This window comes from Setaria italica, chromosome IX, assembly GCF_000263155.2.
Source record: "Setaria italica strain Yugu1 chromosome IX, Setaria_italica_v2.0, whole genome shotgun sequence".
NCBI classification, from domain to species: domain Eukaryota; kingdom Viridiplantae; phylum Streptophyta; class Magnoliopsida; order Poales; family Poaceae; genus Setaria; species Setaria italica.
The window spans coordinates 6,241,233-6,309,639 of NC_028458.1; the positions used below are offsets into that span (position 1 = coordinate 6,241,233).

Consider the following 68,407-nt stretch of genomic DNA (forward strand, 5'->3'; position numbering starts at 1 on the left):
ATTAAAGCATGCAGCGCAAATCCAAATAGAAATTAGATTGTGAATCTTTCGTCCTCAAGGGCAATAGATTAGAAGCTATGTCCATTGGTTAAGAAATTAACTCCTCATATTCTTCCAGACCAATTCTCCCACAACCATGCATGTTGTACACTTATGGCCACTAGAAGCATTTTTAAAAAAAATTAAGCTAGTATCTTCATATAGATGAAACTAACGCTCTAAAAATTTTCATTGCTATATTTAGAGACAAACTATGTGCACACCAACAAACGGCATATACATACCTCATAGTAGTCCGCACTAGACTTATCAGCACGGGCTTCCACAATGTATTCAACACCAACTTCCTTCCATGGGATCTTACCAGGCTCCCTTGGATACATGATTTTAAACATTAGCATAACATCCTGACTAGGAACAAGTTTTAAACATACTACAATATGAACATGATTTCCATACTTGACTCTGAAGATAGTAACCTCCTTGTCACCAAACATAAGTTTATTGGGGTCCTCATCCTTGATCTTGAAATCACTACTCAACCATTGGCCATGTTCGTGTCTGTCCCTAAACATACAAGTCTGCACTCGAGATACAAGAATATACTATAGCACAATATGCATGATCATGTAGCATGTTGAAATATGTAATGCATACTTGGAACATTCTAGAAGATTGTGGAGATCTTAAAAGACTAACTTTGCTATGTATAAGGATAAAATCATGGCAAGGTAAGAAGGTTCTAGAAAATTGGAGAAAATGCATGAGCTATAGTTGTCATGCTTCATGGTGAAGTGTAGAATACTCTAGAACTAGATATTTTAGCATGGTAGAAATATAAGAAACTAGATAAGGATGAGGAGGGTCATAGAGTTAGGATATTTTGTATGGAAGAGTGTGGAAGTTCCACATGGCAACACCACAATGATCATGAGCACCTATAAATAGAGGTGCTTCCCTCCCTCCTAGCCATACCATGGCATAAGAGGTCCCAAGTAGGAGATTGCAAGATAGCCATGTAGTGTAATGGTGTCATGGTAGGATAGCCACACAAAGAGTGTGCAAGTGAGTCTTGTATCAAATTGAGTAGTGAATAAAGGTTTGAGTTTCCTTATAGAGAGTTAGTGTCCCGCATTGGTGTCAGTGCGAAGATCTTCTCGAAGCAGTGTGGGTAAGAGTCCACAAAAGAAATGGTAGTACACTACTTTGGTGTCACTTCTAGAAAATCGGTGTCAAGTTCGGGATTCCGATTTCTCAACATAGCATGTAACTTCTTCACATCGAAAAGTGTGCCGAGCACATGCAAAGAACTTGATTGAATGCATACCATCTAGTCCATAGTGATGGCAGAGTCGTAAACCAGCTTTCTGACCAGGTTTCCTTTAGCTTTCTGACCAGGTCTGTAAATAAAATAACAAAGAGATTATGAAAAATAATCCATTGATCAGTAGCAATAATTCATTGATCAGCAGGTTAAAAAAAAGGTGATACACTAACCTTTGTGTCCTCAACTTCCAGACCGAACTGTTTTCCATTGTACATCTCCATAAAATACATGGCTAATAAGCCAGTATCACATGAAGAGATTTTCTTCTCGAAAGGAACCGGTGCAGGTGACCAGTCCATAAAGTCAAAGATTTTTCTAGTACTGAAGTCTACTTCCTTCAAGAGTGGTTTACACAATTCAGCAGCATCGATTGGTTCCTCATTTGAGCTGCAGATCAGGTAGTCTATCCTTTGACAGACTTTATTAATGCAATAGACGGACCAGTCGCTACCTTTTTTGACAGGGAGGAATACCTGCAAATGCACATTTTTGCAGCAAGATAAAATACCACATGGGAATTTGAATTAATCTGCAAATGTCACAAAAAGTGATACAAAAGCACATGGGGATTCAAACTCTAAGGTTATGAGTCAGTAATTTTACCATCATACAAGTCTGTGGAATGCTGGGCACCACCATTTGGGTCTTCACTGCATCCTTGAAGGCCTCGCTGCCAGTGTCGTTGTCCAAGGTGGACTGCACTCATGGTAAAACAACTATATGAGTGCAAAGCAAAGCAAAATCATTATGCTACACAGTAGAAAACTTACCATGTCCATAGGACCAACAATCACCCTGTATCTATTATTTTCTTTGATATCTAAACCAGCCGTGAGGGTAAGTGTTTCTTTGAGCATCTCGAGGGTGGCCGAGCCACCACTCAAGAAGGTAGCACATTCCTTTATTGTCATCACCAGTGAGTTCAATGTGATCAGATTGCTGCTATCATTTTTTCCAATTTAGAAATGATATTAGTTACTATAGAAAGTACAGATTGACATGCTTACATAAAGAAACAAAATAAGTCTTCAAAGCATACCTTTCATTGTTTGGGTCAGCTTTTAAGACAAGATCGCATAACGAGTGTGCAGTTTCAGTGTGTAGGCGTTGTCGCACAACTGGTGTTTTAACCTCAGTCTTATCAGTCTTTGTTCTTTTTCTTTTTGGCTTATTGTGCACCTCAGCGTCCTCTTGCTCAGCATTAAGCCCCAGGCTACTGCTCAAAGTGTCCTCTTTCCCAGCATTCGGCTTGCTACCGCCCAAAGAGTCAAAGCTTGTTGAAATGGAGCTTCCTGACACAGATGGGGTTTTTGTTGAAGACAAGTCATGTAAGGGTGATCTGGAGCTTCCTGATGGGGGTCTTGCTGAATACACATGTAAGGGTGATTCATCAATGTACTGGGTTGATGTGGAAGGATGATCATTGGATTCGTGCTTGAGCTCATAAGCAAGCTGCTTACGGTAAAATAAAATTTGTTCCTGCATTTAAAGGCACAAGTATATTTTGTAAAACAAAAACAAATCACACTGTTACTTAACAAGCATGTTACTAACCGTATCAATTCCATACATGTCACTGCGCCCATAGCGCTGAATGTATAAGAGGACATGAAACCCACAGTCATATCTACAACAACAATGCAAAGCATGAGTAAACATGCAGCAAAGAACTCAATGTCTAAGTTATCTTTAAGGAAGGAAAAATTACGTGTTTGTCTGTTTTGCCAACTTTAAGTTCCTGTCCTTAGAAAAGCCAGTAGTCATGCCGAATTTGGTCATTAAATACATCTCCAGATTTGTTGCCTGCATAAATGCATTGATACCATTACACGGCAGTAACAAGTAAATAAATAGTTAAAACTGTAATATATATAACTAGCAAGCTTTCATCTTTGCTATTTATTCTCATAATGGATGTGCTGAATAGCTTATTTGTGAAGGCTGAGCTTGAAGGGATTTTGCAGCCCCTTTTGCCTAGAGTGGCTACCGAGTTGGAGATCATGCACACGGCACGCTGCACCTTGGCCATAATGGTTAGTTTGGCCGTGTAGTGCTTGCGCGAGTTTAGAGTTACCAATGTCGGTTCCCGTTCTCCCAAATGGTTTGAAAGACAAGACCGTGCAATTCTCTAGGCTGAGTCTACAGAGTATTGAGGTGACCGAGGCAAGGGTCACAGAAATCAAGGGACGTAGACCTTCTCTTAGCATTATTTACCTAGAAATGTGTGCTGTCCCTCCTCCATTCTGTATGGGCGATTTGCTGGTTTTAGATAGCCTGGATAGACCTGTATACAAGGAGCGGATGAGTGAGCTGGATTATATCAGTTTACAGCGTGAGCTCCCATGAAGATTATTGCCAGAGGCCCAGAGCCATCATCAGCCATTAATGTCCATCATCTGAGGGTATGGGAGGTCCCTACGAGAATCTTTAGTGGCACCTCTACCAGTTGCTCATGGACCTCCACGAACTTGTCCATATAAATCAGAGTCTATTACTCCCGAAGGATGCATTTAGGGTGTCTTGACCCAACGTCCGCCAAACCCTGTCCACGTCCTTGTCTTTCCCTTTTCTGCTCATGTTTTTATCTAGTTCATCACACTCCGCATAAACTGTGGCGACGGGTGTGGGATGGAGAGGTGGAGTGAAGGTTCCCTGCCTAAAGAAAAACATAGAATGGTAATACGATGGATTGGATAAATCAGTAGAGTTGTTTTGGTGCCTGGACCTGAAGCTTTAGCTTGAAGTGTTTTTTATTATTTTGTATGAGCTGATAGTACCAGGCTAGCACCTTTGATGCTTGCACATGGATGTGTGCCTTTTGTATTCTTTAGGATATTATGATAATGAATAGAGATCAAAGAATTAAATTGAGAAGTGTGCAAACCTAATGGTGCTCTCAGTCAACAACAGTTCCAGATTTAGTGATGGCAATCAGACTAGCTTTGTTTTCTATGGCCAATAATATTTTAATATTTCAACAACCAGTTTAGATTGTTAGCTTTGTTTTCTAGAGTGTGTTTGCAGCAGGTTACCATGACTGGCGACCAACTGCAGGCATCACGTAAGCCACAATACTGAACTGAATCTTTTGTTTCACATGGTAGCAAAAGTATGAGCTCCCTACACAAGGCATGTTAATTTTCTTACGCCATTAGAATTGAAACTAGAATTATTGGGTTGTGTGAGTATTAGACTCAGAACGTTCTATTAGGATATTATATCTGCCATACGTACCCCTCAAAGTAGAGTTTTTATACCATTAATAAAGATGCTAGTTCATTCAGTGAAAGAATACGTACCCCTGTATAATGCACCTCTATAATTAACAACTCTTTTCCTCCCCCATGCCAGGCAGCTCTGCCATCATCCCTCCGAGCTGTGGTTTCCTTCATTTTCATACCTACTCATGGAGTCTTCAGGTATCTGCTAAATCTTTAGAAAACGAGTAAAGAAAGAGTAGTTTTTGTAGTTCTCTCTAATTATTTTCTTCCATGTGTAGATACGGTTCCCTTACAGTCAGAAGGTGTTCAGCAAGGTTCTCCACGGATCTGCTCAACTAGAAGGTCTTATGTGACTCATTTTTGTCTGTGTTCTCATCTCTTCTGCTTTCCCATGCCTGTCATAACGTTTACATCATTTTATTCTTTTCAGTTTGTAAATATTCCATGTAAACAACTACAACATATTTGGATCCTAACCACTCTTTGTATTCATTATTACTGACACAGAGTATGTTCAATTTGATTTGTCTCACAGGACATATACTTGTCAGCGGTTGGTGAATAGGATGCCTATCAACCCGAAGCTAGCTGTATTCGAGAGCACACAGGAGAGGTATGCGCGTGTTTATAATTTCACCGCCTATCCTGTAGTCCACTGCATTTTCATTGATTCATGGTCTATACTTTATACTTTCATTTTTCTCACTTCAGGTTCGAGGTTCTTCTTCGACCCGAGTTGCGATCATCTTATCCAGTGGGTGGTGGCCCTGGATCGTCTTTTCAACAGCTACCCAACCGAAATGTTCCTCAACAGAGTTATGTTCCTGATGATCCTAGCGCTGATTTTATTGCGGTTGACCATGATCCGGGGTGCAATAAATCTGTTCGCCGTATGAGGAATGCTTTTGATGATCGCACCGGGGTTGTAGATCGCCGTAGGAAGAAGTTTCGGTCCTCTCACCGCTCTTCAAAGGAAAAGAATAGTGCAGCTGATAATTCTAGGCGGTTAACCGATTATTTCCTTGCCCAGGATGGCACAGAGGTATGTGCCAAATATTAAATTGAATTGTCATGTTACAATTACACACACAATATCTATGCACATATATATGCAGTAATTCCTGGGGTTGTATTATTCTTCTTGTTGCTCTGTGTACATTACTCACTTCTAAAACCTGACATATGTTCCATGTAGTTTCCTTATTTTTTACATGGTTTACTTTTAGTGTCATTTCCTCTTTCCTTGTATACACTCAATTTTACACATCATTATAGGATTATTCTGATGTGCATAGATATTCACACGTGCGTAATTATTGGCCTTGCATCCTGTAGTTGCCATGCAGTCTTGATTAATTGGGATCAGATCAGCAACCGGACGGTCATGGAGGAGACGACCTATTACGTGGCAGAGCAGGCAGCGACGTTCCGCGACTGGGCCAGCCTGCCCGGTGATCTCTTGACGTGCATCGGCGAGCTCCTGGACCTCTCTAGCGGCCTATGCTTCCGAGGCGTGTGCCGGTCCTGGAGCACCGCGCTCCCGGCGATCATGCCATCGCCGTGGCTGGTGATCGCCGACGGCCTGGAAATCGGCGACAGGGACCGGTTCACCATGCTCTCGCTCCCCGCGCTCACCCCCATGCGGTGGGGGCTCGAGCACCAGCGCTGCGTCGGCTCCAGCGACGGCGGGCTCGCCCTCGTCGACCCCTGCCTTGCCATCACGCTGCTCAACCCCCTCACGGACGCGAAGCCGGCGGTCCGACTGCCTCCGCTCGGCTCGCTCCGACGTGACCTGTTCCACGGCGGTTGCATCTCGGTCGCCGTGCCCATGTCGCCCGATGGCACGCTGCAGATACTCACACACCAAGACAGACGCCTCTTTGGAAAGGCGCAGCTGTCTTTCGTCCAGAGGGTGGCCTTCGCTCCCAATCCTACCGCGCAGGACTACGCGGTCGCCGTCCTCTGCCGCAACGACCACGGCCTGGCGTTCACGATGGCGGCCGGCGAAGGCTGGCAGTGGCTGGACTGGCCCGACGCGGCCGGCCTCGCCGCCACACCACACGTAGAATAAGACCAAGGCTCCGATCAGCTCGTCTACGTCAACCGCGACCTGGACCTCGTGTACCACGGGGGCAAGTTCTACTACACGACGCTGTGCGGGACGGTATGGGCGCTCCCCGGGCCCCGACCGCCGGCACTACGGGAAGCACCTCGTGTTCGCCGGCGACGGGGCGCTGCACGTGGTGTGGAGCGACGTCCCCGGCTGGCACGACGCCACGCGCGACCGCCCGAGGCGGAAGTACATCCAGAGGTATGCCCCGGCCGTCGGGCGCTGGAGGAAGGTGCGGCACCTCGGCGGCAGCGCCTTCCTCATCGGGGGCCGTAGCCTGTCGGTGGCGGTGCCGGCGTCTTCTCTTCGCCGTCGACGTGGCTTAGGCCCAACTGCGTCTACTTCACCGACATAACTCCGAGATCTGACGACACTTGGTTGCATGAGTATTTGCTGGAGCCGGAGATTTGCGAGTTCGAGGAAAAAAATTTCGTGCAGCCGCGCTGCAAAGCTCCAAGCAGTCCGACGTATGATGGTTGCCATGATGGTTGCCGCGTGGACATCCTGCTGCTCGCAGGCTTCTTCCCGCAGAGGTCAATCATGCTCGGCTCGGCTCCGACTCTTGGCTCAGAGGAGATTGGACTCCCACGTCTGTTACGCGATCTGGCGGCCCATCGTAAGCCATACTCTCACGATTACTTCACGCACGCGTCAGTTAGAGCAAGCAGCCGCCGGCGGTGCAACTCCTCTCCCATCGTCCTAGACAACGTAGGCATCATGGTAGGAGTCATGAGGATGAGACGGCCAGGGATTACAGTGCCCTCGTCTCATCCGATGTCGTCCTCTACTCTAACATTCGACATGGGAGGACAGTTGTTGGTACTTGTTGTGGATAATGATGGTGTGATCGTCAGGGATCCTGAAGTCTACGGGAAGCCGATAACACAGGTACATACGCCTATTTCTTTTATGTTTTGATGTTACATGCCCTACGCCTAGTACGATCAGCGAGCACATGCTAGGTTGCACAGAATATCGAGTTGATCACTACAAAAGCAATGGCGAATGAAACATCAAATGAGGTAATTGAAGCAACTTGAATAACAATTCAAGTGAGATCATAATATTTCATATTTTTCTAAGGCACCTTTTAATTCTAGGCTCATTATACAACAGGTGGCTGATAAAGTTGAACAAACTTTGATTGTTTCTGAAGTTGGAATGTTTTTCGAATCCGAGCATAAAGCTTATGATATGTACAACACATATGTAAGCAAGATTGGGTTCGGTATTAGAAAGAGTGACATAAAGCGCTGAGGAGATGGCAGGATCTATCACAAATATATAGTTTGTAGTAGTCAAGGTCATCGACAAAGAGTCATCAAAGGACACTATAAGGACAGGTTGCAATGCTCATGTTCAATTTAGTGTTAGCAAGGAGGGGGTTTGGACAGTGTATAAGGTTGTGCATGATCACAATCATTACCTTGCTAGTCCAAAGCAGAAGGTGAGGTCCCAACGAAGTGCTCAAGAAGTAGATAAGAAACTAATTGGCCAAATGAGAGATAGCGGGATGAAGCCAGGCCAAATGAGAGATGGCGGGATGAAGCCAGCCTAGGTGTTTGAGTTTATGGTACAATTTTATGGAGGAGTTGATAAAGTGTCATTCTTACGGATGGATTGCAATAATGAGATTGGTCAACAATGCAAGCAGTATTTAGAATCCAATGACGCACAAACATTGTTGGAATACATGAAAAATAAGCAAATAGAGGATCATCATTCTTTTATGCCATTGAAATAGATAAGGAAGATGGTAGAATGGCTAATTTCTTTTGGGCAAATGGTCAGATGGTCAGTCTATCATGGATTACGCATGTTTTGGTGATGCCGTATCCTTTGACACCACATTTCAGACTAATAAGTTTAAATTGCCTTTTTGCTCCACTACTGGGAACCAACCATCACAAGCAGACAATCATTTTTGGGGCTGCATTATTGTTTAATAAGACTATTGAATCTTTTGTTTGGCTATTTGGAACCTTTCTAACAGCAATGTCAAACAAGCATCCTAGTACAATTTTTACTAATCAAGATGCGGTCATGGCGGGTGCAGTAGCTTATGTATTCCCAAACACAAGCCATCATCTTTGTTATGGTACATCTATTTAAATGCTGTTAAACATCTCAGTCATGTAATTCAAGAGCATCCGGAGAAATTTCTTCCTGATTTTAAGAGATGTGTCTATGAAGACAAATCAGAGTTTTACTTGAAAAGAAGGGGGATGAATTGTTGCATGAGTACAAACTTGAGGACAATGAATGGATGTTAAACCTATATGATTTGAGAGCAAAGTGGGCTGCTGTGCATCGTGACTCATTTACAGCTGATATGAACTCCACTCAAAGGAGTAAAGGTATGAATAATGTATTTATGAAAAGATTTCACAGAAAAGTGGGTCTTTCAGAGCTCCTTGTAGAATGTGAGAAGGTTTCTGTTAATGTTTGTGAAAATGAGTTGGATGAAGATTTCCAATCACGTCGAAAGAGCCCAGTTACTTGCATCCCTCTATTGAAGACCGCGGCCGATTCATATACAAGGAGGGTGTTTAAAGAATTTGAGGAAGCATTTAAGGAACAATTTTCATTTCTTGTAAATTGTTACCCAACGAGAGGTTAGTTTTGACATATATGGTTACACATATGTACTCTAATTATGGAGCAACAGTTGTATTCAACAAAAGCATATTTGACCATTGCATGTGCTTGCTGAAAGTATGAATCCATAGGTATGTATACAAGGTTTAAATTGCAACAGTATAATTTCTAATACAAATTGCTGAATATGACGTCCACATCTTATAGGTATATTATGCAAGCATGCCCTCAAAGTGTTCAATGTGAACAATGTTTTCATGTTACTGTCACAATATATATTGAACAGATGGACAAAGTATGCAAAGAGAGGATTCTATATTGAGAAACAAGGATCTGAGAAGGAAAGTTTGAAAACCCAAGCTGCACGTATCTCACGAAAGGCAACATCCGTTGCATTGAAGTGTTCATGGTCAAAAGAACTTCTTGATTATTTGGAGAATGCAATAGCTAATTTGGATTTGGAAGCAGATAATTCTCTAAGCAAGGTGCAAGAAAAAGCCAATGAGGTTCCTCCAATTTTAAGGTTCCTCCAATTTTAATTGACTGTGCTACAGACATATTTAGAGGTAAAATATCATTTAGAATTCCTCGGATGGTAAAAGGCCTAAAGAGTAGATGAGGGACCATCTCCTTTGAAAAGAATAAAGGGAAGAAAAAGAAAAGTGGTAAAGATGAAGGTATTGATCCTACCCATTCTAGGATGTTTTTTCAGTACAGTTAACTTCATATGTTTGAATATAGGGCAAGATTCAATAAATGCAGCAAATAATAGATACGAAGGATATGAAGGTGTTGACCTAGAGCAATTTATCGTAAGTCATATGACTTGGACTATATTCACTTTTCATATTTGATTTGTTTACATGCAACTTTTTATGAACAATTTCATATTCTGTCGTACAGGATCTTAACGATGGTAGCATTGATGCTAGCAGTGTCGAATTTATAAGCTCGGCAATCCACCAGGGGGTTACCCAAGTGGTTAATTTGTAGGTGAGGATGATTGCGAAACTAAAAACTCGAAGGTGATCGCGAGAATACGAAGGGGACACGAGGGTTTTAGACAGATTCGGGCCTCAGGGGAGTAATACCCTACGTCCTGTATTGTGGTGGATTGCATTGCTCAATGTTCCGAGGCATTGGGTTGCCCTCGGGAGGCGCTCTTGGCCGCCTTATATAGACTGACGATCTAGGGTTACAAGTCAGTTTGAATCTAATCTACTTGATAGTTACATGGAAGGTAATCTGAGTCGGACTATAATATGTGTCCTATAATATCCGAACAGATTTGAACTATCTGGTTGACTTGTCTTGTACTCCAAGTATCTTCGTGTCCTTAGTCCGCATGCCCTGATCAGGTGGGCCCACTTGTCAAATCCAGCCAGTATCCTGGTTGATAGGGACCTATGGGGTACCCATGTCCCTCAAGCAGCACAATGCCAAACTTTGCAAATGATGTGGATGGGGCATCTTCATCCATGGTTGCTCTTTTGAACCAAGAAGAATATGCTAATGCTATGATGCCACACTTTAACATGTATGGCAGTTCTTCTACCACGGATGCTCCTTATATCCAAGGAGGATATACAAATCTCTTATTGGGAGTTGATCGAGCCACCACATTATAGCTGTTAAGAAATTAAATTTTGATGGAGTGTAAAATCAAGATGATGGAGTGTAACCTTTCTATGAAAATATGTAATCATTCCATATTTGTATTTTTATCAGATTGCAGAGATATTTCTATTGAGACCATCCATGCTTATATTACAGTCTCATTTTTAGAGCATCCAGACTTCTTTTTCAGAACCTCCCAATTATATTTATACATTCCGATGTTCAGTCTTTGTAGTTTAAAACCTCCAAATGAGATATACAAACTCAATTTCACAATATGCATCTATACTGTATTTCAGATCCTCCAAATGAGAGATGCAAACTCTATTCTTCGAAACATCCATATTTATTTCATCACAATCTCTTTTTTTAACACACTCATATATTGAAGAATTTGATAACTACCCTGTACATAGGAATACAACAACATCAACAAACTTTTTATGTTTAGCACATCCATACATTGTACATTTTTTTAACCACACTATGCATCTGAATAGAACAACATCATGCCCTTGTCGTGGTCCTTCCAGAACTGCAGCATATTGCTTCACTGCACACCATCTTCACCTCTAAAATAATTCATCACTTCTTTCATCCGCATCTGAATCTTGTACTACTGAATTTTGTACTTTCATTTTCATGTGAGATATGAAATACAAACAAGAAAGACTCATGTCTGTGAAAGATTGCTCATGGTATGGATAATAGCCATATGAAGATTCAATATAGCAACAAGCTAGGAAACATGAACAGGACCGGCATTAATTTGGATGTACAAACTGTATTAATTTGGATGCACAAGTTTGTACAAAAAGCTTATCTCACCAGGGCACTGAAATACCATGACTGTGAGACAATAAGACATATATAGGGACTAAAATACCATGACTGTGAAACCTGTTATTTTTAGCATCTACAATGGACAAAGACGTATGCGGAAAGTAAAATTCACGAATAACTAACAGGAAAAAGCAAGTACCTCTGTAGGCACAATTGGCCATCCACCTGTGTGGTCTGCATCAACTATCAATTGCTCATCCTGATGTGCCACATAGAACAAATCAAAAGGGTACTAAAATTAGTTCAGATTGAAGCATATAACCTTCTATGACCCAGGTGTAGTTGAGGTGCCTCCTAATGCGGTTGTGAGGGGGGAGCCAGTGGGTGAGGTGATTGTGGCGGCGGGCGGCGAACCAGAGAGTGGAGGTGCCTCTTCAAGCGGCCGGATGAGAGGGCCACCGGTGAGCGAGGCGACTGCGTTGGCGGCAGAGGATGACGGAGGCCACGCCAGCGGAGGACGACGGAGGATGATGGAGGCCATGGTAGCAGAGGACGATGGGAGTTAGAGGTGTTTGTCGGCGAGAACGGGGGTGGGAGGGGGCGTGCGGATTGCGACGGACCATGGCAGCGACGGCGGACGATGGAAGCAGCACATTTGTATGAGATGTTGACGGCTTTGATGGGGAAGCAAAAGGAAATTACTCTTCTTCCTGCGAGTCCAGCGCTGCGAGCCACATCTTGCACATGCGAGTTGAGCGCTGACTGTGAGCTAAGCTGCAATTTCCAGGAATTGTGTGAGCCGAGCGTGATTAATCTCTGTGGCAGGAAGCCTGCGATCAGCAGGGCGTCCGATGCTTGGGGTGTCCACGCGGCAACCATTAGGCATCGGACTACACGGACGGAGCTTTGCAAGCCGGCTGCACGAAAAAAAATTTCCGAGTTCGACGTGGTGGCCGATAGCTTTCGGGCGTGCCACCGCGGAGGCTTGGAATTGGAGTGGCTTGATTGACGTAAAGCCATCTGGTTTACACCTAGGGGTGGAAAAGGGCCGTTTACAAACCTTTTTTGTTTGGAGAGTTTCCGCAACTATTATATCTATTTGCACAAATACCTCAATGGTTTCCAATCGTTAATACATAAAGTCCGATAAGCATGTCTTGGGTTGGCACGCAAATAGGATCTCCAATAGCAGGAGACAGGAGATTCATATGAGAAAACATAAGTAACCGAGCTTCTGCCTGAGCTTCCAAGGATAAAGGTAGATGAACAGCCATTTGATCCTTATCAAAGTCCGCATTGAAACCCTTACACACTAATGGATGTAAGCAAATAGTACGCCCTGGGTTGTAAGGCCTGTATGCCTAATCTATGCAGGTGCCCTTGTCACATGATTTACCGGACTTTTTGTGCTACTCCTGATGTATTGACTTTGCCAATTTTCTAAATCTATCCTTTCATATTTACAATTCTCCAATGCATAGTGTATAGTTGTTTATCAGGCTCTCAAGATAATTATATATCGTCTTATGACGTTGTGGCTATAAAAATGTATCCAATTATCAAACAACTATCTGTTTTCATGAAGATACGATTTTCTTCTCTCTTTCCGACCCATCTAACAAGCGTGTAACCGGCCTGCGTATTTTCATGCTTAAGGAACATAGTACAGCCCAGTTATATCAATGGACCAGCCCATCTAGGAGCTGAACAGTGTCTGCTCTCTCTTTTCTTATTAGTGACTTACCTGCTGAAGAATCTCTCATATCATATGGTGTTTTAGCTTTCTTGGAGTTCCCGTGCGATCTTCGTGATCGCGTCGCGTCGCGTCGCTTCCATGTGATCTTGAACACAAAACTCTTGGAGTTTGGGATGAGCAATATAATGTCGCAGGTACGTAGGTTGACCTTTCCAACCTGTTATATAAGCTCAGCTGTGGCCCGTGGAACTGCAGGTCTAGCCAAAAATGATGCCTTTCGCTCCCGTCCCGTGTCTGCGTGCGAGTTCATGAGACGGCGAATGGCATGGTGCTTTGTAAATCCGTGATACGTAAAGAGCAAGATAGTTGCTACTAACTAGATGTTCTTCACTCTTCAGTGTCTAAGATGGGGCAGATAATCAGTGACTTCGGTAACCTGATCTGAATCGTTAGTGATTATATCCACTGCTTGGAATTTGGAATGAACCAACACCTTCGCCATGCGTCTTCCTGAAACTTTCCATCAAGATACTATACAACCCACCTTCACACAAGTAACAGATCTTAAATCTTTTTAGTTTTGTTTTCTTTTTGTGCTACTGCAGGTTTTGGACAGGCATTCTGTATATAAACTTCACTCTTGCAGAGAGAACACATGGCAGAAGCTACCGAACATGGCCACCATCATATCAAGCTTGCTACCAACACAACACGCATCACATGCCAGTTAAATGCCAGTTCGATACAGTTGAACACACATCACATTGCTACCAAGTCCCATAAATTTGCAACACAACACATTGTTAAACAATGGCAAGTCACGACCAGAACATACACATTGTGTACAAACAAAGGTACAATCCACAGAACTTTATTCAAAATAGCCTGTTGGCCTTGATTATTCACTCGAACCATCAAAATGTTATAACATGATACAACTGCGAGCATAACTCTTTTTGTTCAACTAAACCCAATTCGCAGACATTTAAATCTCTTTGCCACATACAATATCCAGTAGACGAATAGAATAAAGTAATATTTTTCACTTGTCATCTCCAGACTCAACTCACAGTTTTCAATAGGAAAACTGTGAGATCCGCGGTCCTAGTTATTCTCATGTCAGAATTTATTTTTGCCTTCAAAGCAGAAATGTAGCAAGTGTACTATGCAAATGAGATTATTTTGGTTTGCCTGATCCTGCAACCTACCAGGTACTATGGACTATGGTACAGCAATAAACGAGGTTTGAGGGCACATATTTATGTAGGATCAGAGCAGTGTATTAAGAGAATAATAATCACCACATTAAAAAAATGAGTTAGCAGATCTATATGAGAGGTATCTCACTTCATTTGTTTCATAGCTTAAGTATGAATATTTTCTTCAGAGTTCATTGTTCTATACAATGTTGCAGTACTTGCAATTTTGAAATCTTGATGGACATAAGTGGCTTATAAGTTTCCCCCCAAGATACTCATGGTGTGCAATCTATCTACTGAAAATTTCTCATGTGTTGCTCGATTATGCAGTCTAATGGGGGCATTTCTTTCTCCTGCAGCATTCTCACCACATTATCTGTGCGGAATCTTGCGAATCATTTCAGAAACTACATGGCACTATATGTACAGAAGAATTTAGAGGCCTTAACAACTAACAGCAGCAATTTCAATAATTCTGTCAACTGGATCCACAAGCCAATTGTAGTAAACCAACCAAAATTTATTGTATAAATTGAACTAGCATAATGAACAGAGTCCTCACATACATGATCAACTGCTAAGCATAACCATTTCCTATACATTCATAGCAGTCACTCAGAACTAGCCTGATCCTCTATAACATTTTCAGAAGTAGCAACCTTAGCAAAGTCTCAGTTTCAACCACATGATAGCAACTTTATGTTCATATGCATACTTGACTACTTTAGCTGAAACATTTCAAAATTTCATAAATATGTTAATCTGTGGTGAAGATCAAAGTAGTCTACAGGATACAACCATTTCCACTAATTACTCCCCTCTAGAACTATGTCAGATTTGAAAACAATGATGTGAGAAATGTTAACAATTCTCTAAAGTAACAGTTTTGCCCCAGTGCAAACAAACTTTACACCACGCTGGGATGCAAAAACTTACCTAAAACCACCCCTTCTCATTTGCCTAATCGCAACAACTACACAATGACAAGTGAAAGCCACATCACTCCCATTCTCTTCTCAGGAAACAATATAATCCTAAAGAACTCTAATGTCCATCAATGAATTGCTCCATTTCAAGTAAAAGAATCTCTATTTTTCACCATAAACACAAACAGTCAAGATACAGAGCTCGAAGCAATATCCCTAAGACCGTATTCCCCAAAGCCCAATTGGCATTTCCACTGGCAATGAAAATATCTCCACAGTCAATTTTGCTAATTATTGCTTCCTTGTTCCAAAATCCTATCAGTTTCTTCGTACAAGAAAGATAAAACAAATCAAGAAACGAGGCCATACAGAGCTCTCGTCGTCTCACTCGAGAACGATCTTGGCGCCGACTGCCCGCATCTTCTCGGCGATACTCTCCGCCTCCTCCTTGGGCACTCCAGCCTTCAGCACGGCGGGCGCCTTCTCCACTAGCTCCTTGGCCTCCTTCAACCCCAAATTCGTGAACGCCCTGAGCTCCTTGATGATCTTGAGCTTCGCCGCGGCGTCGAACCCCTCCAGCTTCACGTCGAACGCCATCTTCTCCTCCTTGGCCTTCGCCTCCTCACCAGCCGCCCCGGGGCCCGCCGCGCCGCCGGCGAGCGGAACGGCGCCGCCCGTGAGGATGGCCAGAGGGGGGAGCTCGTCGACGCCGAGGCGGCCGCGCAGGGCGTCGGCGAGGGAGGAGGCCTCGAGGAGGGTGAGGCCGCAGATCTCGTCGACGATACCGGAGACGCGCGGGGTCGGGGTGACGGCGGTGGAGAAAGCGGCGGCAGGGAGGGTGGGGCGCGGAGCTAGGAGGCGGCGGAGGTGGAGGAGGCGGGATGCCATTAGGGTTTTTGCAGGCAAGAGAGCTGACGCCGTCACGGCGGCGGCCGGCGTGCAGCAGATCACTTCAAGTGAAGGGACAAGTAGAGAACCCGTATCATCAATAGAAGACTTGAAGGCGTATTTGGTGGATTACGTAAATGAGACAAGAAAGCACATTGAAAGGAAATCGATCAAAATGTTAATGAACAAATCCTCGAAATGGTAGATGTCAATCTAGTGATTCTAGTTTCGGTTTTCTATAGATATTCCTGCAGGGAATTCAAACTTTCGAGGGCCTGCGGGTGGTTTACTACTTTTACTTTACGACCTAACTAGGTCTAAATGTAATTTATCTTGTACTCCCTCTGTTTCATTTTCTCTATTTTGTTTTAAGTTATAGACCATTTTAACTTTTCTACATGCACTATATTTAAATGTATAGTAAAAATTATATACTTGAAAAAATCAAATGACCTACAATTTTAAACGGAGGGAGTATGTTTTTCAAAACATTGAACATGATCCAAACAGATATATGATGTTCTATGGTGAATTCGATTACGTGATTTTATATCCATAACAATTGTTATAGATTTTATAGCCATAACCGTCTAGTAGAAAAATTGTCATGATTTTATGGTGAATTTTAACCTTATTATATGTGATAGGCTAGGGATAGTAAAAAAAATCTTGTCAACATCGGTTGAGATAGTTTGGAGATGTCCAACGGGGACCCCTAGAAGAACCGGTGAGTGGCGGAATCTTAAGAAGCGATAATAATGTGAAGAGAGGGAGGAAAATGTCAAAATTGATACGGGAGGAAGCAATAAAATGAACTTAAAGGTACTCCCTCCGTCCCAAATCACAATTTGTTTTGATTTTTCTAGATTCATAGACTTTGCTGTGCATCTAGATATATGCTATATCTAGATACGTAGTAAAAGTTGTGTATCTAAAAAAATCAAAACAAATTGTAATTCGGGACGGAGGAGTAGAATGTACCTAAGATTTATCTTTGAGTACAATTGATTGAAAAATAGCTATTCACGTGTCCAAATTAAACCTTGATAGGTTGACTATTGAGACAGCGAGGTTGATATGTCATCACACTGTCGTGCAGACGATTGAAGTGGTGTCACGGAGCCCATAGAAGGTTGGTAGCAGTTGAGTGGGAGCACGCGATGTATTGCCTGCCATAGTGCGATTATGAACGTTGAAAAATCCTTATTATTTGATCGGAACAACCATGTTGAACTTTCATCTTCTTCCTTTTTCCCGTCTGCTTCACCTAACGCGATTCAGAATGTTTCATCATCAATTAATGTTCCTGCTACCGTTTATGATCGAGATCGAGGTTTGCGAACCGTCAACCTTGCAGTTGGTCCTCCCAAAATACCTCCCAACATGCGCAGCCATCTAATTTTCTCGCCATCTAGGCTCGCTAGCTTCGTTGTACCTGCCGTCCTGCCCCTGCATACATTTCGTATCCCAAAGAGCTTACAAGCAAGTCACAAGCTCCAATCCTTTGGCCGTTGCAACTGCCATAGTTCGAATCCGTCCATGGTCGCCTCCAAGCTACAGCACCGGCATGACCATATCGTCACTTTTAATCTTAATCGAATATGAACAAAAAGAAAGCATGCTCATCGACGATGTCAGTGGAATGTTTTTTTTCCTATTCAGGCTTGATCAATTCCAAGCTCTCGACGACACTGGCTTGCAGTAGGACTACAAATCAAAGAATGGAGCATAGTACATGTATCGCGCACAAATTGAAAAAAACTTGTCGCAGCGAATCTCTCCTCAGATAACTTGGTACACGACGACCTGCGCGGTGTCGAAGTCGTGAAACTGGAACCCCGCCGACCGGTTGCCGCCGCCGGCGCCAGAATCCGCGGCCGCCGCGAAGGGCCGCAGGACGGGCGCCGCATGGAGACCGGAGCTCTTGGCCTTGGCGTCGTCGGCCGAGGGCGACGACGACGTCGCCGCCTGGGTCTGCGGCGGCTTGTAGTACATGCGCGCCGTCTGCGGGCAGTGCGAGTGGAACCTCGCGGCGACGCGCACGCCCATGTCCAGCATCTCCACGTACCGAGACATCTTCTTGGTGTCTTCTCGACTACTCCGATGTGATGATCTCTGCCGCCGGCCGCGCGTCGGTCACAAGGAGAAGGCGCGGACGCGCGAGAGGAGCAGTGGTTCTGGTTCGCGTCGTGCTCTGTCCGGGGCTTGGAGGATTCGCCCCCGGGCTATATACCTGGGCCCCCGGGCACGGCAAGCGCGCGGCGCGAGAGGAGCTGGGAGCGCGACCGGGTGGCGTTTCCTGTTTCGCGTGGCTTTCGTGCGGGCTTGGGTTTCCGCGGCGGGGAGTTGACTAAAAACGTGCCCTTTTGCGTTGCGGTTGGGGCCGGGTGGCTTCCGTTCCCGTGCGTGCCCTGCTGCGCTAGCTCTCTGACCCCGTCGGTCCTCGCCGGACGACCACGTAAGAATATGGATGAGGAAGCGTGGTCGCAACGCACTCGGCTGACGCCCGGAGACCGGAGTGGACGGCAGGTTTCGTGGCCGCCAGCCGAGCGCGACCTTTCCGGAGTGCGTTTCCTTGCCCCTTTCACCTCTCGCCGGCCGGCGGCCGAGGATGTCAAAAAAGATATCGAAGAGTCAGTGGAAATGGAATGACGGGTCGCTTAAATTTTTCTCCGTGAGAACCGTCGGGGTAAAGTGGCGCTTTCTCGGCACGGTGGTGATGGCGAAGGATCAGTGGATGGACTCGATCTGTACTGGGCGTTTCCTCAGAGCCGGCCGGTCGCTTTATCGTGCGTTGCTGGCCGAAAGATTTCAGATCAAATGATCAACGGATCGTATCGCACGAGCGCGCTACTTTGATTTCCTGCCCCGTCGCTAGCTGCAAGCATGTGTCACTGGAAGAGCGGAAAGCAACACTTACAATTTCTCGTGCTCGTGCCCATCTTTAGCCCTGAAAAAAGAGAGGCGATCTCCATCCCTGTGCGCACACGAACTTTTCCTAACAAAGAAAGAAGATCCACGAACTGTAGCGGTAAATGAGTTTGGAGGCATTGTATTTCCCTCTCTGAGCTCGACATGTACATGTGGCCACATGTACTATCTACACCATCCATCTCACTTATATGATGTGCCATCCGACGTTGATTTCTCACTTACCCATGATCCTCTTAACTACCCATGATCCAATCCACCCCTTGATTTGAAAATGAATGGCTGCAATGGCTTGTGGAAAATACATGTCCGAATTGGACTATCTTATTCTTCCGGTTTTCCCTCGATCCACTGCGCCTGACGCACTTCATAAATTTCCAATACCACTGCTGCTGATCTCCAATTCTCCATCTTGGATTCTTGATCAAGCACATCAATACATACATCATATATAAAAGCGTACTGAATCTGCCAGTCTTGCAACTTGTTCACCCGAAACACGCTCCCAACTTCATGATCCATCGAATTGTTCTCGTCGTCTAGCACTGTAGGTTCACCAACCCCGTTATTGATTCGTTGGACCAGTCCCGCCATCCAAAGAGCATCCAAACTCAAATCGTTAGCCCATTTCAACTTCCAAACTTGCAATCCATCCCTTGTCGGTTGGTCCATTGGCACCGCACCGCACCAGATTGAGCATAGCGTCGCTCAGAAGTCTGAACTTCCGTTCCGATTTCGTCTAATGGATTCGGTCGATTTCGAAAAGGAACCAGAGGAATAGTGCCCATCGATGCTTGTTCAATGAATGTTTTCTTCCGTGTTGAGTGAATTTTCCCACACAGACACGTACTACAAAATCAAAGAATAGAGTACTATACACATCTACAAATTGTTTTTCCCTCCTCCAAAAATCTTCAGCTCGCAAGAAACCTCTCGCGGCACTTGCGGAAACCTTGCTCTCTACCTCCAGCCTTCCTCAGATAACCTCGTACACGATGACCTGCGCTGTGTCGAAGTCGTGAAGCTGATGGCCTGGACGGTCGCCGGCGCCGACATCCATAGCCTCCGAGAAGGGCCGCAGGACAGGCGCCGCGTGGAGGCCGAAGCTCCTGGCCTTGGCGTTGTCCTCGGCCGAGGACGAAGACGTCGCCGCCTGGGTCTGCGGCGGCTTGTAGTACATCCGCGCCGTCTGCGGGCAGTGGGAGTGGAACCTCGCCGCGATGCGCACGCCCATGTCCAGCATCTCCACGTACCGAGACATCTCGATGTCTTCCCTGGCTGGTGTCGCTCTGCTGCCGCACGTCGTCGGTGAGGGCTAGGGAAGAAGAAGGCGCGGATGGGCGAGAGGAGCAGTGCGTGTGCTTTGTTGGGCACGAGGAGAGGGGAAAGAATTCGTGCTTGGTTATATAGCTGGATTAGCAAAGGCTCGGCCAAGGTGCAAGGAGGTTGGGTGTGGGCTGGCGACCGGGTGGTGTTTTCGCGTGGCTTTCGTGCTGCTTTTCCGCGGTGTGGAGTTGACTAAAAACGTGCCCCCTCCCTTTTCGGCGGCACTTGGGTCGTCGCGCATGGCCTTCGTTTCGCGCACGCGCCCTTGAGCCCTTGACCACGTAAAACGACGGAGGAAGCGTGCTCGCAAGGCACTACTGGGTCGCCGGGGTGGACTGCAGATTTTGGGGGATTTTGGGGGGCGTTTGGCCACCCAAACTCCCAAAGCGATCTTTCTTGCCGTGCCCCTGCGTCTGGCCCTTTCACTGCTCGGCGGCCGGCGGCCGAGGATGCAAAAAAAAGCGATGACGTGCGTCACCACTCACCAGGAGCATGTGTATCACGGATTCACGGGGAAAGCAGCTGCTGACTCCCGTGCCCGTGCCCGTGCTCGTGCTCGTGCAGCTGCGTGAGGTCTGGATCACTGGAGCGGTCTCTAAAAAATGAGAGCCACGACATGTAGCAATCACAGACAAATGACCAGTTGCACGCCACTAGCATAAAAGGATCCATGGAATCTCCCGCGTACATAGACGGCACATCCCCAACAACTGCATCGCGTAACACCCCAACTAAACTATCGACCCTTGTACCTCCCGGAATTGGTTTGTTTTCTTTACCGAATGATGAGCTGGTCAAAAGTTAAATATACACGAGCATCTTTTCTTTTAATGAACGAATTAGGGCCTATGGGATATTTTATGGGATATTTGATTGACAGAGCCTATGACTATGAGATCTCATTGATTTAATTCGCAAGCCAACAAATTCTAGAATTACCAAGACCATTCCGTTAAAGTCTCCTCAAAATATGTAAATTATTTGTTTTTACGTGCTAAATAGAATATAGAGTTGACAACACTGCTAAAAGATGTATCGCTTTTGGCCGCTGGCGAAATGCCGGCTGCTCAGGAAGAAAAAGAACACCACTGCATGTGTTCGAAAATGGGCTTAAAGCGGGCGTTGGCAGCGGTCCGGTCCGACCTAGCCAGCATTGCCAGCCCAATTCAAAACACTTTCTCAGCCCATAATACCTCCCGCGGAACAGGCTGAGAAAGTGAGAATTGTCCGGCACATCCAAACAGCCCAAAGAGCCCGGGGAGAGGAAAAAAACGGTGACGTTGTCAGCGGTTCAGCGCACGCTCTGCTGTTCGCCCACGCACGCGGAGGCGGCCGCGGCGGCATCGACTTCCTGAACAATCCTGGCGGCGGCCGCGTCTCCCCTCCCGAGTCAAAGCCACGAAGCGAGAGGCGCAAGTGAAGAGGCCACCTCTCGCCAGAGATGCCGCTGGGTACCTCGCTGGCGGCGGCGGAGGCGTGGACGTGGGAGAACGCCGCGGCTGGAGCGGCCGCCGGGTTCACCACCGTCGCGGCCCTCCACCCGCTCGACGTCGTCCGCACCCGCTTTCAAGGTAACCCCTCCCCTCAGGCTATAGACTCTAGGGCTTCGGAGACGCGGATCGACGACCGGTAAACGTGTTCTCTCTCGTATCGTTGTGCAGTGAGCGGCGGGAGGGGTTGGTCCGAGGTGCCGCCGTACAGGAACACCGGGAACGCCCTGTACACAATCGCACGATCTGAGGTATCAAGTCCTACCACATTTTTTTTGGACGGATCAACGGATGCGTGAGATTTGTTAGTGCCCCTCGTAGTTTCCAGTTTTGCCTGACAGAAATGTTTGGTTTATTTATTTATGTGATGCTTCCCAAAAAGTTGGAATAGCACTGGCCTCCTGTACAGAGGTGAAATTGCTTAAACTAGTTGCTTCTTAGTTGACAATTTCACTCAAATTTGATTGAAAGACGAGTTGTAATTTGTCAGACATGTGCTTATTTATGCTTGTAGGTAGCTCTGCATGTGAGCAAATGCAATAATGCGAGTTGTTATGTTTTAGATAATATATTAGGCAGGTTTACCAACAACTGTGTACACTAAATATGAAATGCAACCTACTTCATGTAATTAGCTTGTCTATTATACACATGAGAAATGACCCGCAAAAATAGAAGTTTGGTTCTTAGAAACTCAGCTTTTCATATATCCATTGATTGTGTCCCTTGATGCTGTTGAAATGTTTGTTGTAAGATTTGATGTCCAAAGAAATTTGGTTGTTCAAAACTTCTGATTTATTCACTATAAGCTATTTCTGGTTTAATTGGCTGCTTGTAGGGTCTGAGGGGACTTTATGCAGGCTTTTATCCTGCAGTTCTTGGATCAACTGTTTCTTGGGGGCTATATTTCTTTTTGTAAGTTATACTATTTCCTTTTCTTTGAACAATTGTGGTGTGTTCAATGCGTTTTTTCTCTAAACTAAAGTATGCTTAGGTAAATATCTAATTTCAGGATTTATTTCACTTCCTATTTGAAAGTTCGAAGTTGCAGGTTACCAAATTGGAATGCTAAGTTTGTAGCAATCTGAATGCTCCTTCCAAATATGTTTATTTGCATTTCAAATGACATCAATTGCACTTTTGTAAACAGCTACAACAGAGCTAAACAAAGGTACTTGGAGAGGAAGGATGGCCAGCTTCACCCAGTCGAACATCTCATTTCAGCTGCAGAAGCAGGTGCTTTGGTTCGTACATTGACTTTACCTTTTCTAAGAAGATCGATTTATGCTTTTTTTAAATTATATGTTCAATCTAAGATTCAAATGTTACTATTAAATTGTCGAAATGTAACTGGGCCTTTTATAATATTCATTACCTTAATGATTTTTCTGACTACTAACATTTCTAGTGTTATTTATTCACCTGTCCTATGTTTCATCATCTAAAAGTGCCATTTATTCATGACACTAGTTTTATTGTTATTATACACTATACAGGTGTCCTTGTTTACAAATCCCATATGGCTGGTGAAAACAAGACTGCAACTACAGACACCTAAACATCACGCTTCAGTATATTCTGGGTTTTCTGGTAATATGCACTTCCTTTAACTCATTAAATACTTATGTTTATGCTGTGTAAGTGCTTAATTGTTTTATATGTGTTTAAGCCTAGTATAGAAATTTGCAAAAGCACATTATACTGGTGTAACTTTGTACTCAACAAGTGAGTAGCATGTTCTCATTTTCAGATGTGCCAGATTCTAGAAGCTAGGCCTATTTACATGGGTTTAAATAAACGAAAGGGCTGTTCTAATTCAGTGAAATATCCATCTGAAGTATAATCCATGTGTTGGGGGGTTGATTGGAATTGCAGCGTAGGGTTTATCGTGGGGGTTATGCTTGATGTTGGTGATTTGAGTAGGCCTCCTTATACAGAAATATTCTCCTAACAATTTTCATTTATGTAATCAATCTAAATAATAACCTGATAGATAAGGTAAAATAATTCATGGCCTAGGGAAACAACTAAATATTAAGGTAAAATAAATATCCTTATATGTAAGATTCTTCCTTCCTAAGTCCTGTCTTGCCCACTGCTGCTGTATCGCTGGGACTATTAATGCTACACTAATGCATTCTAACTGCCATTGCATATCAGCTGCGGCAACGCAATAGATGCATCTTCCTATTAAATATTTTTGCTCTTACTTATTGTTCATACTTCCTTTTGTCTATATTTGATTTTATACATTGGTAACTTTTTTGTGTAAAGCCAGATGCTTTGAGAACTATTCTAAAAGAGGAGGGATTTCTTGCACTTTATAGAGGAATTGGTCCAGGGCTTTTGCTGGTATGTAATTCTAGTTTATCTGCTGCTAGCTGAGTTTACGCTGCATTTCTTTGTAAAACAACTATTATCATAATTTCTAGGTACTGGAGTGCTGTAGCATTTTACGTTCTTGAAATTTCTATTCTTTCAAGCATTTCTTAGCTGTGTGCTCCAAGGGTATGAAATTATGTTTCCAAGAGTTAGCACTTAATTCACAATTATCACTTGAATCTTGAGATTTTAGGCTCAAAGTTTTTTAAGTGATCTGTCAAATTTATGGCTGTGTGCTCGAGATAAGATCCTCCTATGAATCCTCAACTGGATGGTCAGTGTTTGTAACTTCGTATTATTGTACCATGAATAACTGTTTGTTTCCCTCATTACTGTCGTGTTTTGAAACATGACCTTGTTATGAAGTATGGAGACCATCCTTAGTTCTGGTTATGGAAATCGAATAAGTTGATATAAATGTTATCTCCTTTGTTCGGTATGACCATTGTTAGATTTCTACTTCTAATCCCTCTATTGGCGCTTTAGGAATTCGTTCTGTAAAGTTTTAGTTTTTCTGTGACAGTACACATATGTCAAAGAATCTTTAGAATGCTTACTTGTTCCTTTTCTGTTTTATGGACATGGATTGCCAATAAACCTAATCAATGTCATGATGTTTCTTTATTCTGTCATGCATGAAAGGTCACCCATGGTGCGATACAGTTTACGGCCTACGAGGAACTACGCAAAGCTATGATATATATCAAAGGTACACAAACAAGGACAGACAATAGAGGAGGCGAGGAATCATTGGTATTAACCGATCTCTCGTTTAACATGGTTCAATACTTCAATAAACTTCAGTTTCAATGGATAAGTAAATCTGTCCTTTAATATTTTTTTTTGTTTAAACTAGATGTCGATGCTATTTATGCCATTCTTTCCATGCCATTTTCACTCATTTAGACATATCAAGCAATTTATTAGCTACCATATTTATCTGTGAAGATTAAAAATTCCATATATAGATTTTACACTGTATCTTACTGTACAATTTCTTTTTTAACATTTGATTGCTAGACATTTATGTCCCTACATAAATACTTCAGGATTTTGCTAGCCTGATATGCCTTTATCTTCACTCTTAACAGAATTCTATTGACTTCGCGGCACTTGGAGCTGGTTCAAAATTAGCTGCTATATTACTTACCTATCCTTATCAGGTAAATTTTGTGACTCATACTTATCCTCATTAATCCCATAAGTTAATCCGCCCTCTTACAGTCTTACTGATAAATAAGGCTTTCCTAAATTTCAGGTCATCCGAGCCCGCTTGCAGGTATCAGATTTGAAAGTTTTCATTGGCATACCTTTTTTATTTCTTTCCTGACTTTTCAACAAATATAACTCTGAATTTCTGATGTGTTATTTCCAGCAACGGCCTGGCAGTGATGGTACTCCGAAGTACTCGAATAGCTGGCATGTTGTGAAGGAAACTGCAAAGTAACACCTCCTTCTATTATTGTTGTTGAATCTAAAATTACAGAATGCTCAGAACAATATTACCATATGTCCATATCACAGTCTAATCCTGAACATGGATCAGACTTTTCATACCTTATGCAGTATGCCTTTTATTGTGTTGGAACTTGATGCGTTTACTCTGTAGTAGATGTGCTTGCTGGAGTTCCCGCCTACATATTACCGTCTGATTGGAAATAGAAGCTGTTTTAGACTTGTCACTCTTCAGTAATTACCATATCGAAAAACATGAATCATATTTAGGGAAGAGTATAGAGAAGTCTAAAGTGGCTGTAAAGAGCAACAGGGAATTACACTGTTCATAGTTTGTCCACGTCTGCACCTAATACTTGAATCTTGAATGTCCCTGTTTATTAGTTACGCAGAGTATGCCATTTTTGGACAGAGTGCCTTTAGTTTCTGAATCTAACCTTATTCTTGGATGGTTCTGTAATTCTTCTGAATAAAAACCTATGTCCTAATTAAGGGATTGGTGTTCTGATTTGCTCTCTGGATAATTATCCCTGTCACAGGTATGAAGGTGTCCGTGGATTTTACAGAGGCATCACATCCAACCTACTGAAAAACCTTCCAGCAGCTTCGCTCACGTTTGTGGTGTACGAAAATGTAATCAGACTATTCAAAGCAGCCAAGGAGAAGACATAGTGAGTAGTGATTCACTGAATGCAAGAGAAACATAGAAAAGAAGAAAATAATACTGAGCTTGTTCTAACACTTTTATGGCGATACCCCCATTGTTTCCCCTTCAGGGCTGACTCTGTATCTCATTCATTTAGCTCTCAAAGTCTCAGATGACAAATGTGCAGCAGTAGAGGTGGTGGGCTTGTGGCTAACATGATCAACGGAGAATTTTGTTTCAAGGAACTTGCATTTTGTAGAGGAAAATAACTTTTTTTTTTGTTTACGCTGCTAATATCCGGTTCCACAGTTTGGACCCCTGTTGGTGCGCACCTGGGCGTCATAAGCTCTGACGCTGCTTGTGTGCGTGCGAAAGATACCACTGCTATAAACTGACGCTGTCTCATGCCTTTGGTAATGTATTGCCATAATATAGAATTAATGTACTTCGCCTCAGATTATCTGTAATTTTTATTTGAACAGTCCAGAGTTGTATTTTCCTTTGCTCTGCGCCTCTGCCTGCTTACTGTAAATTCCTCCGTGCGGTGAAAATTTTGGCACCTTTCCCCAGTGATACATTTATTCTTGCAAAAGTCTCCCCATACAGTACAACTGAAAATGTTCTTCATGTCCTTATAGTAAAGAGAGAGAGAGAGAGCTCTTCATGCAGTACGGGCTAGACAGCAAGAATCTATCTCATTTTTCGACTTGGATTTCATGATCAGGCTCTCCATGGGCATTTCTCCACTGACCGCTCCCCCGTCGCTCAGGTAGATGGTGCAGCCTCTCTTCTTGGCGAGGCAGCAGTTGCACGCAGGCGGCAGCTTCTCGGGATCCTTGGGCGGGCACGTCATGTACGTTCCGTTCAGGCAGTACATGGCGCAAACCCTCCCCGGCTTAGCCTCCGCGCTCTGGATGGAGCAGCCGATCACCATGAGACCTGCATTATTCAGGAAAGAATGCCATTCATGACGGAGAGCGACGAACGAGATGAGTTGGGATGAAGAAGAAGCCAGCTACCACACAGCAGGAAAGTCACTGGAAGAGCAAGCTTTGATGGTGGGCATGTTCTGTTGCTTCTGTTCACGTCTAGTCTCTCCGCCAGAGTATACGTTTATAGGCAGCTTTGGTCAAGATCCAGAGTTTTTGTCCTCGCAAAAAAAAAAAGGAAAATATAACTGTAGCTGTGTTATTTGCGTCATGTGAAGGTGGGGTATGGACACTTGTTTAAGTCACCAAAATCTAGCTTTGACTTTACCTTGCGTGTATCCGTGTGTCCTTGCTGACTTCTCCTTTTGACTTTGTTGGTCAGCACTAAACAGTGATCCACCGTTCAAGAATCAAGAGTGCTCTCTGAATCCAAGATGGTCAAGTCAAAAATCACCACTCTTGTTTGTTTCTTGGAGTAGTACGTTCTGTTCACCGATATGCCGGACCCATGGCGTGCAACAGACTCTAAATAAATAAAATGGCTACATGCACAAGGAGACCGTACAAATTATGCACTAATTTCTTGTAGCATGCTTAGGAAAGAAGGTCCAGCGATCTGTACGTAGCATATATAGTGCTCTTGCACATGCTTGTCTCGTAAGCGTTCATCTCGCTTCGATCGCACAGAGATGGTAACTCTAAAAAGTTTATGCGGCCTTATGTATTTTTTACAGGAAAATAATCGACAAATTCAAGGCAGTTTTTTTATGTATATCACCATTCAGAAACATAGAAAAACGGGAATTATACACGGTATTCCATTCCAGAAAAAAGCAGCGCAATGCCATTATACGGTACCTTTGCTCAGATCGAGCGAGTCAAGAAAGACAAGTGACGACGGATCTGTCAAGTAACATACCTGACGCGTCACTGTCTTCTTGCAAGTTAGGTTGAGAACAACTATAAAAAGTTAATGTGACCAAACCACAACTATATGACTAGAGATAACGACGTATCACCAGTACATTCTTTCCTGAGAATCTATGAGCTAGGCCAATATGGTAAAAACACCCAATAAATCACTAATTATGCTTTAGCAACGTGACTCATCCTCTATGCCTTAAGCCTCACATGCTCCATAGCTTAGTTGTCATAAAATTTGCTCGAAGAATGGAGCATTTTAACCACACAAGTTCAGAACACTGAACAGTGAACACCGCACGCACCACAAGAGGCCAAGGGCCATGCATATTCTAAGCAAGATGCGTCTGTTCTTGTTCAACTTTTCGCTGAAATGCAACAACTCCGACGTACGTAGATACAAGACACGCAGATCGACAGCCAGCAGGCGCAGAGGGGCCGCAGCCTCGTTTCAGTACATCTTATTGGACAGCAAGTCAGCAACTTATTCTAGCCAGACACTCTAAGCATGAAACTTATTACATGGAGGCATGCGCATGCATGGCGAGCGCATAGCTCGGCTGCATAGCTATCATTCCTCCTTGCCGCAATCTTGGGTGGAGCCGGACTGGAGGTGGAGCTTGCAGTTCTTGCCGTTCCTGGGCGCGCAGTCGCAGATGCAGCCCTCCAGCTTCTGGTAAGGGTAGTTGTCGCAGGTGATGTACCCGCCCTGGATGCACCGGACCAGCGAGCAGTCCACCCTGCTCTTCCTGGCCGCAGCAACCTGCTCGCCGAACACGACGAGCCCTGAAGAAGAAGAAGAATCGATTGAGATTCACACGAGTCAGAACTCAGAACACCACTTCGTTATGGTTATGGACGATCACTTTGCAGGACTGGGGGTCGATCGATGCGAGCGTGCGTGCGTACCGGAGAGGAGGAGGACGAAGGCGAGCGAGAGCTTCATGGAGACAGCTGCAGCCATGTCGATCGGTTCGGTTGGCAGGAGCACGGTGCACGGCCCGGGCGTGTACGCGAGTGCATATATATACGAAAAGGAGATGCAGATCACGAGCTGCCACTCATCATCGTCGTCGTCGTCGGCCGCCGTGCTGTGGCTTCGGCGAAACTGTCCGGATACGCCGCTTCCTCTGACCCGCCGTACGCGCCGCACCGGCCCACGAGGGTCTGACGCGAGCTCGCGCGTCGGGATAGGCGAAGCCAGCGGTGGCCGTGTGCCATTTCCTGCCTGACTAGTGATTGGCGCGCGCGCGTAGAATTGCACGATTTTGTACCATGTCTTATACAAAATAGTAAAAGTGGATACGATTTTATACCATATTTTATACAAATAGAAAAATGAATACGAGACAACAAGAACATCTTACTGTTACTAATTGGAGGCTGCTTTTGAAGCCTCCAGGTGAAGCCACCTAGGATTCCTAGGTGGACACTCTAGAAAAAGAGAGAAATCCTAGAAATTCTCAAAAAAACCAAAACATCCGACCATTGATCTATAGATTCAAATCATCATAGCCATTAAATCTATTATGTTTTCTAAAAAATTACCCACCTATGCCATTATGAAAATAACCTAAAGTAACCCCCTAAATCTATATATAAATTACCTACCTCTGCCATTATATAAAATAAACTAAAATAACCCCCTAATCTTCATCAAAATTACTCACTTATGTCATTATAAACAATATTTAAAATAACCTCCTAATTTGCAACCAAATTGCCCACCGCTATTAAACTTAAAGTAACCTGTTAAATTTGCATCTATATTACCCACACATGCCATCATTAAAAATAACATGATAACCCTACGTTTGAATCAAATAACCTTAATTAAAATATACAACAATATATGATTCTAAATCGTCTATATCTTGCACTATTGGTATATGATATAATAATTAAGGTCTATACACATGATGTGTCACCATTTATAAAGATATAGAGGAAGTGATGAGAATATAGATTTCTATGTTAAAATTGTATCACAAACTTAGGGTTCATTAAACAAATTCAAACGCATACCTGCGATGCAAAGTGAAAAGTTAAAGATTATAAATGTGGATGAAAATATTATAGAGTAATTACTAACTAAAATCTATGACAATTAGATGAAGATAATAAGTATATATCTATTGTGTTTGAATATTTAACAAACGAGAGGTAGCTTATGGTAATATTTTTGAGCAATGTAGTCCCATTTTTTTCATTGGAGACTCCACATTAGTTCCCATGAGACAAGCTAGAAAAAAAAGAGACAAATTCTCATAAAAATCAAAAATATCAAACACCAATCCTATAAACTCTAATAATCATAGCCATTAATCTATTATATTTTCTAAAAAGTTACCCACCACTATCATTGTGAAAATATTCAAAAATGAGCTCTAAACAAATTACCGAGCTCAGCTATTATAAAAAATAATCTAAAGTAATCCCATAATCTTCATCGAATTTACTAATACATATCATTATAAAGTATAACTTAAAAAGTCATTCTAAAATTTTATCTATATTACCCACGTAAGTTGTTATTAAAAATAACCTAAAATAAACATCTAAATCTTAATCTAATTATCTTCATGTGCATCATGGATAAATGTCAAAAATAAACTAATATATGATTCTAAATTACCTATTTATGTCATTATTAATATAAAAATACTAAGTTAAAGTATATACACATGATGAGTGTCACCATTTAGACCATTTATGCATGTACGTCAGGAATCGATGAAAAATATTGATTTGTATGCTAAACATAATGTATGGAGGATTGGAGGTGCGATACAAAATGGAAAAAGTATGAATATGGATGAAAAAGTGCATAGAGTAATTATTAATTAAAAATCAATCACAATTGGACAAAGATAGGTACATATCTATATAAGTATTATGTTGACGTATTGAAAAAAATAAGAGAGTAGTAGGTAATCAATTTTGATTATTAGCTAGGAGTTTAATTTCTAAATAATTTTCAAATACAATAGCTTCTAAAAATATTAGCCCGTGCGGGAGCACGGGTTGATGGACTAGTATAATTTAATATTGCAACAACATTTTGGCAAACTATATCCCGAGAATATGGTGGCATAGCCACGAAAAAGTATTGTGCCATTGTCACAAAAAGAATTTAAGCTTCAATTGAACAAAACAAATTCACAAGAGTCAATTTCACTTGGCATACAAACCAAGTACATTTTTTTACGTACTAAGTAGACGAAGAAGTCAGCACTTGCAAGTTTGAGACTGTTGAGATAATAGCGTAAATTTATAAAAACTGACACGTACGATAATTATCCAACAGAGGGATAATTATAAACTCAAGCTAACCTATCAGGCTCGGTTGAGTAGCAATCAGAGGACGAATAAGAGACAATAATCTGCACTGTTTTACCAAACCTAATATTTTCAGAACAGAGGACGGACAAGAGGCAACAGCCTTTCTCTGCTTTACAAAACCTAAAATTTTCAGAACAAGAATTCAGAAATCATATAATAAATAGTAATATTTAATTGTTTGCAACGCAATGAAAGATGAGGGGAAAAGCTGATACCTAATTTTTGACATGGGATGAGAAGTACAAAGATACATCTAATTGGCCACGCTCTGGTTGGCGTTGCTATGTCGCAGTAGTTCATATTGAAGAAAAAACTGTAGTCAACCTGCGGCGAAGTAGAAAAGAATGAGTCTGCTTTCTGCAATCACTTTGCATGAGAAAATAGTAATGGTACTAATCAACTAAAGGTATAATGTTTAACACACTGATCAATACTACAAATTGGTTGAAGTCTAGCCGCCTCCCTCCCCCGTGACGCACCGGCTCTCCACGCCTCTCCTTTGTCGCCTCCGTGGCTTCGTACCTTCGGCCACGCATCCCCCATGCCTCACCTGGCCGCCTGTGCCACCCGTAACCACGCCGTTCTTTTGGTGTTGTCAGGCTTGGCGTCAGCATGCGGTGCATTCTGAAGTTCCGGTCAGCGGGAGCGGATCTAAGCCCTTGTTTACTTCACCCCCCAACTCCCAATTTTGGCACTATGCAAAAAGAAGATTATCATCACATCAAACTTACGGTACATGCATGGAGTACTAAATGTAGATGGAATTAAAAACTAATTGCACAGTTTTGTTGTACTTTGCGAGACAAATCTTTTGAGCCTAATTAGTTAATGTTTGGACAATAATTCACAAATACAAACGAAATGCTACAGTGTGCTACAGTGCCAGCACAGTAATTTGGTACCTCCCAATTTAGCCAACTAAACAAGGCCTAACAGAGATCGGATAGCTTTTAACATAAGCCACTGCTTCGCTGCAAATCAGTATAGAACAGCTAGACCACACTTGGATTGGTCAAGTCCTCGAGTTCACACCGAATCTAGTGAAACATAGTATGGAGTATTAGTAACGGTCTGGCCAGTGGCCTGGATTACAAATCTGAGACTGAACCCCGATCGCGCGCCGATCAAACTTCTGCAGACCAAAACTTTATATCACGCGTGACATCATTCACATCCCAGGACTGAGATCTTGCGTCGATGCAACTAAAAAAAACTAAGAGGTACAGAAGAAAAAAAGAGAAACTACGACAAAGCCAGCTCAAGGAACGGAAATAGTCAAGCGAGGCATAGCATACTGCTACTTCATTATTCAGCAACATTATTCCATCACCGTTCCTACCAGACACCCCCAAAAATCCACAGGATATGGGCTGCTCTCCTGGCCGTCCAGGGCGTATAGCTACGCCCCATGCGCCGGGCAGTCGAAGGTGTCGCCGCTGCTCAGGAGGTGGAGCTTGCAGTTCTTGCCGTTCTTGGGCGCGCACTGGCAGTCGCAGATGTCCAGCTCCTGGGAGGGGTAGTTGTCGCAGGTGATGTACCCGCCCTGGAAGCACTGCACCCCGCACGCCGCCCCCGTCTTCTTCCCATCGGCCTCGCCGAACACGACGAGCCCTGCAGAGTGCACAAGCATATGATGCATTAGATGGGCAACACGGTTACAAATCATGCACAGGATCGGAGATGCCGGCCGGCGGCGTACCGGAAAGGAGGAGGATGAAAGCAAAGGAGAGCTTCATGGAGGCCATCTTCTTCAGTTGGCTTAGCTCGCGGTGTGTGCTGCCACAGCACCCTGACAGAGATCGACGGCTCTGTACAGTGGAAGCTGGAAGCTACAGTAGCACAATGCGATCGCAACGCGGCCGGGGACTTCATTAAAGTAGCATATCCTGCCATTGTTTCCGCTGCAGACACATGGATCATTCAGAGTTTTCAGGCTGGTCAAGTCGTGGATTCCACACTAGATATCGAGAGAATCAGAGAAAGGTATGCTGTTAGAGGCGTTGACTTCTTTGCATGCACGATTGGTTTGTAATGATGCTGTTTTTTTAATGAGAAGTTTTGGAATGATGTTTTACCGTCTTCTCTTATCAGCTTAACCTTTTATAGGTAAATTAACATGAAAGCTAAGATGAAACGTGAACCAATGCCCCGAGCACATTTGACTATTATTTGTAGTAGATCACGAGAAGACAACAACCTCTTCGTGCCTCATTGCTTGTCCAACAAGATGAAGGAATTCAAATTAATACGACCGTGGTATAAGAATTCAATGCAATGGCTGAAAATACATGTTTAATCAGAAGCTCTTGCTTGATTAGAGCCTTATCCATTGAGCCATGATACATAAAAAGCTTAATGCATGTCGTCTAATTCAATTTTACAAATTCTTGCTTGATTTGGTTGTTGGCTACCAAAAATTTCTAAAAGCCAAAAGGGAGGCGAAGTGGGCGGCATCCTAGCCATGTACTTACAAATTTGCTTCGAATCCAATCCAATATAGTTGTTTGTTTATTCATTCCATGGTGATAAATAGAGATGGAAATTTATTAGATGGGGTGGGAGGTGTGGGGCTTGCCCCCTGCATTTAGTGTTAGAGAATGCTGATTTTAGGAAAAGCTCTGGATTTGTATCTTTTCGTTCTAGCTTTTCTTTCATGAATGGAGTGATTTTTAGGGTTTATTTCTTAAAATTTTCATTCTTCTAATCCAACTCTAGTTCGATATTTAGGCTGCATTGGGGTGTGATCAGGACCTAGGTCATGCAGAGAATTTTAAAGTATCGTATTCACGTTCGAGAAAAAAATCGGCACTTTATCCCAAGTTCAGATCGAAATTTGCATCATTTCAAGGGGAAAAAATTGTTAGATCTTATCCAACAAGATCGAACGGAATTTTGGACATTCGAGTTTATCTTCAGCAAAATGTAAACTGTTGTAAAAGAAATCGAAGGAGTAACTAGCAGATCAATTATTACATCGCAGAACACAATTTATCATAGGTGAATGCACAAAACCGGGGGAAATGCATATATAAGGAAATATGAACCCGCTTATTATCAGCAGGCCAACCAAACTGGTGCTTGAGTTCACACTGAATGAATTTTGGTGAACAACGTGTCACTGTTTTGGCTCATTGGAGCAAATGCAGGGTTCAGAAATGCGGCAAAGTTTCGTCGATATTTACCAAAAGTGCCTGCAAAATAAGGTCCCGAAGCTTTGCCAAAGGGACCGAGCAAAAATAGCTCCGCCGAAGAAGCTCCGGATTTCCCGCTGTCTGGTGCCGATGGACGAAGCCGGAGCCTAAAAATGCGGCTCCCTGCGGCTCCACCCCATCTGCGAGGATAAAGTTCCAAGCTTGACCATGTCGTAGGGAGGCGGGGGTGGAGAGGAGAGGCGGCCGGCGGTGGCGGGGTGGAGCTGGAGGGCGACGGGGCATGGGTGACGGCGGCGGCATGGGCCTGGAGGGCGACGGTGGCAGGAGCAGAGGCGGAGCTGGAGGGCGATGGGCCACAGGTGAATGGATAAGAAAGAGAGAGGAAGGGAAGGGAAGGGGAAAGAATAGGAAGAGAAGAGGAAAGGAGAAAGGGAAAAAGAAAAAAAAAGAAGAGGAAAGGAGAAAGGGAAAAAGAAAAAAAAAGAAAAGGAAGAGAAGGGGAAATAAAGAGAAGAGAAAAAATTGGAAGAAAAGAGAAAATTTAAAAATAAAAATAAAAAGAATAAGAGCATTATAGATATTTCATCGTTTTTATACTTGTTACACAACTACGAGAAGCTGTTTTGCCAAATATTTTTCCATCCAGACAAGCCGAAGCTAAAGAAAAGCTACTTCATCGAAGAAGCCACAGCCGCAGCCGTTTCAGCCACAACCGCAGTCCTGCCAAATGAGCCCTGAATAATTCCGCTATAAAAAATATTTCAATCATGGTAATTATTTATATATATATATATTATTATTTTAGAAGTCAGTTAACCAGCCATCAACTTGTAGTTCAGTGAAATCGACCAAAACAAGCACGAGCATCTGGAGAGCGTGGCATCACAAATTCACAACTGACCCTGAAGAGAAGCAGACGATACATTTTCCAACGACATCAAGCCATACATACACACTGATCAGTTACCGAGCAGGTAATGATCCATTATCCAGCAACATTATTATTTGATCGGTTGAACTAATAACTCACGATCTCACAAAGACATTACACCAACGGCCACAACGGGCATGAAACTGCATGCCTTATTTTATCGGATCACCCCTTCACTCAGAGGCCTAGTGCTTTGGGCAGTCGAACGTCCCACCGGTGCTGAGGAAGTGGAGCCTGCAGTTCTTGCCGTCCTTGGGCGCGCACTGGCAGTCGCACCCGCCCAGCTGCTTCGACGGGTAGTTGCCGCAGGTGATGTAGGAGCCCTGGATGCACCGAACCGGGCACGCCGCCTCCGCGCTGCCCATCTCGCTCAGCACCAAGAGCCCTGCAGCGTATTGATCGATTAGCCGAGCAAGAACCAAGAACCTTATGGTTGCTCGATTCCGTGCTTGATTTGCAGCTAGCCAGCTTACCGGAGAGGAGGAGGATGAAGGCGAAGGAGACCTTCATGGAGGCCATGGCCGCATCCGGTTGGAGCTCTTCTCTGCTCGAGCTCGCGACGCCTGGCGGCCATGGAAGCTTGATCCGGGCCTGTGCCTGCTTTTGCGAACTGGAGAGTAGGAAACTGGCCCCATACGACTGGGAAATCACACTGTTTTCAGAACTTGATCAGGGCTGAACCTGGGAAATTGTGCTCATCGTGAGCTCAGGAGGCAGATCTCGAGTGTGTCTGTCTGTCTGCTTAATTTCCTTGTTTTGCTGTCTGTTTCATGCTGAAGAGAAGAGAAGTTCGTGTAGAAAAACATAACAATGTTGCCTTGATGTCAGATACATCTTGTGCTTCTCATCAGCAGGCAGGGGAAGGTGGCTGACAAAATGGTACACTCCATATACACAGAAGCAGAGATCCAAGGTATGAGTATATCAGCAGGTTTCCACTGTAGTTTACCATTGTTTTGGCTGGAGCCTATCTTGCATGAATCCCATGGTGTTCAAAGGACTCAACCACATGTATTTTCTTTTTATTCAAAAGGCAATCAAAGAAATAAGTACGCTCGTACTGACAATAGGCCCCAAGCTGTGCAATTTTGTTTACCGGCAAGGTTACAGAGTTGTATACAAGAGGCCGGTGAGGAGTCATTCTGAATGATATTTATCAAACTTCATTCCTGATTATCAGTTACCAGTTTGAAGCGCTTGCACAGTGGGTATCCATGCAAAATTGCTGCCGGCGGACGGTCAGATCATATCTCTGAAGGATCTGCCACTATGTTACTGCCTGGTTTGCTGGCCTAGCTAGGTGAAGAACGTGATCGATCAAACGCCCAATCACACGCATGCATGATGATGCACCTGAATCAAGAGCGCATCAAGATTTCCAGACATCACGATGCTTGTTCAGCCACGGTAACTGGTGACTGGCCTTGCTTTCTGATGGTTTAACAGCATTGTTTATAAACGTATGCAGATCCGGGGAACGTAGCGAGTCTTCCCGTGCCTCACATAGGGATGGAATTCAACGCAATGCGAGCTAGTAACAAACTACTCCCCATCAAGCTGAGGTGAAAAAAAGATGCAGAGAATACCAGGTTGCTACAGCTCCATTTCAAGACTAGGTGAAAGGCATGAGAACGGTTGCCACGCAAAGCAAAATCTAGCAACCTGGAGACTACTCACTACTGTATGCAACCGCAAAAAGGCTAGCGTGTTGGGTGAGGGTTGCCCCCCACCTGTATGTTATGCTAACCATCATCAATTTTTGATACGGAACTAATCCTAACAATGACACCACTACAGCGTCAGACTCGGAGGAGATAAGCGCATGGCTGTCATGGAGTACTTCACTATCATCAATTTTTTTACCAAACATACTTCACCAACAACAAGCGACAATATTATTCAGATGATCACGATGCCTTGTACAAACCAGCGAAACCACGAGCAGCAAGGGTGAGCTTGTATCACCCCTGCGAGGCTCCAGCCAAAGCCTACGCCTGCGCTGGGCATTTGAACGTGTCGCCGGTGACCAGGTGGTGGAGCACGCAGTTGATTCCGTCCTTGGGCGCGCACTCGCAGTCGCAGCCGTCCAGCTTCTGGTAGGGGTAGTTGTCGCAGGTGATGTACCCGCCCTGGATGCACACCACCGGGCACGGCTCCGCCGCCGCCGCCACCCCTCCGATCTCGCCGAACACGACAAGCCCTGCCAGAAATGAAGCTCAATCAAGAATGATGCATTATCCCAAGAGCAACGAGCCATGAATTTGTAAGGGATGCAAAGAAAGAAAAATCTCGGAAACTCGGACGGATCCATGCCTGATAGATTAGGTTGGCTAACAAATGTGACATGAGCATACCGGAGAGGAGGAGGATGCAGGTGAGGGAGAGCAGCTTCATGGATGCCATTTTGTCCTTCAGTTTGATTTGTCGTGCTGTCTGTATATCCATGGATTATATTGGGAAGATGGCAGTGCGAGATTGTCAGCAGGCCAGAAACAGACAGGTCATGACTTACGATGGATGAGTAGGTGTCTAGGTGAAGCTTGCACGGCTCTCCAGATTACACACGGCGGCTTCCAGGCCGATTAATCCATGCCCATTTCAAAGAAAAGTCAGATGATGACCAAATTTGGGAATACAGCATCTTTTGCTATAGATGTCAAAATAGACGTGGACTGCACTAAGATAAGCATATCCTGTCACTGCTTCCACGGCAAGTCGATAGACCGTTTCACAGAGAGAGTCCCAGTTCCAGGGCTGGTCAAATCGCGTATTTCACGCTGAGGTGTTGATGGGCTGGACCGAGAATGCATGAAAACATTGCTTTAGTTAGAAAATAGGACGAAGACAACAAGGCCCAAATCCTAAGCGAGGCCCAGAACCAGAGCGCCGCTTTTTGGCGGGAGTGGCGCCCTCCTTCCCGCCATTCCCCCACCTCTTTTCCCCTTCTGCTGTTCTGCATCCTTGACTCAACTCGAGGAACGAACGCCGTGCCGCTAGAGCCGTCCCGCCGCCCGCCCGCACCGCGCCACCCACCAGCACCTCGCCTCGTTCTCTCCCCTCGGTCTCGTGCGCCGTCCCTTCCTTTCGCCGCCTCGTGGATCCGAATGGGAAGGGACGATGAGCCGGTTGACCCAATGGAGATTGACGGCCAGCAGAAGCTACAGGTAGAAGCCTCCACTGCCGTGCCGGAGGGGTTCAACGCCGACTACCTCCGAGTCTACTACGGTAAAGCGATTCGTTCCCTTTTAAAGCGTGGAATGGGGAAGTTAAGCTGAAACAGGATCCGTACCTCCTATATGTCCATAACCATGTGTTTTCTTTTGTTGTTGTCAATTCTGCACAAGGTTGTGATCTTGCATCTCACTGTAGAGGATCTGTGTTTCTTTTAATGAATTCGTGGTTTTTTTTCCTGTTGTCTGTGATTGAGGCGTCTGACAGATGTGGAAGCAATGTCCAATAGTTGCTTGCTACAAGAGTTGTTCTTTAACTCCTTCCACTTTCTTGCAATTGTTTCCATACCCATTTTCTTCAGACCTAGCACATTTTGTAATTCATCTTGTGTAATTAGACATGCTCTTTACCTGATTGAGGCTTTGCATTTAGAAACCTACTCAACTATGTAAGGAGACTAGTTAGTCTTTGATTTTTTGCTATTGCTTGTGCTAACTGCTAACAACCAGTGATACGATTGCAGGAAAGCTGTTCCCATACGGTGATTTCTTTAAATGGCTTTGCTATGGAAATGGTTTGTGCTCACATCCTGGTTCTTTGGTTAGGGTTAGGCTTACTCTCTGTCTATGTCTTGATTAACCCAAATTTTGTTTCTCTATAGATGGAAAGCACCCCGGATGTGATCAGTCATATGTTGGACGTCGAGAGTTTTCATTTACACTAGAGAATGACATCTACCTGCGGTTCCAGTCCTTTGATAGTGCTTCTGAATTGGAGAGTTCTATCAAGGAGAAGTGCCCTTTCAAGATTGATATTGGACCTGTCTACAGCGTAGATGTATGATGCAACATCACTGAACATATCATTTTTTCCTTCATTCTAATTTCCTACCTTGCCCTCTGTTTGCTACTTCCTGATGAATTGTGGTTTTTGTGTAGCCTGCAAAGCGTCATGCTTATGCCCAATCTGGCAATAATGTCTTTGTACCCGTGGAAAGGGAACTAATTTTTGACATTGTAAGAATCTTGCATTTCTTTTCTTTCCCTTTTCACTATATCTGTGCACGCTTTCTTGTGCAACTGCAAGCTGTCAACATTTTTATTCATCCCAGGATATATCTGATTATGATGATGTTCGCTACTGCTGCTCTGGAGCTGATGTCTGCTTGGACTGCTGGCCCTTAATGACCATTGCTATCAAAATTCTGGATACTTCGCTTAGAGGCATGTCATTTTATCATGCAATGAGTCATAACATGAACTACCCACTTTTGCAGATTTATCTGCACGAAGTTCATATTTGCAGTTGGTTTACTTCTACTGTAGTATGCATTTGTTTACTAACTGTAATTGTTATTTGCAGATGATTTTGGTTTCAATCACATATTGTGGGTATACAGTGGCCGTCGTGGTGTCCATTGCTGGGTCTGTGATAGCAGAGCAAGAAAGTATGTTCGAATTAACTTCTATCTGTTTCTTATGTCTAATGATCCTAAAATACACCTGTGCTCTCCTGTTAGGCTCAGCAATGAACAAAGGGCTGCGGTTGCTGACTACTTTCGAGTCTACAAGGTGATGCTTCATCATTCATGACTTTAGATGCCATTTGTTGTCCCCCTATGGAACTCTATTTAACTCTATGAATCTATCTCAGGGTGGTGAAAACGCACTGAAGAAAGTATCCTTGGCTGGACCTGTCCTCCATCCTTTCCTTGCGTATGTCTTAATTGTCTCGTCAATTTGTTTGTTCTACCAACACAAATAGAAGAGCTAAGTTGATTATTATGTAATTATGTGCCTGCAGACGGTCGTACATGGATGTTCTTGAAAGCTTCTTTGAAGATAAGTTGCTACTTAGCCAACAACTCTTTGCGTCAGAGGATAGATGTCAGAAGATACTTGATCTCATCCCTGATGAAAGTAAGAAATGGCGCCATAAGAAATGAACATTTCTGTCTGATATAGATGAAATCTACCATTCCTTGTTTTGCATGGCATAAATATGTTCACCATCATTCTCAAGTGGATTTCATTTCTAGATGTTGCTAGTGAGCTCCATGACAAGTGGCAGGGAAATAGACCATCATCTATTTCAAAGGAAGATGTCAATGCAGCCAGATGGAAGCAATTGAAGACGACCTTACAGTCAGGAAAGCACAAGGTTCATGTTTAATCTCGTGCAATCCTAATTTTCTTTTCTGTGTTCAATCCCCTGCAGTCCTATTCACTTTTGTTTGGACATTTGTCTGTTTAAATGTCTGTTTATCAATCACTATTTATTTCTTTTTATTTCATCAGATTGTATAATATTCCAATTTCTCAATTACAGTTGCATCTGCTGATTCATGCTATTATGTTCAATAATATTACTAATTGTTATATGCTTCATGCTCAGGGGCTTCGGAGATGTGTGGAAGAGATTGTCTTCTCATACACATATCCTAGACTTGACATGGAGGTAAGGAAATTCATCAGTTGTATGTGTTTGCAGTAATATAACTATCGAAGGTTGTTCTCACTCCTAATCAACTTTATACATGTGCCAGGTATCAAAGCACATGAATCATTTACTAAAAGCTCCCTTTTGTATACACCCAAAGACAGGTAAAAAGTCATAATGCATTCAATTCCTGTTTTAGTTTGTAATGTGGTAATAAGGTGGCATCTTTTATCTCAAGAGAAGGTGGTTATACATACATGTCCATTTGAAACCTCTAGACTGCAGAACAAATGGGGCATTTAACTGAACTATTCTAAGAAACAAATTTAGTTTATTTTGATGAGTCAACTGAACTATTCTAAGAACTGCTGGAATTTTTTGTCACACAATGCACCTTATTGCTGATAAATGATTGTTGTTTCTTTTTCTAGGTCGTGTTTGTGTTCCAATTGATCCCAATAATTGCGAGGATTTTGATCCTACAGCTGTTCCTACTCTATCACAGGTATGGTCCATAACTCCATATGCCTAGCATGAATTAAGACTGTGCCCTAACATTTCATATTCTTCTTCCGAGCATCATGGTACAATGCTGATCTGTGAAAGCTTACTTATACAGCTTTTAGGAGAGCTCAATGCTGCTAGTTTTCAGACAGATTCTGAAAATAGTAAGTGATTATGTATGCACCTTCCGTGATTTGTATTAAAGTGTATTATTTGTAATTGCAAAAAAGAGCATCGTAGTACCATGCAACCTTGCCTAATACACCCTCTTTGCATAATCCTTGTATGAGTTACAGATTGGGAAAGAACGTCCCTTGAGAAATCCATCAGGTTTTTCAGAACTTCGTTTCTGCAACCGCTGCTGAAAGCGTGCAAGGTACGAGTGGCAGTTCATTCATATGCAAGTATGTGGATAATTGAAACCCTGCAAAAGATCTTTGGCGGTAATATCTTAGGCAAATATAACATAACTTCTCCTCAAAAGTTAAAGCTATGCTCGAAACCATTTGATCTTGAGCTTGAACATATTCTTACTAAGAAATTAACACTTTGCTATATCGGTATCCAGGAAATTTACAAAGCCACGAGTCTGAATTTTATCTGGCCACGAAATTTTGCAGGAGGAACTGGAAAGCGCATACAATGCAAAGCTCCAGCAGTCCAAGAATTCCTTGAATTGGTAAAATCTACATGTGCAGGCACCACACCTCGGTAGGCCGGTAGCCCATATTTCCACCTGTGCGACCTCAATCAGCACCCACCAAGAGTATTTCAACTGAACACGAAGCTCTTTGCATGGATGAATGCGCGATTATCCATGATGCTGCCAGTTGGTGTTGTGCGTCCCGAAATTGTACCATGTCAGTTCCAAGCTATAGCCATCGAGTGCGATCAGAGTTTCCTTGTACTTGTGCAGGATTTGCTGTAGCCTGTAGGCATCTGTGGGTTTCATTGCTGGTCGACGGTGCCAAAGCTATACCCTGTAACTTGGGCTACATATATGTTGAGCAATTAAAAAAAGAGAGAATGTTTTGGGTATTAAGTTGCTGATACGTTGTACTCTTTAGCAGCCAGCAAAATAGACTTCGTATACTGCGTACAATGCTGAATTTGCCCGCTGTACAGAAGAAGACTCCCGACTCCTGATATCTTGCTTCTTCTAGATGCTATGAATGGTCGCGTAGCCCGCGAAAAAAAACCCACCGTCAGTGCTCCGTGCGACGTACGCATAGGCAAAGCACTTGACGTGGAAGGGTAGTGGGTCAACGCCAATAGTCAAAGCTGCGGCCCACGGGTCCAGTGCCACGTCAAAGGGGACGTCCCCATCTGTCCGATCAGCTGTAGGCTGACGCTGGCCGTCGGATCCCTGTCCGTGCTTCGGGAAATGGCGGTTTCCAGCATGTCCCGCACGTGTTCCCACGCTTAATCCCGTCGCGAAGGGCTACGTGCACACGGCGGCTGGGGAAAAGGATACACAACGAAGGCCCGGCCGACATAGCGATGCACTGATGCTTTGCAAAAGAAAACATATTATATTTGACTTCTCTCTTACTTTTAAAGTATAGTTCGTTTTAGTTAGATTTTTTAGCTTTGAGTATGGCTTTGAAAGAATATATTAACATATAGAGTGAACATAATTGGTCCAAGTTAGTAACATTAGACGTAGGTTAAATCTAAAATGAGCTATAACTGAACTATAACTGAACAAGAGTATTATTTATCTCTACCTATATAGTAGAACTAATTTAATTAATATTGGTGAACAATGTGCACATAGAAAATGTTGTGCTGCGAGCTAAAAATGTTCTAATGAGATGTTTAGGCACATAAGAAGATAAGAAAATGCAAACATCAGTACCGAGTCGAGGACTCGAATCTTAGTGGACAGGTTCCCCACCTTACAAGTTGAGCTACGCTCAGTTCGCCACAACGACACATCTGGTGCACCTAGCAATTGCTCCCCAAATAACAGGTGGTAATCCGTGAGACCCACCTCGCAGGCACACGCGGATTCCCCTAATCCACCCCTGTATAATGTCCCCACCAATGTCCCACTACCCGTTAAATTCCAACTCCCCTGCCCGTCCCCACACCAGACCGCCATTGCTCCGGCTCGAACACGGAGCGGAAATTCCTTCCGAGTCCTCTCAGATCTCGCTTCTGGAAGCTTCCCCGCCGGCGCGGCTGATGACTACGAAGCCCGCCCCCGCGGCGAACGGCGCCGCGGCCGGCGCCGACGAGGCCACGCGCCGACGGGGCGGCCGGTTGTGGTATGCGGTCGCGGGTGCCCTCCTCGTGGCGCTTCTCGCCGTGGCCGTGAGCTCCCGCAGCTTCCCGGGCATCCCCTCCTCATCGCAAGGAGGATGCGGCTGCCCTGTAAGAATTTATCTGTTGATTTGTGCGATTTGGTTGGCTTGTTTTGGGGGGTTTGGATTTGGTTGATGTGGTCCTGACTTCTGAGGTGGTGGTGTGGTTCGTTTCAGGCTGCGAGGAAGTACACGGGGATGGTGGAGGACTGCTGCTGCGAATATGAGACAGTGGACTCCATCAATGAGGAGGTCCTGCATCCGATCCTGCAGGAACTCGTCAAGTTGCCCTTCTTCAGGTACTTCAAGGTGAGGATTTGTGGATTTGTTTTTTTCAATGTCTTCGTCAGTGATTTTGGCACAATAGTGGAGATGTGTGTTGTGATGTTCAAATAGGGAGCTAGAGTTGTTAGAATCTTGATTCATGCTTGCTTCATTGGAGAATTGGGTGCCTGGCTGCGTGATCCCTTGTCAGATTATTATGTTTAGTTACTTCAGTGTGGCTTATAAATAGACTTGCCTTTTAATTAGTAATGATTCTGATGGATAATAAATCATCTGTGGTGGATATGGGATCAAAGAGGTATTCGCTTGATCAGGATGTGAAGATTGGCATACTTTATTTAGGGAATTTGATGCAAACAGTGCACATTCTAATCTCGAGGATCATCTAATGGTACTTGTTAGCTATCCTAGTTGGACGCTTGGTTCCAGTATCTCGTTAAGTTTTGCCATTCTATTCATATATTCCTTTCTCAATAGCTGTAGTAGGAAATTTGTAGCAGAGAATAGTATCGATCTTTGTTGTTAGTGTTGCTGTAAACCTTTGTTTATTGGAATAGTGGAATTAATTAGTGTGGCTACTATTTTGTACAATTGTACTTTCATCTCATATGTTCTAAGATTACTTTCAGCATTTCACTCAAATACATTGAGTAATGGAAATGAAAATCTATCTGATGATATGGTTTCAGAATTATGAACCCCTTTAATTTTCTCTTCGAAATTTTGCATAATGGACTACAGTTTGAATTTGTAAGTCTGCCTACTATATATGTAAACTATATGTGATTCCACCAACATTCTCACATTGTCAAAAAAAAAAAATGAAACAATGGTTCATCTGTTCTAAGTAATGTTTTCTTCCTTGTCTTTTGTAAGGTTAAATTGTGGTGTGACTGCCCTTTTTGGCCTGATGATGGAATGTGCCAGCTTAGAGATTGTACTGTCTGTGAATGCCCAGATAATGAGTTCCCTGAACCATTCAAGAAGCCTTACAGTGGACTTTCTCCAGATAATATGATATGTCAAGAAGGAAAACCACAGGCTGCTGTTGATAAAACCCTGGACAGCAAGGTTTTCAAAGGATGGGTCGAAACTGACAATCCATGGACATCTGATGACGAGACTGATTTTAGTAATTTATTTTTGTCTTGATCTGCTATATTGCACTCTCTTTGTTTTTTCTTTAATAACATCCATAACGGTTATCAAACTTCTGTACCCATTTCAGATGAGATGACTTATGTGAATCTTCAACTGAATCCTGAACGTTACACTGGCTATACTGGTGATTCAGCTAGAAGGATATGGGACTCTATTTACAAAGAAAACTGTCCAAAATGTATGCATATGTGCTCCTAGATTAGTTTTCATATGCTCGTTCTGCTTAATCATATTGATTTGATCAACTATGTCAAGTGCTGATTAATAATTTGCATCTGAGCTGCTTGTTTTATTTCATGCCAATTCCATTTTTAATGGCTTGCAGTTAATTGTTTTTTTTATATTTTGTGCCTGTGTTTATACATACCGTGTCATGAGTTCACAGAATTTTAAATGAATCGGTAATGTGCTTATTGATTGAATCCTTTTTTTAGAGATACATATCAATTGTAGCAAGCTTATCTTTTAAAAAATCCAAGATGTGTGGCTTGTATCAGCCCATCTGTTCTTTGTTAGTGCCGTGTAGTGCTATAGTTGCATGCCTGTGCCATCAGATGTCCTACATGATAGAGAATCATTTTCTGCACTTCAGTCCTGCATCAATAAAATTATTGACACAAGTTTTTTGAATTGCCTTTTTTTTCTTCAGATCCCTCAGAAGAACTGTGCCATGAGAAGAAGGCATTGTACAAGCTTATTTCAGGGTTGCACTCCTCAATTTCAGTGCATATTGCTTACGATTATCTTGTTGATAAATCTACTAACTCGGTATGTGCCAAAAATTGTGCGTGTCAGTTTGTTATTTATTGGACCAAATTTCATAATTGTTTTGACCACTTTTGATGTAAATGATCACAGTGGGGACAAAATCTTCCTTTGCTATATGACCGTGTCCTGAAGTACCCGGAGCGTGTCCAAAATCTGTACTTCACCTACCTGTTTGTTCTTCGAGCGGTGACAAAGGTTCCTTTTCTTCCTTATTTAATATTAATATTGGTTTATACATTACCGTGAAAGACCGAACTGTCAGATTTTTTTGTTTGCAAGTTTGTAGCATATAATGATTTTTTTTTGTATCTCTCAGGCAGCAGATTATCTTGAGCAGGCTGAGTACAATACTGGCAATCCTGAAGACGACTTGAAAACACAATCTCTTGTGAAGCAGTTGCTTTACCATCCCAAGTTAAGATCTGCATGTCCAAAACCTTTTGATGAAGCAAAACTCTGGCAAGGCGAGAATGGTCCTGAGCTGAAGCAAGAGATTCAGAAGCAATTTAGAAACATTAGGTTTGTGACATATTTCCACTGTTTTCAGTTCATAACATGCATATGTGCCACTCGATTCCTTACTACTGCAACATTTCTTTATTAGTGCAATTATGGACTGTGTTGGCTGCGAGAAATGCCGACTCTGGGGAAAGCTCCAAGTTCTTGGTCTCGGAACTGCACTGAAAATTCTTTTCTCCGTTGATGGAGACAACCATTTGAATCAGCCAGTATGTGATTCATTTCCTGTCTCAAACACTCATTACCACTTCTGCAGCATGATGTTATGAGATATAGATGCTGTACATTTGTTGGTCTTTGCCCAAATAACTGTTCGTTTTGAAATACTGTCATCATGTTAAAGTTAAAGTTCCTAGCACTTCATCGTCTTGGTTGCTTACATTTCCTAGAAATGTGGACCGTGTAAAAAAAAAAGGAATGCACTGTTGAGTTCTATGCTAAATTGCTACTAAAGCTGACTGATGCACCATGAATTCTTCTTGAATTATACCTTTTGAATTCATTTTGTATGTTTACAGTGGTTATTTGTTTAACAATACTTCCTTTTTGGTGATTACTCAGTTGCAGCTGCAGAGAAATGAGGTCATTGCATTGTTCAATCTTCTGAATAGGCTGTCAGAATCTGTGAAGTTTGTACATGAAAAAGGATCATCAATTGAAGAAGTGATTAAGGAGCAGAGGCCTCCAACTGTTCAAAAGGGTGCTTCCAAGCCGAATCTTAAACTGGTATTGTTTATTTTCCCCATCAATATTACATTATTATTATTTTTTTACATTCAACCCATGCAAATTTGCATCATTCGATTCTCCTGCAGGACTTCCTCTGAGATGTTGTAATTTGTAGTTACATGCACATGCCGGCCATGTATCGAAAGATTAACATGTACATGTTGGAAGCAGTTTCCTATATGGTTCTGTCGCAGCTCTATAGAAGAGAATGAGAGATACAGACCCTTGGGACTCGGGAGCTAAATACAATGACGGAGTTAACCCAGTTTTTCTCGTCCATTTTGGTGGGCTCCGGCCCTTCAAATTTTCCATGTATAGTTTATACCTCATTGGTTGTAAGGATCTCACCGACTTTGCATTTGCCATGATCAAGAGAGGATAATTAACATACATTTTTCACTTCTCTTATATGGATGTGATCATAGATTCGCAAACGAGCAAAAACTTTTCGTTGATGATGTATGATCCTTAGGAATGCTGTATCCCCTTCCCCTGACTGACTTTTGTGAGAGGTATTGGCAAGTGATGGCCACAGGTGTATTCAGAGATGGCGTGGTTTTATGAATTGGCACAGTACAGAACCGAGAGAAGCTCAATTAGCTGGAGATCGAGGTAGCTAAACTCTTTTCTGGTGCAATATCGAGGTAGCAAATATTCAGCTGTCCAGATGGTCGATTAAATCTTGTGTGCAGAACTGTAAATCATAGCAAATCATATGCCGGAGATGAACATGATCATATGCTAGTTGAGGTGCTTGTAAGTGCAGGCGTTGATGCCCCCAGCCCCACCACCGGCAGCACAGTAGATTCCTTCTGAGTTGATGAAGCATGGCGATGGACCTGGACATGTCGGCCGTGTCGCAGGTGAAGCTAGTGGGTTACACAGTAGTCAGTCATGGCTCAGAAGGCATCCTTGTATATGGCTACTTTTGCACAGATATGACTGCCACTTTTGCACAGATATATGTCACATCTAGCTGGGGCAGAAATAAAATCACCGGTGCAATAGCAAAAGCCTGTTCTGAAAAATCGCTTCGTATATGTGTGCATTAAAAAGAAGTGGCTGCTGCGCTACACTGGTATGGCAGAACAGTAGCAGTTCCGGAAGTCGCAGAACCAGCAGGCTAGGCAGCAGGCCAGACCAGGAGCCGGACGACGGCAGAGCGTCGCCGGTGCACCGCGGGAGACCAGCCGGACGGTCGCCGACACCGGCGGGGCGACGCCGCGCACCCAGCAGCCGGTCAATGGGACAATGGCACGGCCCCCTCCCCACCGGAGCTCGTGTCGCCGTGTCAGCGCTGCGGGTGCGCCCGCACGGCGCCCTGTGAGGCTGTGACCCCCTGACGACGGCCCAGCGCCTGTCCAGCGCGCTCACGGGCGGCCAGCCTCAGTCAGTGCTTCACGTAGTACGTGCAAGAGGCCCGGTGGTGCATTGATCGGCTGCAGGTTACAGTCATACGAAACAGCGGCATTGGCAGCACAACGCAGTGCTGCTGGCCGTCCGTGTTTACAGAAAAACAAAGTAACAGTCACTTGAAACACAGGTTTTTTTCTACATGAATTTCACGAATATTATATTCACAAGAAAGAATCCTACAAAGTTCCTGCTCCGAACGAATAGTCATCTCAGCACTCAAAATTGTCACGGGCTCGGCGCCAGAATGCCCCCAAAAGAGAACACAGGGAAGCCGGGGGTGCCATACCATACCATGCGTCCATGCCATAGCGGCTGGCTGAGCTCCGAACTGTGCACACCGCTTGGCTCGCTTGGCATGGCAGGTAGGTGTTGATGCATGGAGCTGTGCCCCTGAAGTGGTTAAAATACACTAGATCCCCCGGGCCCCAGCTCAGGATCGTCATGGGCGGTGATGTTCTGACGGACTACTCACCGGACCAGCGTGGTTTTGGTTGGGCTCGTGACATTGACAAGCCATGGAAGGCGACGGCTCATGTGCCAGAAATAAAAACAATTTTGCTTCGGATGCTACGCCACAAGCCCACAAACACCACAGTGCTTTAGAGAGAGAGAGAGAGAGAGAGAGAGAGAGAGAGAGAGAGAGAGAGAGCGCTTTTGCTACGAGAAACGAAATGCGTACACATATGGTAGGGCAACGTGATCCATGTCCTGATACCCTTGGAGCTGGAGTTCATGCAGAATATGTGGGATCCATGGTGCGTGTGTTTTTTTTTCCCCTCTGGAACACAGGTCTCTGTCTGGATGGCTATGGCATGCAAACAGCAATATGTGCTGGGCTATGCCAGTAGCAAGTTGTGATGGAGATCCTTTCTGAGTGTCATCATGTCCTTAAACTGGTTTGTTTATGCGGGGAATCTGGTGGCTCTCTGCAGATAGAAATTTCCCTCGTTTTCTTTTTACTTGTTTGGCATCTTGTCTGGAACCCCAAGATGTGATGGATCGGTGATGCTATACCTCGTGTCATGGCGCACAACTTCGAGAGGAATTTCTCGGGACTTCTGTGAGACCACACGCATGAACAGCGTGCTGGGGAGACTCTAGCGACGACACTGACTCAGCGCGTCCATGTGGTTGGTAAGGCCCCTCAACGACATTCCATCTGGACTTGTACAAAAGATCAAGAATTGTAAACTAGTACGGCTACTATAGTGTAGGCACTAGGCAAACGTATTTTACTCTGGAGTCTGGAGCATGGTGCGCAATACGCACTTGAATACATCCACTTTTTTGCATAATTGTAGTAGATAAAATTACAAATCAAAGGGTTTACAAATGCAACAAATTAAATAATTAATACTCTTATTCTTGTACGTACAGGGAGCTTGCAGATAGATGACAGGTTTTCCACAGATAAAATTACAAGCATGATCACATGCTGGTAAAAAGGTACAAAAGAAATGAACTTATTACAGATGCAGGAATAAAATAAAACCACACGTTGGTAAGTTTACGAAATAAACAAAGTAACAAGTGCAAACAAATCAATCAATTCAATTATATACTGCAGGCACTAGTTATTGTTATTGCTATATATGAGAAATACTGTGATTTTATCTCAGGAAGGTATGACGATGATGATGGATTGATGGGAATGACCGAATGAGAGTGTCATGGGCAGGGCCCTCCGCTGTTATTGGGGTTCCAGGTGCAGCTAGAATGCCCCGCTGACGCCTTGCTCACCACGGCTAACTTCACCGACGCCAGAAGGCCGCCGTTGGAGCTGTGCTGCCCTCCTGCTGCCGATGGGGCGACGGCCGTCCCTTTCAGAGGCCTCGATGCACGGGCGCCGTCCGATGCCGACACCACAAGGACCACGACGACCAGCAGCTTCACCCACTGCCCTAGCTTCCCAACGCCTGCCATAATCGAGCTCAGCTGGTCCTCGCTGTGCAACAGGCAGGATCGCCAGGAAATAAAGAAGCAATTAACTAAGACTTGTTTGTAGCTAGCTAGTTCTGTAATGGAGAGCGTGATCGACCTGTTTGCAGAAAGCCTGGGAGGTTTTGGGAGTATAAATACACACGACTCGAGCCAGGAAGATTTCATGCTAAATGCAGTGAAGTTTCCTTCGAATTTTGCTCAAAGTCAACTATACTCCTACTGGCCTGGCACGGGGTACAGGAAAATTGTCAAACTGGGAATTGGTCAGCGCGTGCGTGCGTTGCACTGAACCGAGTGATGAGAGTAGTTGCCACAGTAGCACGGCGCCGAGCTCAGTTCAGGTCCAGGAGCTCGATCGGTGCTGCTCGTGCTCGAGCATAATGTGCGGAGCTGAGCGTGCAATTATAATTTGCTGCGTACTATAACAAAATACGATAAGATAAACTGAGACCATCTGCAAGCTCGTTTCGTGGAAGAACACGAGGCAGGTGCCGTTAGCTTGAGGTTTAATTCCAGCGGTAGTTTCCTTCGAATTTCGACGAGGTTTCCCTGACACCCCGTGCAAAAATTCGTCAAATTTCCAGTTATATTTGTTACCTACGCCAGTGAGCTGCGCATCTGATGACAACGTCTTGGTTCGTTTCTCGGTTTGAGAATAATTGGTCTCAGCTGTACGTGCGTGCGCGTGCATGGGTGCTGCAGCGTGCTTTGGTGTGTGTGTGTGTGTGTGTGGGGGGGGGGGGGGGGGGGGGGATCCATGGAACGGTCCCAAATCCTTCTCCGTGAGGATCCACCCCTGATGGTTGCCGCGTGGTCACGGATCTGACGTAGTGACGCCCGCCTAGCTCTCAGCTTGACGACTCGGTTTCATCGCACAGGGATGGACATGGACGGGGTTCGCTCGGCCAGACTCGAGAGCCGCTTGCATCTCGTCGGAGGCAACACCGCCGCCTTGGTTTGCCAGAGTCGCCTCACCTATTAGCGCGTTTCCCTCGTCCGGCCACGCCAAGCTCCACCTCCACACCCCTGCTCCTTCGCCGCTGTCGTGTTCATTATCCTCCGCCATCTTCGAAGCCGTCGTGGTCCGCCATAGATACCACCTGCCCCCTCGTATAGTCGTATGGTCGTGTCAAGAGACACCTCCACTTCCCTCCTCTCGTCTGGCACCATACCCTCCTCGCCACATCAAGATTCAAGAGGTACGTAAGGTTGAGCAATTTGTTAGGTTCTCCAACTATTCAATCCCTATTCTTGCTATTCAATTCAGTTAACTCAATACAATCTGTCAGTTAACTCCATGCAAAATTTTTTGTCATTTGCCTATAAATGCTCCTCCCTGTTAAAGGGGAACTTCGACTTGTTCTGCATCGAATCATTGAACTGGTAAATCCTAGAGTAGATAACAGTAGTCTTGCCGTTTGTTTTCCCCCTCTTTGCTTTATTCATGACACAATTGATGTTATCTTGAGTTGATGCAGACCAGAGACAGGTCGATGAGCAAACTGTGCACACACGGGTTGATTAGCAACTGCTGCTTATGTTTTCATGGGATTGAATGCAGGACTGTTGCATGTGCAATTGCATGCTTATGCTTTCTTGGGTTTGGAAGGCAGGTCTATTGTTGGATGTAGGTTATGGATTTTCCTTTATAGTCGATTTTGCAAATGGCATTTATATTGTTGCATATTGATCAAGTACGTATTGTTTTATGAGCGTTGCTTGAGCTTTTATCTTAGAGCAGGATTTGATTTTTTGCATATCCGTCACCTGAAAAATAATGATGATCAAAGAATGAGACGTCATACATGTGTAGTCTCTAGTATGCTCCCGTCGTGGGCAAGGGCAGGTACAAACGGCTCCGTAGGTGATGAGTGGAGATCCGTGTTTTTCTCCTGACTCCTGCCATGGCGGCTGCTACGGCTACGACGCGAAGAGGCTTGTGATTTTTTTTGAAAAGCTGAAGAGGCTTGTGCTGCCATGGCGTCTGCCCTTCCTCGTCACGATCTAGGATCGCACGAGGGTGATGTTTGGCTTCGGACCGCATGGGGCGAGAAGGGCTCTAGATGTTTGGAGCCAGATGAAATTCCGCCTATGAGCCGATTGCTGAGCCGAGCAAGCAGGCGATAAAGGGAGCCAAGCGAGCCAGCGTGAGTATCGTAGGTGCGAGCGTCGGATCCATTCTGAGTATTGTATCACGGAGAAGGATTTGGGGACCGTCCCCATAGAATTTTTTTTCCGCTGGGGGCATCCGGTTATGATCGTCGTACTTGCTGGTGGAGTGTGGGTACGTGATAGGGTTCAAGATCGACTCGAAGTTGAAGTACACGTGGCTAGCAGCCACCGTCCGGTGATCTTCACAGACATGTGCCCCCCCGACCAGCCGGGCACACAAACATTGGTGGCGGTATGCGTCACGTGGCTCATACAACGGGATCAAACATGTTCGGACGAAGAACGTCTCGCTCGCTCTGGGTGTACGTACGGCAGCGGCATCATATTGTTCTGGCAAGGCAGAGCCATGCTGAATTGCTGAGAAGCCTGCGTCTCCACGTTTCTTCGCACGCACCGTGCAAGCAAAATGAGAGGTGGAACTTGGGCGAAATGCCTCGTACGTAGTAGCTCCATATCAGCCGCGCCAGGACGAGCAGGTACGAGGCATTCGCGTCGACCTCAAGTCAATGCCCCTGGGCACGTATAATATGCGTTTGCTAGTAGCCGTGCGTCCTTCTCTTGTCGTCGTCGTGCGTAGTATATACGATACTCACTTTCTACTCTGCTACAGTACCATACAAACGCTGACACGCAAAGAAAGGCACAGTAATGCTATCCACAACTTCTCGGCCTTTGCTGTCTGCATTCAGCCACCGGGCGTCCGGGCCCATGCATGCACACATAACGCCTCACCAGGGACCTACGGACTAGACGGCTAGACACGCGAAAGGAGCTTGCAGTTGCAGGTGCAGCATTACATTACTGTGTACCCTTCCCTGCTCCGTAGGCCGTACGTGCATATCAACTGCTCTCGCTTGTCAAAGCGTAGCTACGAGGTAGACCTATCGATAGCGCCTGCGGCCTGCGCGCGTACATGCACATGCACGGGCACCAACGCCGGACGTGACTTGACTGCATGATGCTGACAGGCGAGCAGGGGTCCGGCGAGCCGTTGGCATGCAGTTGCCCATTTCCGTTATGCATGCCTGGCTAGGCTAGGCTAGGCTGGGCATGGGCTCATCCTGTCATCCAGTCACACGAGCCGGCCGGCCGTCACACACCGCTATGGCTGGTAGCTGCTGCTCACTTCACACTAGTAGCCGGCTAGCCTAGCCTTTACGAGCACTTCCGCCGTAGGGTGATGGCGCCTGAGCTGAGCTGAGCTGAGCTGAGACGGCCGTGATCGGCATGGCGCGCGGCAGCGACCAGCGAGCCATGGCCCATGCTTGGTACGGCCGCGCGCGGCCGTAGTAGGAGCCAGGAGGTGGGGCGCGCGGGCGGTCAAAGATTCGGTCTCGTTTCTCCGGGCGCGGGCTCGCGACGACGGGCTTGGGCCCCGGCCAGCGCCTCTGCATTCACACACACACACACACACACACACTGCCCTCTGCGCCGCCTGCTGCGCGCCACGCCACGCCATGCCATGCCACTGGCATTGCCCCCGTCAGCTCATGTCCTCCTACGCATGCAGTGGCAGTCAGTCGCCCAGCAGCTGCAGCGCAGGTTGCAGAGAGATAGGCAGAGCGAACCCTATCGCTATCGCCCCTCTCCCGGGCTCCCCCTCCCCCTCTCGTGCTGCTAGGGCCATGTTTAGTTACTCCCAACTCCCAACTTTGACACTATGCAAAAAGAAGATTCCCCATCACATCAAACTTGCGGTACATGCATGGAGTACTAAATGTAGATGAAATTAAAAACTAATTGCACAGTTTTGTTGTACTTTGCGAGACGAATCTTTTGAGCCTAATTAGTCAATATTTGGACAATAATTCACAAATACAAACGAAACGCTACAGTGTGCTACAGTGCTGTAACAGTAATTTGGCACCTCCCAAATTCCCCAACTAAACAAGGCCTAGCTTTTTTCAGTCAGGGTCAGCCGGTCAGGCACTCAGGCTCAGGACCAGCCAGCCACCAGGCCCTCCTCCTCCTCCTCCTCTTGATGATGGACGACGACGACGATGATGCCCCTTTGGCGCCATCCGGAACTGGCTTAAATGCTCCCAGACGCACGTAGTACCACTGTTCCACTCGTTCATTCATGACACACAAAAATGAACCTATTATATGGAGTACGAGTACATCTTGGTTTCAAACGAAACGAAGCGGTCATCACACACCTGAAAGAAACTCTCTTTGGTCTTCATCATCTTCTCCACTGCTGCACGCTGGTCACACGCCCGGATTGAGACGTACGTGGTCACCGGACGCTCAGCCAGTCAGCCTGGCCACACCCAGCCGTCTTATGTCGCATGAAAGGCCGTCGGCGTTGCGTGTCACATGGTGTACAATTCACGAACCAAAAAGCCTGGTCCAGCGAGCCACCACCTAGCGTTTCTGGTCCAGGATTAGTGGCCTAGCTGTGCGTTTCTCCTTTTCGTGTGACTGAATGAACTTGCTAACCACCGCGCCATCTTGGTGGCAGGCCTAGTGATCGATGGGACGGTCAAAAGGCCCCGCGCCCCCCGGTGCCCCTCGCGCCGGCAGGGCAGGGACCATCGCCAACCCAGGCGCACGTCCCTTTCAGCTCGATCCATCGGTCGAATCGGAATCGATCAAAGCCCGCGCGCCCCCCGGCCGGCCTCGGTTGCCGGATCCACCACCACCTCGGTTGCCGGCCGGCCGCGGCTCGTGGCCTGGCCGCTCGCATGCTCGACCCGCCTTCGTGGGGGTTTCAGCTCGGTCTCAGGCTTTTCTTTCTCTCCGGCGGGCGATGAGCGGCGCGGCATGGCGTGCCACCCGGGCGGCACGGCTGATGATTGCACGTTTGAAATGAAATGCTAGTACTGCGAGAAGAAAGGCTGGGAGTCCTGGGACGATGTTGTCTGGGATGGCTGTTCTGTTCACCCACGTGACACGAGGTGAAACTCATGCTCCGGCAGTAGCAGCAGCAGCAGCAGCTGCTGCTGCTTTGCGCCGTCTGCGTTTGAGAGACGGCACGAGAAGGCAAAAGATCTTTTGATTGGGAGCCTGGGAGCTCTCGTACTTTTTATCGCACGTACCACCCGGAGGGCAGCCGTAAAGTGGTAACTCGGCAACCGGTGAAAAACGACTCTACAGTTTTACCGCTTTTAAATTTATTTACGGCTGGCTGCCATACCATGCGCGGCCGTGCGAGGAGGCGAGTCAGGGATGACGCAGCAGCGCCTCGCCAGCCAGCCAGCTAGGGCAGACTCGGCAGAGGCGGGCATGCATGCATGCTAGCTGCATGGGAAGACGAGAGAGAGATGGCATGGCATGTGACTGTGACTGTGTTGTGCGCGGCGTCTAGGGGCGCTGGCGCTGGTAGCCTGCTAGGCTGTAACCCGGCTGTAACTTTTTGGTGCCAGGCCGCGAGTAGTTTTCGGAGGAGTAAATGGCAGCGGCGGATACGACAAGGCCCTGAGATTTTCCACGCGCGCGTGGGCGTGGCGTGGTGGCCTCTGGCCTGGCCTGGGAACGCCGGCAGGGTAACCGTTGCCGCGGCCGGCCGCCCCGGTCGCGCCGCGCGCTCCCCGCGAGCACGACGCCGGGCCGCTCCGGGCGCGCTCCCCAGGCATCCGCCACCCGGGGCACGTGGATCGGCGGGTGCCCTGTCCGAGCCGAGGCACATGCACGGCTTGCGGCGCCGGAGCACGTCGATCGCTCGCTCACGGCTCACGCGGCGCTCCCGGCGTCCTAACACGTCGCCGATCCATCGATGGTCTGGAATCTGGATAGGTCATGTACTCGGTGCGGGCCATTGGTGGTCTAGATTGAGCGGCAAGGTGTGCTACGGCCTAGTACACCAGCGGAACAGTCATTCGATGGTGGCGTACAAGTCGTGCACGGCTTGGGCTACGCATCTGATTTCCCGAGAAGGCGAAACCACACTGCAAAACCGGCTACGACAATGCTAGCGGCAGTAATTTTCGCTGCGTGCTGTACCTGTACTTTAAAAAATATACTAATCAGCCGCGTCACCAAATCTAGGCTGGCCACAAATCGCCCAGATTACGCAGTCCCCGGACCTCAGGAGGCCATTTTCGCGATATTAATCATCCGCGTCACCAACTCTCGAGGCCAGCATGACAGTGCTGTCACACCGCTGACAACCCCAGAGATAAATACTCTCCCCGGGCGTGCAGCCGCACATAAATTAAATTACCCAGCCACTGCAAATACGCTCTCCTCCTCCCATGTTTGTTTTTGCCCTCTAGGAGTAGTAGGGCTGTAGTGGTCATTGTTAAAGAATCAATCGCCCATTTGTTTTTCACACAGGTGCTGCCAGCAAGTGTAGCGCAGAAAGTTACCGAGCTTTTCGGTAGGCCGGAGGGATGCCAGCAAAAGTTACCGTTCCATGGTAGTAAAAAGTTTTACTGAATTTCAAAACTTTACCACAGAAGGAGAGGAGTGAGGAGAGAACACGTCAAAGCGGAGTAGTACCCTCCTCTTTTTTTTTGGCCAACTCCTCCTCCTTTTTAAAGAAGGGAACCAAAAGCAAAGCACAAGAAGGGAGAGGACGGCGAGCGACTGGTCTTGCCCCAAAACCCCGCTCTCATCTCGCCAAAACCCCCAAGCGAAGCCACCTCTCTGTCCCTCTACACCTTTTCGCTAGCAGCCTGCTCGGAAGCAATCGCAGAGGGGGGAGAAGCTGCCGCGCAGGAGAAGAGGCGGCAGCGGCGGTGTGTAGGCTGCTTGCTGCAGGGTGAGGAGGGGAGGGTGCACACGCTTTTTGCCGGCGGCGGCGGTTTTGGAATGCAGCAGCAGCAGCACCTGATGCAGATGAACCAGAGCATGATTGGGGGCTACGCCTCCCCTACCGCGGTCACCACCGATCTCATCCAGCAGGTCGTGATCCTCCAACCGAACCTCCTCTCCAGTCTCTGAAACTATTGCTTTTGTTTGGTCCCGTGATCTTGCCTTGCCCATCGCTTTTGGATTCTGCCTTGTTTGGTTCTTCAATCATTCCCTGATTTTGTTCTCCGTATCTTTTCTTTCCTTTTTGCTAGTTTTCCTTCTGTTCTTCGCGCGAAGCGCGTCGAAATATGGGAAGCGAAGCAAACTTCCACCTTTTCTTTTCTGCTGTCCTCGTTTCTTTTCTTGATTTTGTTCCTCTGCTGTATCTTCAGGTTTACATTCTCGTTTTATCTTCCCTGCCGATCCTTTTTGTTTTTGCCCAACGAAAAAAGAATGATCTTTTCACCCTCTGATCTTGCTTGAGATTCTAGAGCAACACTGGTTCATAGGGGTGTTTGGTTAGACCTCGATCTTCCATTTTCCATGTTGATTCCGTTTACATCTCGACGTATTTTCAGATGGTCCCTGACTTCCGATTTCCTCTGCAGTTTAAAGTTCAAACTGCCACAGTCTTCTTGGTCCCATTCTTTCGCTCCTGCTGCCCACATGGTTTGAATACCCACCATTATCCCCTCATCTAAATCCCAACCATTTGTAGCTCGGTCCGGTTGGTGACCTGATGTGAATGATCATACCTCCCCCTGCTGTTTTTCGCAAGCAGTAAACGATGCCAGACCTGCCGCCTGCGCCCTGTCTCCTGCCGAGCAATCTTTAAAGCCTGCCTAGGCGCATCATGTGCGACATTCCATCAATGGAAACATAGAACAGCTGTGAGATTTGCATAGATATCAACTGTTTGCAATCTTTAAAAGCTACTACGAAATATCTTGCAGCTTGCCTTTTTTTTAAATATATGTTGAGAAATAGTTTTGAGTAGCAGACAATGACTGATCACAGCCTCACAGGCCCCTGATTGCCGGAGGTGTGGCGAACATGATCTGGTCCATATTCATATGGGTAGGAATGTAGGTTCGCTTGCGTTGTCGCCCATTGGAGTTTGGCTGTTAGACCCTTAAAAAGCTTCAGCCTAACAGCCAGGGGCCCGGACTGCTGGCTGCCCGTCCTGGCCGTGTGCGATGGCCTATGTTTGCATGCTCGGGTGTCAGTCAATGATTGATCTTTAGATTGGGAGAGCGTACGCTTGTAGGGAGAAACCAGCCGTATCAATCATTGAATCTCCAAGGCAGTTCATTGGTGATGAACTGCCATGTTTGTCAGTCGTGGAGCAAATGCTCCGACTGACGAGCTGGTTTGAAAATAAACTGCAAGAACACCCCAGGAGTTGGGCACTTGTCTGCAAACTGCTTGAGAATTGGTTGATTTTTTTTTTGGGTTACCTTTGGTGGTTAGTGATGATAGGGACATGCATCTACTGAAATGTTTTGACATGCTAATACGTTCTGGCCCTGAACTGTGCAGTACCTGGATGAGAACAAGCAGCTGATCCTGGCCATCCTCGACAACCAGAACAATGGGAAGGTGGAGGAGTGCGAACGGTGAGTTGCTGAGTATTGATCTGATCTCCTTGCATGACCGTTATGGATGTAGTAGCAGCTAGAAGCTAGCCACTGTGCTGTGGAAACACTTGTGTTAACATGAACAAGAATGTCCCTGTCCCCCTTTGTTCAGTATAAGCATCAAGCAAGCCTATTTTGTGGACAGATAATGCTCCTTTCGTGAAAGATGGTACCATGCTACATTGTTTCTGGTTTGTCTGCTGTAGCATATACATTGATTAATACATTTGCCAAATGTTCACGTGATAAAGCTGTGTAGTACCAACCATGCACCGGTTTTGTTCAGTCTACTGTTTTTGTGGTCTGTAATGTCGATGTCACACATGACACTTTCTATAGCTTTTCCGCAACCGAAGGAACTCCTGATGTTTCATTCTCAATCATTATTCAAAACAATACCTTGCATGCTCATCTGTTCACTGCTTACTTGTGACAACCGATCATAGAGTAGACAGTTTATAGACAATCATGCATGGTTACGTTGTGCAATGAGCTATAGATATCTTGTAGCCTGAGTGTTCTCTTGCCTGTGCCACCTGATGATGCCATGCAGGCACCAAGCCAAGCTCCAGCACAACCTCATGTACCTGGCGGCCATCGCAGACAGCCAGCCACCACAGACGGCACCGCTGTCACAGGTACTGATGCTAGTGCTGCTCCTCGGCCTGGCCCTAACACCCAAGCATTTTCGTTAGTGAAATCAAAGATTGCATCGCTCTCACTTGGTACATCTGCGATCTGCAGTACCCGTCCAACCTGATGATGCAGCCGGGCCCTCGGTACATGCCGCCGCAGTCGGGGCAGATGATGAGCCCGCAGTCGCTGATGGCGGCGCGGTCCTCCATGATGTACGGGCACCCGTCCCTGTCGCCGCTCCAGCAGCAGCAGGCGGCGCACGGCCAGCTGGGCATGGCCTCGGGTGGCGGCGGCGGCGGCGGCACGACTAGCGGGTTCAACATCCTCCACGGCGAGGCCAGCATGGGCGGCGGTGGTGCGGGTGCCGGCGCCGGCAACAGCATGATGAACGCCGGCATGTTCTCGGGCTTCGGCCGCCCTGGCAGCGGCAGCGGCGCCAAGGAGGGGTCGAGCTCGCTCTCGGTCGACGTCCGGGGCGGCGCCAGCTCCGGCGCGCAGAGCGGGGACGGCGAGTACCTGAAGGCCGGCACCGAGGAGGAAGGCAGTTAAGACGCTGTCGTCGCTGGCACGGGCACCGGCATAACGGCGGCGGCAGCAGGATTAGCAGGTAGCTTTGAGGAACGAGGAGGGGTAGTAGTGTAGTAGTGGTAGCACTAGCTAATAGTATGTGGTCGGTAAGGTAGGTTTGTTCCATGGGAACCTGGAGGTGGTAGTGACCAGCACCGCTGCATGCTGGGTCACTTGTTTTGGATGTGCGTGGCAGGTTCTCTCCCCAAGATGATGATGTAGTATGGAACGTTGATGGTGGCCCTCTTGCGCGAACAACTCTATGCTGTATTGATGGACTTGATGATCTTGACCAAAAACTTCACTACTGCCTTATCTTGTGATTGTTGTTGGAACGGCTTCAGTTTTGGAACCGCCTGGACACGAAACGCCGCAATGTTAAATGGCGTCCATCTCCCTGTTAGATTACCCGGATTTTGTATCTACACGTAAATCAAAATTTCATCAGTTAGCATAATTTCATCGGTAATGTATATTTGTTCCTTCCATTTACCATTGTCTTCGAACCGGCCTCTCTGTATTCCCTATTCTATCTTGGTGACTTAGAGTTATAATCAAGATTTCATCAGTAGGTTGAAGTTAGCATAACCCATGACTTTTATCACATCACTCGTGTAGTTCGCACCTAGGGTTTTCCATTGGTGTGATCGGGCGTACGGCACACCCATGAAACTCAAGAAACCTTGTCCCTTGGTTAGAAATCGAATGGTTGAATGGTCTTCTACCTCCCGATCCTTCTCCGGTGCTCTTTTTTTTTTATCGCTCACTTTCATCCCCGTCGCTTCCAGTCATGTATGACAGTTCCAACTTCACCGCGCGAATCAGTTCGTTTTTTTGCCTCCCTACTGGTTCTACGCCTCAGTCGCCTCTTCTACGGTAACAATATGCAGAGGACTTGGTGGCACGGAGAACGTCGTGAGTTCATCAACTGACTAAAGTATAGGTCGAGTTAAATAAAATCTCTTATAATTCTTGATATTTTGACCTGAGAAGGAGAGTGGAGAATCAACTCCCCGAAACAGGTAAATAGGTTCCGCAGCCATGAATAATAATCAAACAAATTGGCAGAAACAAAAAAAAAACTGTGCCGTGCCCCTGTTGTTCCGCCATGGCCCATGGGCTTCAAGTCTTCAACGGTTCATCAACCTCTCTAGCATGGAGAATTGGAGAAGCCGCCGTCGGGTTTCGCAATATTTGCGTCCGGCTCCTTCGGGAATATTCATAAATCGCGACGCTTCCATTGCTTTGCAAATTGGTCCATCCCCTTCCCCTCCCCCCCTTCGCCCTGCGCCGCCACCGCCCAACTCAGCAAGTCCTCGCGCTCGCGGCAAGTAACGGGAGCGGGAGCGGCCAGGCGCCAATGGGCAATGGCCTCCCCCCGGCGAATGCGCACGACACCAGCGCCGCCCCCCATCCGCGGGGCGAGGGCGAGCTCGCCGTCAACTTCTTCCCCCATCAGCCTCTCTTTCCATCCCATATATCGCCCGAACGCCGCTACGCCGAATCTGCCGTCACCGCGTAGGTCCCAGCATGCTTCAACAAGGCGTCGGTGAACCTGACCACGCGCGTGGTCGGCGGGCGCAGCGCGTCACGCACGAGCATGGCGGGGTGCTGCTATGGACAAAATAAACGAGGCTCAACCATCGCCTCAGTCTCCACCGCAGAAGGTTCACGGCGCTGGACTAAATGATGATGATGCAGGAAACGAACAGAGGCAACAAGCAAGCAAGCTCCGATGAGCAAACTTGTAAGGTACGCGGTCTTCTCCATTTGCCGTCCAGGCCCCTAATATGTTCAATGAAATGTAAATGTGACTCAGGCCACCTTTTAGATTCAATTCCACTGATGCTTATGCTGGTGACAATTGGTGAAATCTGATGCGTGTGGATCACCGCACACCCTAATTGAAATCTAGTTACAGACCATAGCAAATCATCAGGTTTCAGGTACCCTGGAGTGTTCTGAATCTATCAGTGCTAATTCCTTTTTTTTTTACTATGTTCTTCACTCGATGCCGTCAGAGCATTTTTCAGATTGTGCAGCAAACATTCTTTATACGTTGATAAGCTGGAGTTGAGCAATGAACAGATTATATAGAATAAAGTGGAATGAAATATAGTTTTACTGCTGTCCCGCTAAAAGGCTGACCCTTTCAATCAAGGAAACTGATTAATTGTTAGTTTTGTTATGGAATAAATTGTTTCGAACTTAATGGTACCATTTACATGGCATTTGAGCCAACATAATTAATAGTTAAAGATGTTTGTTCATAGTACTTTTACAAATATAAAGCTACACCTTTTATGTTTTCCTGCTGTCTTCTTGTCAGAGTTTTTTACATGTGCACTACCATGGTAGCTTACGATAGATCATCTGTCCTTAAACAGGTAACCCTGTATTATAAAGGGATTATAAATATGTTTTTATGGGAATAATCAAAATAGTGTTCCTATGACACTTGCAGCAGCGCCTTTCTCTATTATATCACAACACTTTGCTGATATTACATTCTTAGTTGCATGCTGGCTGGTATTAGAATGCAATGTATTATTTCCTGTTATAGATTGTATGGACTCAATGCACACACAAAAAGCTAGACCCTGGAGAAAAACCACCCCCACGACTTTGATTTAAAAAGAATCTAAACCATCACTGGGTCTACAAAAGGTCCCAAAGGCTGCCCACTCATATTGTGTTCCCTGCGCCTGCAGGTGAAAGTAGTTTGCACAACGGGGGACCTTTTTTTTTAATGTTCAGACCAGCTGGGAGCGCCACAACCGGCTGCTCTACCACCATGGTGTATGCGCGTCGGCTATGTACTCAATTATATGTAGGAAGTTCCCTTATGTACTCAATACAGGTGCACAAATCTGAGGTTTGCATAATGCATGCCAGTGCCACAAGTGACCAGTTTGATGTGCTTCCTAAGTAAGTTGTTTTTACAAGAAAGATAATATAGTGGTCATGCCATGTTTGTAATTTTCCCTTTAACCTTTTTCTGGTTGCCATTATTGTGCTCGTTTGTTTGGATTTAACTTATGATTTTTTTTACTGAGAACAATTTAAGCTATGATAGAAATGTTTCCAATAACAGTGATACCGTATGTAGTCTTGAGTTATGGCTACATTCTATAGAGACTAACCGCAATCTGAAGGCATGAAACCAGTTTTGTTGGTTTAACTATAATGTCTGTACGAATAAAATGTGTGCAATCATGGATGAGCCTTAGCACTTTGCCCTTCCATGGGTAATATGGCGCAGAATCGCCGGGCATTGTTCTTGTCCACATGAAGAGGCCCAAAGCATATGTCAAGGTGGCAGCAAAACCCACCCAACCCACACCACAACTCAATGTGCCACAGCCGGCCTCCTCACCCCTTGTCCCATCCTGGACCCTTAGCGGCAAACATGGGTTGTAGAATGGGTCGCGACCCCAGAGCCCATTGAGACGTCAAAACCCTAACTCTCCACCCTCGCATTGTATCCGCCACCTTGGCTAGTCTGGACTCGGGATCTCAGCCGCCGTCACCTCTCGTCGTCCTCCTCCCTCGGTAAGCTCCTGCATTCCCCAACTCATATGTGCCCCTTTACTCTCTGTCGCTTGCTTGAGCTCATCTCTTTGCGTTATGATTTCTTTCCACTTGCAAGTTCGTACATCTGCGTGGGTTTAGACTAAATTCCGCTGGATCCGTCATAGGGGCGATGCGTGGGGTTTGTGTCATATTTTTTAGGACCGGACCAATCGGGAAAACAGGAACCAGAACCTCCGCCTGTTCGGTCCGTGTAAAAGACCGTCCCGCAATCAAACCGTCAGTAAAGCACTTAAACCGGGTTCGACTGGCCGATTTTTGCCGGCAATCACTTAAGAAAACTGTCTACGAGCCGCTCTGGTCACTGACATTCTGCTTGGGGCACACATGGGCTCAACAGTATGCGTTTGGTTGGACCCAAAAAATGCTTGAAAAGGGCAGAGTGGGAGTTGAATTCGCGACCTGAGGCTTCGGGTTAAGGTCTGCACCATTGAGCTATGCACTTGTTGCTAATTTTAGTACGGAACTTATCATATTTGAACCGTAATGAACTATCAGTCTAACCGGTTGAACTAATCAAACTGTGAGCCAAGGGCTATGCCGGTTCAATGTCTGGTCCGGTCTCAATAACTATGGTTTATGTGCAGAACAACCGTATTTCTAATTTCAGAAACAGCTTACTCTTTTTATTGTGAAATTATGATCTGTTTGTCATGGTGTGAATACATTGGTTGGTTTCATTCTCACTAGTTGGATTTTATTTAGCTACCATTTTAGCCCTTGGATGGTGTTCTGATTTTAACATGCCATATCTACCAGATTTCAGGAGTTAAGCTTCTAGCCTGTCAAGTATGGCTGAAGAAACCACCAATTTTCCTCAGGTGGCCCAAGAGGATGGGATTGCCTCCAACGATGAGCCAGTCCAAGGTGAAGAATTGGCTCAAGGTGATGAGTTGGTGCAAGGTGAAGAATTGGCTCAAGGTAATGAGTTGGTCCAAGGTGAAGAAATAGCTCAAGGTGATGAGTTGGTCCAATATGAAGAATTCATTCAAGGTGATGATTTGGTGCAAGGAAATGAAGCGACGACCCCTCCATCAAGAACCAGGTGGAGAAGAAAGAAGCCCTTGAAATGGGAGCACTTCAGTATTGAAACTGTCGCCGAAGGGGCCACACGAGCATGCTGCAAGCAAACCTTTGCTTACAGCTCTGGTTCTAAGATTGCTGGGACTAGCCATCTCAAGAGGCACATAACCTTGGGTTCTTGTCCTAAGACAAAGAATCAAGAGCAGAGGCTGGCACTACCTTCAACAGGAGGGACTGACGATGATGGTAAGGGAACTGTGGAGCGTCCATCCAAGAGATGCTACAGATATACTGGCTATGCAAGTGCTACTTTTGATGAAGCCCGCAGTTGCTCATACCTGGCAAGGATGATCATTCAGCATGACTACCCACTTGACATTGTTCAACAGCCAGCATTTGCTGCTTTTATTGAGAGTCTGCAGCTCCGTTTCAAGATTAGGGATGTTGATACGATGGAGGGAGAGGTGTATGCAATTTATCAGAAAGAAAAAGAGAACCTGCTGCAAGCATTCAGTACTATGCCCGGAAGGATCAGCCTCACTGTAGGATTGTGGAGAACTAGCCAGACTCTTGCCTGTGTTTCAGTTGCAGGGCAGTTTATCGACTCTGAATGGAAAGTACACCGAAGAATGCTTAACTTCATGATGGTGCCTTCTCCTCATTCAGAGAATGCACTTAGTGAAGCAATTAGCATGAGCCTTTCTGACTGGAATATGAAGGACAAACTATTCACCATCACATTGGATAGTGAATGCTGCTCACATGATATCTACAATGCAGATCTGAGTGATCATCTCTCGATCAAGAACAATCTCATGCTTAAGGAACAGCTATTTGTTGTGAGGTGCTATGCTCATATCCTTGATGCTATCGTACAAGATGTCATTGCTTCAATTCATGGTGTCATCTACAATATCCGTGAAAGCATAAAATTCATAAAATCTTCTCCTGCCTGTGAAGAGAAGTTTGCTGAGATCGCTCTGCAGCTGGAGGTTCCCTGTACCAAGACCCTCTGTCTGGATGTTACAACTCAGTGGAACACCACTTATTTGATGTTGCTGGCTGCCTCGGATTATAAGGATGCTTTCACTACACTTGAGACATGTGATGATAACTACAATGAAGCTCCTTCAGCAGAGGACTGGAGGAAAGTTGAGGCTGCCTGTAGTTACTTCAAACTGCTATATGACTCTGCACTTAACATCATGACAGTAGCAAACCCAACTTCAAACCTTTTCTACCATGAAGCTTGGAAAGTTCAGCTAGAGCTAGCAAATGGCACAGGACATGAAGATCCCATTTTCAGTAGCATCGCCAAGGATATGCACCAGAGGTTTGACAAGTACTGGAAAGATTGCAGCCTCGTGCTAGCCATTGCTGTTGTCATGGATGATCCACGTTTCAAGATGAAGCTTGTTGAGTTCAGTTACTCCAAGATTTATGGGGATGAGATTGTAAAGCGTGTTAAAGTTGTCAATGATGCTCTGCATGAGCTGTATAAGGAGTATGCGGCAAAGCCAATTCCACTGACCCCAGCCTATGTTGAGCAAAGTGAAGGGAATAATGGGCTAGCCGATGCTAAGAAAAGTCAAGGAGCTCCTGCTTCCACTACGCTTCTAGATTTTGATGTGTACCTTTCTGAGATCCGAAGTAGCGAGCAGTCAAAATCTGAAATGGAACAGTACCTGGATGAATCTCTCACCACGTAATCTTGATTTTGATATTCTGAACTGGGGGAAGCTTAATGCGATCAAGTTTCCAACACTCTCCAAAATGGCCCGAGATATCCTGGCCATTCCAATGTCCATTCTCTGCCGGAACAGGAAGTCGCGTGCTCGATGACTACAGAAGCTCTCTTCGTCCTCTGGAGGCACTTGTCTGTGCGAAAGACTGGCTCCAATACTCACCAGCTGCCACCGAGGCACCAAGTGCTACACTGATCAAGGCTGAAGAATGATCACTGCTTCCTTGCTGAAGCATGAATAGTATCCATTGGATTGTGAACTGATCGGAATCCATTCCGTTATTTACTCGTAGAGGTGTAACCTGTTTGTGTCGAACTCTGTTTTACTTGTTGCTATTGTCATGTAATAGCTTTAATTGGTGTCGTCTGACTTTGCACGCGATGTGCGTGTGCTAGCTGCGGGATTTATCAGCCGGTTGTCTTTGCACTTTGTTTGTTACCCCTGTTTTGCATTTAATCTGTTATGTACTATGGATTGATGCTCATGTTCGTGTGTAGCTATATAATTTGTCTAATTTTAGTTTATGCTCCCTATCTCTTCTCCGGTGGCGTCATCAGCTGGTTTTACTGAATGTCTGAATGACTCCAGTGTTTGTGTTTAAAATGCTTGTCCTGATCTTGAGCCACAGCTTTTAATCGTGACTACTGCTCTCGGCTGTGTCCTGTGAGGTTGTGAGTGCAAATGGAAAAGACTATTTTTCTACCTGTGTCTGTGTGTTTGAAATACTAGTCTTGGCATGATGGCTCCATGCCTCCATGCGTCCATGAGTTCACTCGTACAGTGCTATTTTCTCAAGCCTGATCTTGAGTCACACTCACACAGGTGTACTCTGCCATTCTCTGTGCGCTTACTACGGTACTCTGCCCTTGTTCTGAACAGGTATGCTTGTGCAAACACCAAACACCAACCAACTACCAGACGATCAAGGCCTCACGAACTGGGCGGCGATTCGTTCTCGACCTCGGCAGATGGTTCCTTTGCGAGCTCCGCACGTCGGCGACGGATCGATCCGGAACATGATCTTGAGCTGCCTCGCCGCTCACGCGCGATGTGATCGGCGAGTTTTTTTAGGCCATCGTTCCTACCCAGACATCAGTCCTAGTTTAGGCCTGCTAGTGGGACGGGTTGAAATGGGTTTTATGGGGCGGGTTGTGACGTGAGGTGTGTTTGAATGGGTTAAAATGGGTTTT

The 68,407-nt window shown here is 45.4% G+C and overlaps 10 protein-coding genes, 1 long non-coding RNA gene and 1 pseudogene across 11 annotated transcripts; 7 read left to right on the forward strand and 5 right to left on the reverse strand.

Moving 5' to 3' along the window:
• Positions 1 to 3,888: 3,888 nt before the first annotated feature.
• LOC101771604 lies at positions 3,889 to 4,891 on the forward strand. Its single transcript, XR_215786.4, has 3 exons — positions 3,889 to 4,003; positions 4,679 to 4,746; positions 4,827 to 4,891. It is a non-coding gene; the product is annotated as an uncharacterized LOC101771604 (long non-coding RNA).
• Positions 4,892 to 5,932: 1,041 nt separating this feature from the next.
• On the forward strand, positions 5,933 to 6,619 carry LOC106804507. Its single transcript, XM_014805777.1, has one exon. It carries the CDS (start codon positions 5,933 to 5,935, stop codon positions 6,617 to 6,619), a length of 687 nt encoding a protein of 228 aa, XP_014661263.1.
• An 8,986-nt stretch (positions 6,620 to 15,605) lies between these two features.
• On the reverse strand, positions 15,606 to 16,440 carry LOC101771856 (50S ribosomal protein L7/L12). Its single transcript, XM_004981811.2, has one exon. The coding sequence runs from the start codon at positions 16,363 to 16,365 to the stop codon at positions 15,862 to 15,864; it is 504 nt and encodes a 167-aa protein (XP_004981868.1). The 5' UTR covers positions 16,366 to 16,440; the 3' UTR covers positions 15,606 to 15,861.
• Positions 16,441 to 17,932: 1,492 nt separating this feature from the next.
• LOC101772265 lies at positions 17,933 to 20,741 on the reverse strand. The gene is made up of 2 exons (XM_004981812.3): positions 20,558 to 20,741; positions 17,933 to 18,441 (listed from the first exon to the last, which is right to left on the reverse strand). Exon 2 carries the CDS (start codon positions 18,439 to 18,441, stop codon positions 18,148 to 18,150), a length of 294 nt encoding a protein of 97 aa, XP_004981869.1. The 5' UTR covers positions 20,558 to 20,741; the 3' UTR covers positions 17,933 to 18,147.
• On the reverse strand, positions 19,402 to 20,659 carry LOC101772669. Its single transcript, XM_004981813.2, has one exon. The coding sequence runs from the start codon at positions 20,555 to 20,557 to the stop codon at positions 20,273 to 20,275; it is 285 nt and encodes a 94-aa protein (XP_004981870.1). The 5' UTR covers positions 20,558 to 20,659; the 3' UTR covers positions 19,402 to 20,272.
• Positions 20,742 to 21,913: 1,172 nt separating the features above from the next.
• On the forward strand, positions 21,914 to 27,076 carry LOC101773076 (folate transporter 1, chloroplastic). The gene is made up of 11 exons (XM_022829627.1): positions 21,914 to 22,193; positions 22,284 to 22,363; positions 22,951 to 23,027; positions 23,263 to 23,356; positions 23,609 to 23,702; positions 24,391 to 24,464; positions 25,137 to 25,247; positions 25,586 to 25,657; positions 25,753 to 25,773; positions 25,870 to 25,937; positions 26,489 to 27,076. Exons 1-11 carry the CDS (start codon positions 22,064 to 22,066, stop codon positions 26,619 to 26,621), a joined length of 954 nt encoding a protein of 317 aa, XP_022685362.1. The 5' UTR covers positions 21,914 to 22,063; the 3' UTR covers positions 26,622 to 27,076.
• Positions 27,077 to 28,773: 1,697 nt separating this feature from the next.
• LOC101773482 lies at positions 28,774 to 29,531 on the reverse strand. The gene is made up of 2 exons (XM_004981815.3): positions 29,355 to 29,531; positions 28,774 to 29,231 (listed from the first exon to the last, which is right to left on the reverse strand). Exons 1-2 carry the CDS (start codon positions 29,407 to 29,409, stop codon positions 29,017 to 29,019), a joined length of 270 nt encoding a protein of 89 aa, XP_004981872.1. The 5' UTR covers positions 29,410 to 29,531; the 3' UTR covers positions 28,774 to 29,016.
• Positions 29,532 to 37,685: 8,154 nt separating this feature from the next.
• On the reverse strand, positions 37,686 to 38,452 carry LOC101773898. The gene is made up of 2 exons (XM_004981816.4): positions 38,225 to 38,452; positions 37,686 to 38,070 (listed from the first exon to the last, which is right to left on the reverse strand). Exons 1-2 carry the CDS (start codon positions 38,313 to 38,315, stop codon positions 37,859 to 37,861), a joined length of 303 nt encoding a protein of 100 aa, XP_004981873.1. The 5' UTR covers positions 38,316 to 38,452; the 3' UTR covers positions 37,686 to 37,858.
• A 380-nt stretch (positions 38,453 to 38,832) lies between these two features.
• On the forward strand, positions 38,833 to 43,036 carry LOC101774297 (DNA primase small subunit). The gene is made up of 16 exons (XM_004981817.3): positions 38,833 to 39,095; positions 39,565 to 39,615; positions 39,703 to 39,878; positions 39,980 to 40,057; positions 40,153 to 40,264; positions 40,404 to 40,488; positions 40,561 to 40,612; positions 40,695 to 40,756; positions 40,845 to 40,960; positions 41,080 to 41,201; positions 41,436 to 41,498; positions 41,587 to 41,644; positions 41,912 to 41,985; positions 42,100 to 42,148; positions 42,281 to 42,360; positions 42,605 to 43,036. Exons 1-16 carry the CDS (start codon positions 38,975 to 38,977, stop codon positions 42,665 to 42,667), a joined length of 1,362 nt encoding a protein of 453 aa, XP_004981874.1. The 5' UTR covers positions 38,833 to 38,974; the 3' UTR covers positions 42,668 to 43,036.
• A 1,032-nt stretch (positions 43,037 to 44,068) lies between these two features.
• On the forward strand, positions 44,069 to 48,208 carry LOC101774705 (endoplasmic reticulum oxidoreductin-1). The gene is made up of 10 exons (XM_004981819.2): positions 44,069 to 44,360; positions 44,468 to 44,599; positions 45,452 to 45,707; positions 45,804 to 45,914; positions 46,386 to 46,504; positions 46,595 to 46,699; positions 46,821 to 47,023; positions 47,109 to 47,232; positions 47,585 to 47,749; positions 47,839 to 48,208. Exons 1-10 carry the CDS (start codon positions 44,172 to 44,174, stop codon positions 47,848 to 47,850), a joined length of 1,416 nt encoding a protein of 471 aa, XP_004981876.1. The 5' UTR covers positions 44,069 to 44,171; the 3' UTR covers positions 47,851 to 48,208.
• A 9,551-nt stretch (positions 48,209 to 57,759) lies between these two features.
• Positions 57,760 to 61,173, forward strand: LOC101775381 (GRF1-interacting factor 1). The gene is made up of 4 exons (XM_004981820.4): positions 57,760 to 58,129; positions 59,558 to 59,634; positions 60,209 to 60,293; positions 60,400 to 61,173. The coding sequence occupies exons 1-4, from the start codon at positions 58,037 to 58,039 to the stop codon at positions 60,838 to 60,840; spliced, it is 696 nt and encodes a 231-aa protein (XP_004981877.1). The 5' UTR covers positions 57,760 to 58,036; the 3' UTR covers positions 60,841 to 61,173.
• Positions 61,174 to 62,106: 933 nt separating this feature from the next.
• On the forward strand, positions 62,107 to 67,741 carry LOC105915078 (annotated as a pseudogene).
• Positions 67,742 to 68,407: the final 666 nt, after the last annotated feature.

Bases quoted from the DNA above. Each gene is read 5' to 3' on its own strand.
- LOC101774705 (XM_004981819.2), top strand. From the start codon at position 44,172: ATGACTACGAAGCCCGCCCCCGCGGCGAACGGCGCCGCGGCCGGCGCC. The intron at 44,361-44,467 runs GTAAGAATTTAT...GGTTCGTTTCAG, and splicing joins AAGGAGGATGCGGCTGCCCT to GCTGCGAGGAAGTACACGGG. The intron at 47,233-47,584 runs GTATGTGATTCA...GTGATTACTCAG, and splicing joins ACAACCATTTGAATCAGCCA to TTGCAGCTGCAGAGAAATGA.
- LOC101772669 (XM_004981813.2), bottom strand. From the start codon at position 20,557: ATGTCTCGGTACGTGGAGATGCTGGACATGGGCGTGCGCATCGCGGCG.
- LOC101772265 (XM_004981812.3), bottom strand. From the start codon at position 18,441: ATGTCTCGGTACGTGGAGATGCTGGACATGGGCGTGCGCGTCGCCGCG.
- LOC101773898 (XM_004981816.4), bottom strand. From the start codon at position 38,315: ATGGATATACAGACAGCACGACAAATCAAACTGAAGGACAAAATGGCA. The intron at 38,071-38,224 runs GTATGCTCATGT...CATTTCTGGCAG, and splicing joins CTGCATCCTCCTCCTCTCCG to GGCTTGTCGTGTTCGGCGAG.
- LOC106804507 (XM_014805777.1), top strand. From the start codon at position 5,933: ATGGAGGAGACGACCTATTACGTGGCAGAGCAGGCAGCGACGTTCCGC.
- LOC101773076 (XM_022829627.1), top strand. From the start codon at position 22,064: ATGCCGCTGGGTACCTCGCTGGCGGCGGCGGAGGCGTGGACGTGGGAG. The intron at 24,465-25,136 runs GTATGTAATTCT...CATGCATGAAAG, and splicing joins TTGGTCCAGGGCTTTTGCTG to GTCACCCATGGTGCGATACA. The intron at 25,248-25,585 runs GTATTAACCGAT...CACTCTTAACAG, and splicing joins GAGGAGGCGAGGAATCATTG to AATTCTATTGACTTCGCGGC.
- LOC101775381 (XM_004981820.4), top strand. From the start codon at position 58,037: ATGCAGCAGCAGCAGCACCTGATGCAGATGAACCAGAGCATGATTGGG. The intron at 59,635-60,208 runs GTGAGTTGCTGA...GATGCCATGCAG, and splicing joins AAGGTGGAGGAGTGCGAACG to GCACCAAGCCAAGCTCCAGC. The intron at 60,294-60,399 runs GTACTGATGCTA...TGCGATCTGCAG, and splicing joins AGACGGCACCGCTGTCACAG to TACCCGTCCAACCTGATGAT.
- LOC101771856 (XM_004981811.2), bottom strand. From the start codon at position 16,365: ATGGCATCCCGCCTCCTCCACCTCCGCCGCCTCCTAGCTCCGCGCCCC.
- LOC101773482 (XM_004981815.3), bottom strand. From the start codon at position 29,409: ATGGCTGCAGCTGTCTCCATGAAGCTCTCGCTCGCCTTCGTCCTCCTC. The intron at 29,232-29,354 runs GTACGCACGCAC...CTTCTTCTTCAG, and splicing joins CTTCGTCCTCCTCCTCTCCG to GGCTCGTCGTGTTCGGCGAG.
- LOC101774297 (XM_004981817.3), top strand. From the start codon at position 38,975: ATGGGAAGGGACGATGAGCCGGTTGACCCAATGGAGATTGACGGCCAG. The intron at 42,149-42,280 runs GTAAGTGATTAT...TATGAGTTACAG, and splicing joins TCAGACAGATTCTGAAAATA to ATTGGGAAAGAACGTCCCTT. The intron at 42,361-42,604 runs GTACGAGTGGCA...GAAATTTTGCAG, and splicing joins CGCTGCTGAAAGCGTGCAAG to GAGGAACTGGAAAGCGCATA.